Genomic DNA, 72,089 nt, shown 5'->3' with positions numbered 1-72,089 from the left:
GGTGATGAGGGCTTGGTTCTTGGAAGGGTGGTTGTCTAGTTGGTGATGGGGCCTTGCGTGGATTATTGATGGTTGAGAGGCTTGGCAATGATTGCATTATTGGAGGCCAAGGGTATGTCGAGTGGATGGTAGGGCCTCCGATGTTGGTGGTTTGCAACATCCGGCATTATGTGAAAGAGAAGAAGTGTGCTACCTAGGGGGAGTGTCTACCTTACTATGTGGCGCATTGTGCTTGTGCTAGTAGAGCTGGGAGCTGGGTCTAACCAAGGTGTTGTCCCACACTTGAGAAACCAGTTTGTACATAAGGGAGGTGTGGTGCGTGTAGCTTAGGGTGAGAGATCTAACCATCTAACCATAGACGAGTGTCAACTCCCTACGTATGTCTTGCCCTTGATGTGCCTAAGCATGAAATGGAGAATCAAAATGAGGCTAGGGGGTTAGGGACAAAGTTAGATGATTGAAGCAACCAAATGCGCCTAGCTTGAGAACCCCTAGATGCAGTGAATGTGGCCTATGTGGGGTGAACAACTGTTTGTTGTGATTTCTTCTCTTTTCATCTTTCTTTTCTTCTTTCTTTCTTTCTTTCTTTCTTTCTTTCTTTTCTTTTCTTTTATTTTGCCTTTTCTTTTTCTTTTTCTTTTTGATTACATAGGCAGGACGAGAGCTAAGCTTCGTCGTCCGAGTGGGGTGGAGAAGGGGCTTAAGAGATTTGCTCAAGAATTGCCAACTCTGCAAGTACCCTTTGAAGCTCAGGTGGACTTGTAGAGTGGTAGTAGAGAGAAATGGATGATTGCAACACGTAAAGTGGCTATCATTCATATCTTCTAGAAGGGATAAGAAAAAGAAGAAGGGAGAAGAGTAGCACGCATTATTAGTCGTGGCACAGCTGTGTATAGCATTGGGATCAAAATAGAGGAGTGGAAGGCCACGTTCTTGTGGAGTGGGATTTTGCCTAAGTAGTATTCTAAGTAGTCTAAGGTAATTACATGTAGTAATGAATGCAAGGTCGAGGCACAAGGAGAATTCATCTACAAAACGGACTATGGAGTCATACAGATTTCTGGGGTGAAGATAAGGGCCTCTTCAGGCTTAGTACAATTCGCATTGTAGATTACAGGGAAGTTGTACTGGCCATGGACATTGGGGTCAAAATCCACTCCCATCCTTCAGGGGTATGGCATGAATGTTGGGTTGTTGCATTCTAATGGGAGGGTGTTGCAGAAAGCCACCCAAGTGTCCATATTTACATCAGAGATATGCCTTCTCCATGTAGGCTAGCACTCATAACCCGGCACTAATCTCGAGACCTCAAAAACCCGGCACTGATCTCGAGACCTCAAAAACCTTATTTTGCCAAAATTATGCATCCTTTATGCCCTAGAGGGTGGGGTTGTGTTCTCTCTCAACCAGCCATTTCTCCCTGAGCATGCTTCCAATATTGATCATTTCTTCCACCACCTTGATCGACAGAACCTTGCACAAATTGGTTGGAAATTGGAAGTTAAGATCGAAGGGGTTTCTTAAAGTTTCATGTTGTTCCCAGATTACCAAATCAGTGTGGAAGCTTGTTGGAAAATTATCATGGCTAAATGGAATAGGTGCGGGTGACACTTATACAACTCTAGCATTCAATCTTCTCCTTACTTCCTCCACCATTTGTTTTCTCTTTTCCTTAAGTGTGACCCTTCTTTCTTCACATGTGTCCACTTGTTTGCTAGTCTTTCAACCATGGTCGGGAAGGAGGCTATGGAGCTAGCTCTTCTTCATGAGGCCCCATCTCGAGCAAAACTAGTGCCAGCCTCATCTCCTTGCTGGGTTTCCTATTGCACCCCTTTTGCAAACCCTACTGCATCTATTTCCTATGGTGTCAAGTTTGCCAATAGTAGGTATCTTCATTGCTCTTCAAGGGTCAAGATGATCCCACAAGTTGCGGTGGCATATGTAGGCTTGCTCTCAAGGCCCTGCGTGCAATCTCCAGCTTCTTCTTGATGGTTTCAACCTCCCCTTCCTCTGTCTTAGTGACATCAAGCAATGTATTGAGGAAGGCATATTGCTGGGTTTTGAAGCCCACTTGGGCAGCCTCTGCTCGACTTTCAGCTAGTACTTTATCCTTTTCAACCTAAGCCAGATGGCACACCAAGGCTTTGACTCTTCTTTCATTATGAGCTACCCATTTGTCTATTCTTTTTGTCATCTCCTCGAGGCTTTCCCCCCGCCTTTGAGAGCTAGTATTGTTAGCCTCTGTTATTGATCTTCCTTTTCTCTTTTCAGTCTCTATTGCTCTTCATGTAATGAGGCTACCTCTTTTTTCAATTTCTCCACTTCTTTTTCGTATGTGTGTGCTCCTTCCTCCCTCAACGCCTCTAGTTCCTCTATGGCTTTATTGATCTTCTCCATCTCCACTTGCAAGTCTTCATAAAGCCCTACAATCTCGTTGTTGTGTCTTTGCGTAGGCGCACTAGAGCCTCATTCTCTTCGTCTAATCTTTCCTACCAATCAGCTTCTACTTCCTCTTTAGCCTGTAGCTATTCCTTGAGCTCACTGATCTCCCTTTGGGCCATGGCTATTTGGCGGGTTTTCTCCAACTAAAATGCAGCTATGGCCTCTTTTTGTGTTTCTAGCTCTACCACACTACTATCTTTTTCTCTTGCTTGGCTTTCTCTAGTTGAGAGAGAAGCTCCTTGACATATAGAAGCTCCTTGACATATTAATTGTACTCGAAAGGTGGCATCTTTGTTGCGGGGAAGGAGGTTGTAGAGGTTGCCACCTTCTATTTCTTCGGGTCTTGTCTAGACTCAGCATCTATTGCTATTGTCGTCAGTCTTTTGGTTCATGCCGCAAGGGTCCCTTCTCATGTTTCTTGGCTCGTTTCCTTATTCACAAAGTATTGTACCTAGGACATTAGGTTGCTGGCATCCACCTAGGTCGTAGAGCTAGGTGTGGATATGGTGGTGGTTGTGGTGGGCACCAAGAGAGTTGGAATGGGGGTGATTGGGGCCTTGCCATTGCCTTATTGTACTGCATGTGGTATGATTTCCTGCACATGGGCACTCGAACTAGGCCCTTCATCTCTAAGTGGGCTCATGGGCTCTAGCTTGTCTCGCCTAGACTGATGCTCAATGGATCTGCACATTGCAAGGGCTATATCTTCATCCTCCTTTCTTTTCAATTCCTCCTCCTCTTCATCCACCATTCTCTTTCTTTCCTCCTTGGCCTTCTTAAAATCCTTGCAAGCCTTTTGTAAGTCCCCTTTTGTAAGTCTTAGAAGGTCGAGGTATTTTGAGATCACTATATGAGCTTACTTCCAATTCAAAATCAAACTCTCTGTCTTCGCTAGAAGAGGGAGTCTCTCCCAGTGGTCATAGCTCCGATGGTGAATCTGTCCTACGCAATGGCATGGCACTTGGTTGGGCTAGGCCTACTCTCTCAAAGTCTATTGCACCTATGTGCTCCAACCAAGTGCAATCACAATCCATGCACATGACTCCTCTTTTGATTCTAAAGGCATTTTCCTTGTGCAATTTGGAGTCTACTCGTATTTGCTCTATCACCCATCCCTCACTGTCATCTTCTATCATGTCAATTTTCCCTTCACTCTCATCACTGAAGGAACAACAGTCCTCATATTCATCGTTAGAGCTATCTTTGTTTGACTGCTCTTCATCTCCTAAGTCTTGATATGGCTCGTCCTTATTGTCAGCAAGACTAAGGCCCAATTGTACATCAAGTTTAAGCCATGCACTTTGGCCCATCGCCACTTAGGTTTGTTTAAGAGATCTTTGAGTGGTTTAAGGTTTGCTAATGCGTTACCAGCTAATTTGTCGGTCAAGTGCTCCAAGATCTCATGGAGCTCTCGCTTGTTATTCGGTACTTGGAATATGACAGGATTGGGTCTTCTCTGTGTGATCCTAGCTATCATATAGATTGGCACTGAGGGCTCTTCTCAGGTCTTGCCAACTATCTTAGCAGCTTGCTTGTATTCCTCGTTTTCTAAGAACGGAAAGTCGATTGTAGCAAGGACATGCATCAGTCTCACTCATCCTTAAGACAAGGGATATACTTAGTCAATGACCCGTAAGATTTTATATTCTGACCATCACCCTTCAACACAGTGGAGATGGCATCTAGGTCGACTAGTGTGGTCTTCCAGGTTTCCATCTCTACTCTTACGGATTTCGTTCGATTGCCTGCCTTGGTCTTCTATGACTCTCGTATTGCGCATCCAAGGTCATCCCAAGAGGACATCATAGTCTACAATTCATTTCCTTATGGTATCGCCTACCGGCAAGATAGCATGCATTTCAATGCCCTCCCAAAAAGCATTGACATGTAAGGATTTGGCACTAAGTACAGCATCAAACTCAGTATCTACGTTTTTGCATCGTTCTCGTGCAAGTCAGCAGTAGCTTGCTCCATTGACCCTTCAACCCACTACTTCAACTCTTGCCATAATGCCAGATGTTGCCTATGCAGATCTCCTAGGTTTAGAGACACTGGGGTGGTCACTAGAGTGTTGAGGAGGTTGCTAGCTGCTTGTCACTCTCCTATCCATGTGTTTCCTAGCCAATGGACTTGACTGATTTACTGGTCCATAGCATTTAGGCTTTGTCTAAGCATCATTTATTGTGGTGCAATCGCATCTCTCGATTTTGCCGTGGAGATGACATTGGCGTGCTTATGCTTGAGAGATCATCGATCTTGTCTTCCAATATGAGCTCAACGTCTTTTAAGTGTTCTTGGGCTTCTTTCACCCACTCCACTTTTTTTATGGCTTCGAGTTGGCGCTTTGGGTTGGGGTACTCCCCGACCTTCGCACTTCCCTTCTCAGTCATCCTTGGAGCTGACGTTTCTACTTCTACATCTATCACTTTCTTTCGAGCAAGTAGCATTGTAGCACTCTTTGTTTTTAGCATGACCTTTGCATCTAGTTTCTTCTTTCTTCTCTTGCAGCTTTTCTTTTCGATTGAGGATGCGTCTAAGTTGTTGGGCCCTGGCAATGATATGCTAGTCTACTTTGTCTAGACCCTAGTTAGCACATCTCACTGTAAGCTCAAGTTGCCTGCCAAGGCCTTGTAAATCTCTTCGCTTCATATTCCATTAATGAATACTATGGGCACTGCTCTTTCGATTAGTCACTCGCCAGTTGGGATTCTCCTGAGAAGAGACTCCTCACGTGGGTCATGTAATCCCGAATATCTTTCTTATCCCTCTGCTTGACATTCATTAGCCGCACTAGAAGGTTATTGAAGTACCCTAGCTCAGAGAATCTCTTAATGAAGAGATTTTTAAGGCTATTGAAGTTGGCTCACTCGGCAACATATAGACTTGTGTATCAAGTCCTTTCCTTATCACCTTAGCATAGACCAAATGCTTACGAGCATTGAATAAGGTGGATGAGGCTATTGGCCTCACAAACCTGCTTAAACTGCTCCATGAACATGTACAGGTCATCATTCAGCTGGTATTTGTCCAGCTGCTTTGCGACAACGGGGATTTTTGGTTGGCTCTTGGAGCCCTGGTTAACTGTTAGTCATGCAAGTAGTGGCGTTGCTAGTGCCGCAACACTCTACTCTACCAGCGTTGTGTTATCTAGCAATCGCTTTGCTCAATGTGAGGCCTCCTTCTAGCACTCTCTCTTTCTCTGTGTCTGGTCCTGTCCAATTTTTGCTCGCTAGGGCTAGTACTCGGCTAGATATCTCGCATTTCCATATTCTAACGTAAGTTCCTAGCCTATTTATCCTATTTATAAGCCACTATGCCTTGCAAAGCCTTGCATGCTAGCTTTCTTTCCTCTTCGAGATCTACTATGACAGCCTCCACAGGTCTGCCACATGGTGGTCCATGAGTATCATATTCGTTCACCATTTGTTGGATCTTCTCTAAGAAACCTCCCAGATCAAGCTCCTCATTGCATCTGTGATCTTAGTTGGTCTCTATCATATCTGTGATCTCGTGCTCCACCAAGTTGTCAATGAGATTGATTAAGTCGGCTAGATTAACTTCTCTGATGGAGATTGTCCTTGTTGCGCTTGGCTTCTCTATTGTGTTTTCAGCTTGGTCCTATGCTTGGGGTTTCAATCACCCAACTATGTCTCAGGGTCCTCTCCTACTAGTGGGTTCCTTTAGGTTATAACGTCTAAGTGAGTTCCTTGTTAATTATGAGTGATTCTCCTACTAGTGGGTTCCTTTAGGTTATTACGTCTGAGTGAGTTCCTTGTTAATTATGAGTGATTCTCAATTTACAGTGACTCTATGTGTGTGTGTGTGTGTGTGTGTGTGTGTGTGTGTGTGTGTGTGTGTGTGTGTGTGTGTGTGTGTGTGTGTGTGTGTGTGTGTGTGTGTGTGTGTGTGTGTGTGTGTGTGTGTGTGTGTGTGTGTGTGTGTGTGTGTGTGTGTGTGTGTGTGTGTGTGTGTGTGTGTGTGTGTGTGTGTGCACTTTGTGCAATCAAACTTTCAACTTTTATTAAGTGTGCTTCAAGTCTTGGAAAACAATACAAGTGCGAAGACAAGATGACCATTCAGCTTCCGCACTCCTGCTTGTGTTCATGGCATGATGGGGCTCTAAGCTGGGTTCCTGGTCTTTCTTGCTTCTTGTTAGGGTCTACGTCGTGTTGTCCAATTTTTTCAGGGTCAAGTTGGGATCTATTGGTCAGTCTATAGCTCTAAGCATGTCGAATTTGCTACTAAGTGTGTCAGCACTATTCCCAGTCGTTCGGCTATGATTTCTAAGTCTGGAACTCCTTGTAATGTGTTTGGAGAATTCTCATGGTGCGGGTTGCACTCTACATTGTCCAGGATGTGTTAGATTCCCTAATTCATCTGTCAGGGTGTGTCCGATTATGCAAAGTCCAATTCTGAAAATTAGATATCCAATTTACTAGTGGTCCGATTTGGTTTGGTCCAATTTAGGTATGTCTGATTGTCACAATCAGACAGGGTGGATCTGATTGGATAGGGTGGCTGGTCCGAGTTCGGATATGTCCGATTTCTGGAATCAAACGGGTCTGATCAACTAGGTGGTGGATCCGATTCTCACCTATCTAATTCTCGAAATCGGACAGGATGAGGTGGTCCTAGTGGTAACATAGCAAAGTCCGATTCTAATCGTCTGATTTTCAAAATCAGACAAGGTATTTGGTTCGAGTGTCCAATTCTACGGAATCGAACGTCCAATTCTAAGAATTGAACACTAGTAAACATGTTTAATTCTGATGATTGAAACACACATTTTTCCCCTTTTTTCCTTGTCTATGCTTTGTTTGGGCTTGTTTCACAGCAGCAAACCCTAAGCTTTCCACTCCGATTTCTCGATCCTAACCTACTCTAAATGCAACAAAAATCAAAAGAAAAGTACTGAAATGATTTCTCCCACTCAACTAATCATCAAAAACCAAAAATACTTACTTATATCATGGATTAAAAAATCAAAACCTCTTATCTAACTCAAGCTCCAATCCGTTGTACTCGGAAACATAACCAAAATGTAGAGGGGGCTCACACTCAACTGTCAAGACCCACGGACTTCTTATTCCTTCAAGCATTTCAATCGAGCACTTATGGCTATCTCTCACCTAGTCAACGCTCCTTCGATCCTACCAAGTTATAGTGAGCTTACCTTGATGCCCAAATGAGTTGCCTCCTCCCTCAAACACTCTGGTAGCTCCACGATTCGTGATGCAAGCTCAAGCATCCTCAAGCCTCCTCCTCCAAGCTTCATCTTCCATAGCCACATGCGAGATGAGAGAAAAGAAGAAGAGAAGAGGAGATGATGGAGAGCTTCACCCCCAAGATCCCTCACCCTTGCATTCTCACTCCCTTACTCACTCACACTCCCTCCTCAAGCACTCACAAGCAAAAAAATAGAAGAGAAGGAGAGAAGAAGATGAGTCCACTTTTGCCACACACCAAAGAATGAGCTCTCATTCACTTTTTGAAGTTTATATACATGGCCTAAAATCCCTTGGGCACCCATCCCTTTTTTACATGGTCAGTCATTGTGGCAAGGTCCTTTTTCCATCTCCATTCTACTTGCCCTATTCTTTAGCCTATGCCCACCTACCATTTACATTTTGCACAGACACTCTTTTACAACAGTTTTTAGGGCGCCTTGCATTTAAAGGTTCACTTTTTACCTTTGACTTGATTTTTTAGGGCGCACTTGCACCTTGCTTGTTCTCCATCCTGCTTCTTTCCATTGCATCTGTATTTTACTTCTTTTTTCTTTCGTCTTGAGGGGTTAACAAAACCTATAGCCCTTGCTCTACCATTTAGCCAATAGATAATCAATTCTTTGTGATTTATGGCACATGTAATACATCAGATAAAGCCTTTGTTCAACCATCATGCAATGACAAGGAAACTTTTCCAATTTGTGAAATTGGGGCATAAATCCTCATTTGTTTACACATAACCTAGATTTTTTAAATCTTGTATCTCTCTAAACCATTCAGCATGGCTAGTCATATGATTAGATGCATCTAAATCAACATATCATACGTCATCATGTGTCCCCTTTTTTGCAATAGCATTCATCATATGTTGTATAATAAATAAATGCTCATTTCTATCTTCATTCTATCACAAAGGCAATGTATAGTTTTTTTTCTACAATTTACCAATGTGATTATTATCCTTCTTAGTGTAGCATTGGGTTGCAATATGACTTTTTTTTTTACAATAATGACAAGCAATATCATAATTGCTAAAACCTCTATTCTTCCATCCACCTCTTCCTCTAGAGCTCCCCTTGCCTGTGAAGTTTCCACTGCCTCCTGAAATCTGCATTTCATCAAACTATTGATTTAACATGTTTTGCTAGTTTCCACTAATACACTCGATTGCATGATCTATTGATGAAGATCTAGCTACATCCCCATCTTGAACTTAAGTAAAATGCTTAGACCGATTCACCACTTCTTTCAAATAATTTACCCTACATGTTGATCTCTTCAGTAATCATGAGAGAGACCAACTCATCAAAAACTTGAAGCGTCTTATATACATATACAAAAGTGAAATATGATTTTCGGGCCTTCTCATTATTAAGCCCACCTAAGGTAGATGAAATCAAATCATTATCATCATGCATTACATCAATAGCTGCTAAGATATTTGCAATCATTTTCACCTTCAAAACATCCTCATTTACAGACATCTTTTCTTTCTTCAAAGTATTCAACTCTTGTCGGAGTTGAATTTTTTGTGTCTTTGTATTTACTGAAACCATGTTCTCAAAAAAATTTCAAGCTACGTGTGAAGTTTCTGAATTTCTAACATGTCCCAGCATAGTATTATCAATAACTACAAATAGCCAATATATCACATTTTTGTCTTTTGTATTCCATTCTTTCCATGCCTTTAATTATTCTACAATTGCAAGATTACTTAGCTCTAGCTCCTTTTCTTCACTTGAAACAAACTGATAGAGACATTTTCCAATACAGAAGTTTGTCACACGAAACTTTCATGATGGGTAGTCATTCTTGTCTAAGTTCTCAATTATGGGGTTTCCACTATTCTCTGCCATTATCACAAAATTGATACAAAATAGCAAGTAAATATTATGCAATCTTTTATAAAAAGTACAAAATAACACACCAAGAAGTCTTTTTCACTAATGGCTCAATAATACATGTAATTTGCAACCCAATATTAGATAAAACTTGTGTTTGCTTCTAGGCAAACACCTCAAAACTTACAAATTTGAAATCTATAACCTGTGCATCCACTTTCGATCCACACAACTGAAATTGTAGCATACCCAAAAACGATTTTCTATAATCTTGCAGGTCTAAACTAGAGCCTCAAATGGCCTCAGATGGCCCGAAAAGTAGAATATACAGTGCTCTACTTACACACCAAATCTCATAGCAATTTGATATTTTCACTTTGCCCTGCTTTTCTGGTGCCTCCACAAGCACTATCCAAGAGAGAGAGTGGAAGGATAGGAGAGCTTCTTACCTCTTGCTTGCTTGCTCGAATCTTTGTTTCTTCTGGACCTTCACTTTAACCTTTAATACCAATCTCTCTCAGTGGTAACACTTTGACACCAATACCAAACTTTCCTATCGATGTGCATTGCAAGAATCACATGGGGAGACTTGCTTGAGCAACTACACCAAACACACACCATACACACAAGAGGAAGCTCACTCAAGAATACAAGAAGAGAGATGAAGACCAAAATTTTTTCTTGATGGTTTCTTTTTTTTCTTTCTCACACAATACAATGTACACAAAGTATAGATCAGATACAACATAAAGGAAAGTGGTCTGCTAAGTCAACTAGTGCATAACTGACTATACTAATCAACTTACACTATAACTATGACAACTACTATAGGTAGGTGCAACAAACTAAATATAATAAGTGATAAGTCAATGGCCATGTGAGGATCATAATGACCACCGACATGTTGAGTGTAGACATGAAAACCTGTCTAACTAAGTGGTGCATCATCAATGTCTTCACATGTGAGCTTGTCATCTCAACACATAGCTCCCCATCCTCTTGTGACCCCTTTGTGGCATTGATTACACCCACCTATGACCCCTCATGGCATCAAGTGGGCCCAATCTTGGTGTTGATTGGGTCTTGGAGGAGGACTACACTCCATGGCCCCTCCTTGCCTACACACATGTAGTAAGGCAATGAGATGAGGCATGCCCTTAGGGGCCACATGAATCTTCTCCACCCCTTAGAGCTTAACCTCCATGTTTATGTTGCACTCTCATTTTGCATGAGTTGGGGACTAAGATTGTGGAGACCCCACATAGTAAAACCCCCTCCCTATTTGCATGGGTGTAATGAAGAGGGATTGTTGCCCTCCCACCCATCTACACAGTGGGGTCTTGGAAGGGACCATGAGGGGGCTTCACATGGAGCCCCCATTGTCATTTTCATAGGCATAAACAAGTGGGAGGGCTCTCTCTCACATGTCTACTACACGGGGGCTTTGGAGGGGCAACTAGGGGGCTCCACATCACTTTAGACTCAAGCTTGAATATAGAAGTGAGATGAAGGATGTTAATGCTAAATAGAACACAAAAGATCAATATGAAGAATGTACCCCTATTAATGCTAAATGCAACATGAAATATTGATATAAGAGTAGTCCAATCTTGATTAGGAGGAGGAGGAGCCCACCATACCACCTACTTACCTTAGATTTTGATTGATTTGATGTGCATTTGACACTCTCATTGATGAAGGTGCATATCAGAATACTCTTACTAATGAATCATGATTCTTGGATCCAAATTGGAAAACTTGAGCTTGTGCCAACTAAGGCTAACATTAACCATATGGGAAAAACCCATATGCACTATATTAGGAAGTGTGGGATAATGATGACAATTGAAACCAAAAAACCTTGTTCAATTGACTAGATCACACTCCCTATTAAGAAGAAAAAAACACAAATAGAGAAAGGGATGGATGCCAAGATATCCTAATGAAGGAACCCCCACAAAGAGGGAAGAGTCCAAGATAGATATTAAGAAGATGATCTTGGGGAAGGTTTAAGCGCCCTACAAGGAAATACCATACCAAGGTGGATGCTAAAATCCCTACTCCATGTGTAAGGATGCTATTATGGCAATCACACATTCTAGATATCCAAGCCAAGACAGATATCCTTTTTTAAGTCCTTACATTGTGACATCCATACCAAAACAACAAGCAACATCCCCAGTCGAGAAGTCAACCATGAGCTCCAAAAAGACTACAAAACCAATGTTCATCTAATAGAGGATCCACAATAGCAACAACCCTCCATTGATATCACTCTTGTGCCTTAAAAGAAGAAAGACATACAACCCTATTTGTGGATCTAGAACAATAGCAGCCCCAACTATTGCAAACCTTGTGATTATGACAAAAACTAAACAAACTAAGAATAAGGACAAACCTAAAGCATCAACTAGTGAATTCTAAAGTTAGATGACAACCAAGTAAATAAGATGAGCTCAAGTAAGCCCAAACCTCCTGCTAGGTTAAAGCCAAACCACATCACAACATATATGCCTTTAGCATGGCTAAAGATATGTTTTAAAAGTCAAGACAACCCACAATTAAGTGCTTCCCAAGAGATTAATACAAAGATGAACCTATTTGCCTACAACAATGAGCTTATGGGAATAAGAATGGTTAATGAAACCATGGTTGAGGTAGTAATGACAATATGTCTCACATGGGAGGATGAGAAACACATTATTAGTAAACATGGCCCTATAGCTAAGGGACTCGCAAATGCTCTCATTGAACCTACAACTAGGGAGATGCTCCTTATCATTGGCCCTCATACGAGTGCTTGCATGGGAAGAGGAGGGGAATGAGTCTTTAATATGCACTGGCGAGAGAGGGTGTGAAGAATCCAGAAGATTGGTGTGAAGAATCCAGAAGATTGGGGGGCTAGTGTCATCGAGTTAGTGAGACATGAGGCCACATTGGGTGATCAATTAGGCGACAGGGGAGAGGGGGGCATGGTTTACTCATTTTTATTAAATAACTACTAAAAATCTACTAAAATATTCAATTAGCATATTAACTTAAGCCCCTTAATTTTACTAATTAATCCGTTCTCTATTTTCTAATGTAGTTAAGATTAATTAACCTACTAATCTTAACACTAAAGATTATAATACATGATAAAAGGGTATGAACATTGAGATTATCCTAACGTTATACCCAATAATGAATCTAATTTTTTCTAATTTTTAATCTATTAATTTCATAACTAGCCCTAGGTTGTTAATAGTTCCTTTTGAGGCTTAAACTAACTGACTAACCTTTGACTAATAATTTGACTTTTTATTTACTAACTATCATAAGGATTGGCTTAACCTGCTAACTATCAATCAATACTTACAATGTTACTTGTGTCTACAAGGAGAATTTTTTGATAGCGTTTGGCAATAGCTTTCTAACTTTCATTAAATAATTGCGAGCCTTTACTAAGTTATTCAACATACTAACCTAAGCACTATAATTAACAAACTAACCCATTCCCTATATTATAATGTAGTTAAGATTAACTAACCTACTGATTAATACTAAAGCTTACAATAGTTGATGAAGGGGAAGGGAAATTTAGCACTATCCTAAGGTTATAACAAATAACAATTCTAAATTTTTCTAAGTTTTAATATATTAATTTGATAACTAACCCTAGGCCATTAATAGTTCATTCTGCGACTTACACTAACCGATTGACCTTTGATTAATAGTTTGAATTTTTGTTTACTAAGTACAAAAGAATTGGCTTAAACTTATCGACTATCAATCAGTATTGGCCACACTACTTGTGTCCATAAGGAGAATTATTAGATAGCACTTATGAGTACATATCAAAACATCTATCTTACTTAATAGTTTACACAAGGCTTATTGAACATCCTTTCAACATATACCAAAAAAACTTCAAAAAATCATTTTAGTCATACAATTAATTGAAAGATAACATTCTAAATCTTGTATAACTTGTTCCCTCTAGAACAAATATCATGACATTGGATACTACAAGCCATCTTGGGTTTCATCTACCCTTATCTAGAATTAGGCCCTCCAATGCCAATATATCAAGTAGCTTATGGAGGGTTTCTTCTCCACCTTAGGACTTTTTAACCACAATTGGCAATAAAAGATGGCCATACCAAAGTACAAATAAGCCCTTTCAAGGGATTAAATTATACATCCAATCATCGTGTAACAGTACATTCGTAGTAGCACTAGGTACTATTCAACCAAAGCAACATATACATCATATATACTCTTTAATCTCAACTACCCCCTTTTTTGGACTTTGAAAATATTCTTTGTTAACCCCTTCTAGAAAGATGCAACCAAGGAAACCAAGGAAGCCCCAAAAGAAGGGAAAACAATTTTAAAATATAGGACAAGAGAACCAAAAATAAAGTAAATGTTTAGTGCATGCAATTTTTGGACAAAGTTATTTGAAATTATTTTTATAAAAGAGGGCCGAGCTCACTCTTGTGCAAATTGTAAAATCCAAGTCAAATATGACCTTCAAGAATTATGGTCTAGTAAGTCAAAAAATAGTTGCAAAATGTAAAATAGTATGTGCAAAATGAGAGAAGGTTAGTCTACGCCAATGTAATCGGAGGGTACCCAAAAATTGAGGCCATGTATAAAGTGAATGGATAAGCTCATTATTGTGGTGTGCAAACTTGAGAGCTCTCTTCTTGCTTCTCGCTTGTGTGCACGAGAGAGAGAGAGAGAGAGAGAGAGAGAGAGAGAGAGAGAGAGAGAGAGAGAGAGAGAGAGAGAGAGAGAGAGAGAGAGAGAGAGAGAGAGAGTGTGTGTGTGTGTGTGTGTGTGTGTGTGTGTGTGTGTGTGTGTGTGTGTGTGTGTGTGTGTGTGTGTGTGTGTGTGTGGAGAAGTGCTTGCTTGCTTGCTTCTTCTTCTTCTTCGCAAAGCTTGTGCATTGATCGAAGCAAAGGAGGTGGATCTTACTTGATGCACATTGCAAGGATTATGGAGCTATCGATGACCCTTTTGTGGATGGACTACAACAAGAATGTAATTGTGTGAGTTGTCTTCATTCATTTGGAGAGTTTGCAATGGTTATGTGAGAGCTAGCTATAGCTGTGTTTCTTAAAATACTTGAAACAATAGGTGTTCCATTAAGTCTAGCATGCATGGGTTGTGAGAGTGATGTTAGTCTTTAAGATACCATTTAAAGAAATCTTATGACTGGTCCTCTTCTCTAACAAAAATAAGTACTTGTCCATCAACAATTATTTGAGATTTCCTAAATTTAGTCCTTCCCTCTTTGTCTTGGGTCATTTTCTAGGTAATCCTAAGGTTGAAGAGCAAAGAAAAGCATGATACTATCATGGCTATTGAGAGTTATACATGTACTTTGGTTAGGAATGAAGATGGCATTGCAAATGTGTTCCATAAGCATCTATCTCCAATAGTGGGCTCGACTCTTCACAAGTGGAGAAATATGAATAAAAATGGATGGGGCTTATGTGGAAAGGCTAGATCATCATGATTGTCCACCACTTATCGATCGACCCTTTATTCAACTAATTACTTTAGCTAACAAACTAACTCATTCTCTATCTTTTTATTTAGTTAAGATTGACAAGCCTATTTGAATAACGCCTAAATAACTTGCTAACCTAAGTACTAAACATTAATAGTAGTTGACAAGGGAGAGGGGAAATTTAACATTATCATGAGGCTATAACCCATAATAACTCTTTGTTTTTCCAAATAAAGATTTAGTCTATTGATTTGATCACTAACCCGAGGTCATCATAGGTTCCTTTTTAGAGTTAAACTAACCAACCAAAATTTGACTAATAATTTAACTTTTTATTATATTAGCATCATAAGAATCAATTTAATCTACCAAGCATTGATCAATATTGACTATGCTAAAGTTTTACTAATGATTTAACTTTTTATTGTCTTAACATCGTAAGAATCAACTTATCTACCAACCATTGATCAATATTGGCTATGCTACATGTGTCTACAAGGAGAATGATTGGCATGAATAATAGTAACTCCTCAACTTAATTTGCCATGGGATTATCTTAGTATTAACTAGTTAGCCTTGACTATGCAACATAGATTCTAGCCTTGATATATTGACTATTAGGAGTATAAAAAATGATTTTTAAAGAGAAATTTTGAATTTAACATGATTGTTATAATTATGATAAAATTCCAAGTCAAAGATGGTGTTGATACTCTAGATTTTTAAGAGGCGGAACCTTTTATTAAGGATGCACACATTCAATAGTATACATATATGCCCATACAAAGCATGTGTATGTAATCATGTGCATAAAGTAATCACATAATAAGAAATATTTGGTTTTAAGTGCATTAAAAAGGTACACCACATGACAATATTTCAACCAGCATGCACATTAAAAAGAATCCACTAATAAAAAATATGCACCACATCACAATATTTCAACTACCATGTGGATAGTTTTCACATAATCATTTACTCACTTGCTTCAAAGACATTCCATTCTATATCATATTCCAAACAAAAAACCATATGATGAATAGGAGGAATCTCACCAATGCAAAGTAAATTGTGCCATTGTGGTTCAAATATTGTAAGTAACTAGGACTTATGGACTAGCAATATATGCTACGCACAAGCTATGATATATGAAGTCATCTCAATTCATATAAACCACTAATGGCTCTCAAAAGATTTAAGTATTTCAAAAGTGGATGTGGCCACAAGGAACACAAAGGATATCTCTCATGCACAAAACATACTTAATGATGTCATCAACATAAACCACAAGGATTAGAGGCACACACCCTTATGTTTGACATATAAGGTTCTCTCAGTCAAAGTAGTCTCTAGCAACATGAAGGCTCAACTTCAAACCTATCTCCATGGGACTAGCAATAGGCTTACAATCCTCAATACCAAATCTTGGCAATAATGTCTCAACATAATCTGTTTGATACAAACCAATAGCTCCATCACACTACCTGAGCTAAATGCCCAAATAATGATACAATATGCCCAAACTTAACATATCCAAAGTTAAATTCAACTCATCCTTAAAATCACCAATATATGTCTCATTAGGATCAGTAAGCAAAATATCATCGACATAAACCACAATTATTAGAGGCACATCATCCTCATGTCCGATATAGAAGGTGCTCTTAATTGGTTCAACCTTTATTTTCTTATCCCTTTCGAACCACGAGGCAAAAAAACAATATACTTTCTCATACAATCACCATTCAAAAATGTAGTTTCAATGTCTAACTAAAGTATATTTTCACTACTATGAGGTACTAATGTAGAAATGCTATAAATTTTTGTCATACGACAAGTGGCAATAAAGGCCTCATTAAAGTCAACGCCCTTATGCTAAGCATAAATCTTTGCCACAAGTCTAGACTTATAGTGATCAACACTACTCTCAAGCTTGTGCTTTAACTTGTAAACCCATTTAGCACCAATGGCCTTTTTGCCACAAGGCAAGTCACATTAGAATCAAGTACCATTTTTTAAATAGCATCATAATCAAACTAGATGCATCCATCAATTTTCTAGACATTATACCTCTTCAAAAGAAGTAGGTTCATACTCATCACATAGACTAGAAACATCCAGTACATAATAATCTAATGCATAAGAGGCACTGTGAGAGCCGAAACGAGTGTGACTAGACAAAGGTGCATCCAATTTACTATTACACAATGTTTGTGCCAACCATTTTGGCATTGACTTAGATTGCACAATCTACTTTCTCATAAAGAAGTGCATCATTCACATTTGCATCAGAACTAGGCTAATATGTCGATTCATGAGAAAGTGACATAGGTTGAAAAACAACCTCATTTGGCCTTACATGTGATTGCCTAGAAAAAGGACAACAAAGTGTCATAGATATATTGTGAGCATATATATGTGTCTTTAGTATATGAAAGTAAAGGCTAAGCATCACTAACTAAAATATACTTAGTTTGTAGATGAATAGCTTGTGGACCTTTGCTTTCAATATACATTAACAAAGATGTGCTTCACGGCATTATCATCCAACCTTTTGCATTGTTTTATTAGTACTAATGCATAAGCCAAGCAATCAAAAACATGCAAATGAGCAGCAAATGGCTTTTTACTATACCAAGCCTCATATGGAGTGATAGATTGTAATGGGTGGGACACCTGTTAAGTACATAAGCTACACACAAAAAAAACTCAAGGTAAAAATGAGGTGGCAAAGCTTGACTTTTAATCATGTGTTGCACCACCTCCATGAGAGATTTGTTCTCTCTCTTAATAGCTACATCATAGCATTGATGTTTTATCCCACATTCAACATGCATTAACTCCTTACAAGCATACTCTTCTCCTCAATCAAAACGGAGAGTGTTTACTTCACATCTTGAAAGATTTTCAGTCATGCTTACAAACTAGTTGAACCACAAAAACTCTTCATGTTTAGCTTTCAAGAATTATACCCATGCATACATGGAATAATCATCAATAGAAGACATGAAATACATGTAGTTGCCAAAAGATGGTATTTGCATTGGATCACAAACAACTATGTATATAAGCTGCAATTTGCAAATAGAAGACATGAAATACATGTAGTTGCCAAAAGATGGTATTTGCATTGGATCACAAACATCACTATGTATACAAGTTGCAATTTGCAAATAGCTCTTATTGAAAATATTTGGAAAATGAAGATTTTTTGCATTTTACTCAATATAAAGCTCTCACAAATGTGTTTTGCAAGTCCCTCAAGAGTAGGCAATGAAGACACCATATCAAATTTCTGAATATGCAACAAACTAGCAAAATTCAAACAAGTGAAACATGTATGCCAAATTTTTATATCTAAAATAGCCTACAAATCTATAGCTGCACATGCCATGTATTCTATACTTATACCATAATTATTGAGTGTGTACCATCCATGACATTTAAACCATTTGTTATAATTGTATCACCACATAAGAGATCATGAATTCTACATCGCCAATTAACAAACTTGATCATCAAGCCAATCGTAGCAAGTGTAGAAATTGACAACTAATCCTCATTAATCTCAAATACATACAAAGCATCTGTAAGTATAAAAGTATTGCCATTAACAACAATGAATAAAAATTTGTCAACTTCTTTGACAAGATAAGAGGAGTTATTAGCAGATGTGGCAATACTACTCTTAAGAGTAAACTCGAGAAGTAAACAAACTATGTTGAGAGATAATGTGCTTACTTGTGCCATTGTCAAAGTATCATGTATCCAAATCCACAATAGAAATGCAAAAATCATGTAAAGAAGGTTTATAGATGCATTGCGTACTAAACATCCACTTTGTATCCTGCGCAACCTTTTCAAATTCTAATTTAGAAGGAGATATATTTGCAATATCCGTACATGCATCTTTCACAACATTTGCAAATTCCTACTTACTAGTAGAAAATGTAGTTTTCCATTTACTTCTCTAACTAGCACAAAATCTTGATCTGCAACACACAGCTAAGCAAAAACCAACTCATCAAATGACAAAGTATTCACATTGCCTTTCATTATTGAATGGATAATAGATGCAAAACTTTGATGAGAATCAAGCAAACCATTGAGAATAATCTACACAAGTGAGTTGTCTTAGCAAAATCTCGTATGTAACAATTAACTACAACCTAAGATCTTTAATATTTGTCCATAGAATCACCTTTATATGTATTCTCACTCCTTAATTGTTTATGCAAGTAAGAAACACAAGCCTCGTTTTCTCGTTGATACAAATATGTAATTATATCCCAAGTATCTTTATCTAGCTTACATGACCAAATGTGTGCGATCATGATACTTTTAACAAATAATGCAATTAATACACAAGCCTCTGCATTTATGCCATCCCAATGAATTTTCTTGAGTAGGTGGTGGTGGCAGTCTAGCACTAACTCGCACAAAACTAGAAGATGTAGCATTCTCAATACCACCTATTTCTATTATCCTTGCAACTTCCAAAACACCAACATGTCATACTTAAATTCTATGCACAATGTTCCTCTTTTGCAACCAATGCATGATGCATCATATAAGCCCACAATGGATAGTTAGTTCCATCCAACTTGTCATCAATAACCAATATACAAATCATTGCTAGCCATGGTCATTGACTATGTTTCATATAAAAGCTATGTATATAGAGGAAAATATACACAAAAACAACTTGTGATATGCAACACATCATAAGTAGATTGTAATGCCTCTTGTCTATAGAATTGACTACTATTGAAAATTTTGCACAAGACAAAATAGTCTACGTAGTACTTGAAGTAGTGCAAACACATGCCAAAACAAACCTGAATCAAAATCTAAGAATACTCGACACTACAAGCAATTGCAATATATGTCAACTTGCAAACACTTGTCAAATTCTGTCCCAATCAAAGGAAATCAAGCAAATGATTTTGACCACTTTTTCAAGAGGTTGAAGCATGCTTTGATACCAATTGTTGGATTTATGGTTGTGGTAATGCACACATGTAATTTGAAGAAAAAGAAGCTTGAGAGAGCACAACAAAAAGTGTGTTGAGTGCTATCAATAGAGAATATTCACAAGACTAGTTATGCCTTAAAGTGTATTGGCGTACAAGGCGTAGCGAAAACTCCTAGAAAGCATAAAAAGTGCATCTATAGTCCTAAGTGTGTTCACACACCTCACTACCAAAATATGGTAACAAGTCCATCCCATTTAAATGATTTTATTTACCAACAATGTAGAGTATAAACCAATTCAATCACTATAAATGGATCTCTCAATTGGGTCTATAATCCATGCACTTATACCCAAACACATCCCTATCACATGCATGCTTGTGCATATACACTTCCAAAACACACTTGTGGCACACTTACAAATAGATGTGTGCACTTGCACACGTATAAGCTAATATTCCATTTCATAGCATAATTTCACTATTATGTTCTATTCCTAGTCTCTTTTCACATTTATGTCAATACAAAATTCAAATGTTCACCTTGTCTACCTTGCAAACACAAGCCTTTATGATTTCATCACCTTCTTTTGAATAATCATCTTGAAGACATACAATTATAGTGCCTTAGAAATGTGCTTCAAGAAAAGACCAAAAGGCAAACCAACCAACAGGCATCTTTCTCTGGGTCACTATATCAAGTATTACCCCCTTAGGCCTCTTAATGGCAAGTTATGGATCAAATAATAAATATTCCTTTTTGGGTGGTCTACCGGCCTACTGCTCAATCCATCAGTTACGAGATACCCTTGCTTTGTGCGTATTGTCAATATCCCTACGTGCAATTCGTCAAATACAAATGGTAAGATCTTTCTAAATACTTTTGACTATTTTTTTATTATCAAAGAAATAGCTAGATAATCATCTAGGTGAGATTAAACAGCATTTTGCAGTGATTCAATCAAATCCCATGTATCATGTACGGGTGAAATGGTCCATTCGATGCAATCTATGAATGCTGACTATGATGTCTACCTTGGTGTGTTTGTAGTAGTGAATATCATTATCACATCTGTCAAATCTTATTTATTTTTGTTTGCTTCTATCCTAACTAGATTGACCTTGCCACGAGTTAGAATAGATCAATTATTAGACCTCGGATGGAAATTTCTCTTGCCTGTTACTTTGGGAAATTTGTGACAACTTCCCTTACAGCTTTTGTCATTACGATAGAGCCCCCAACTACCGTGGACAGGTACGTTTTGTAGTATTGTAGACCCTAAAAGTTTTGGATCAAGGGAAATATGGTGCTACCACCAAATCCAATCTTACAAACATTACATGTCAAAAGGAAAACAGTTTAGAAAAGTTATATCACTAGTATCTACATTCACCAAATGAGCTTCAAACAACCAAAGGTACTACAATCTTATCATTTCTTAAAGACTTTCCAAAGGAGCCTTACTACATCATTATTTTGACTGGATTTGCTCTCCACCTCATCATCCTCAATAAAAGGAATAAGAGAAGCTCCAATTGAAAAATGTTGTGAAAGATGCATACTATGAAAAGACACTTGTTCCCATGTAGTTGTTAGAAATCTTTATTGGTAACAAATTGGCTAGTATAAGCTCTTTTTCTTGAAGTGTGATGTTCATCATCTAAAAAACATTGTTGAATGAACTTCCATTCATTCATTCAAGGCCTTTTGGATTTCTCCTTTGCATTACCTAGGACATTTTGTGCTCTTATATTTGACATTGAAAATCCTAGAACATTTTGAGACTTGCAACAAAAGCGCCTTTTGAACAAGGCATCTAGCTTTGTTGTTTCCATAACAACACATAATGTCCTAGGATGATTAGAAGTGAGACTTTTCATATCATCTTTTTAATTGGTTCAATGCCACATTAATTTTTAGTACAACTAGTATTCCCTTCGTTAGTCACTAAGCATATGTCTCTAACTTCATGATGAGATCCGTATATCGCATTCAAGTATCCTCAAGAAGCCAATGTTGACCATATTGGATTGGAAATTTTGAAGAAATTAGTAACTTACAGTCGACATCTCTAGCCAAACAAACAAGATTTGTCCCTCCTCACTAGTTCTTACACAAGTTCCAAATGCACATAGCAATGGAGCAAAAAAGTCGAATTCATTTCAAATCACATAGAACCATGTGCTAATAAAGCAAGATATTCATGTTAATCTCATTCTAGTGCTTCTAGAATGCCTTGAGTCACAAACCCCACGTATGAAAACTCCCAAAGTCTCTTGAGGTTTTTCTTTGGAGAATTTTGTTGTGGCCATTTTGCCTTAGTGATGGACTGCCCATGGTTCTCTTTTGGCTACTACTAGTTTACAATTTCACTAGCTTATCTTGGAGTAGCCATATCCAATCATCCACCAACCAACATTCTCTTTGTTCAAGTGTTTACTTGTCGCAGTAGTATCTTACATGTCATAGCATCATAAATCATGATTGCCCAACTATTCCCCTTCTTTACAATAGACAATGGACTACCAATCAATTTCTCATAAATGGACTCTTATGTTACACTTGCCCACTTTGGATTCATCCTTGGTCTGGCCCAAAAGGATGAAAACATCACAATTCAAAGTAAAGCAAGAAGAGCACCTAACACTAGACTTTGTGCAAAGGTAATTACTACATTCATTCTATGCTTGTTGAAGAAACATTTACCTTACTACAAGCTCAATGACATTCATAAGCTTTCAGTCATCACCATTTTGGCCTCTTTTGCCATCGCAATAAGATAGCTAGCCTTTAATGTGATCAGCAAATTTACTGCTAGAAGGGATCACTAATAGCTACTTAGCTTTTGTTAAGTGATTTTCAACAAAAATATGAGGCCAACAATGCTCAACTTGGAAAACTGCACAAAGAAGTGCGAGGTGAAGCATTAAATAACCACGAAAATAAAACATGCTTGGCATCACCAAACTAAAAGAGTTGTTTCCAAAAAGCAACCAGGGAAAGCCGCTCAAAACATGGGACAATGAAGAATAGAGCTATGTCTGCATTTTAGTTAAAAAATCAGCTTTACAACAAATAATAGTGTCAAAAAATATTCACCCAAGAAGATGCATTGGGGCTATCTGAACCAAAATTAGTAACCTCAAGTCCCATGGTACAAACTAAACTAATTACAAGCTCGGAATGTAACTTCTTCTTAACCCCAATCCCAAACTGACATATTTATTGAGGAAAACAGGAATATATGATTCAGCCCAAGCCTAACTTCACTTCATGAATGTGCTCAAAGTTACTGTTGAGGTATCAATGGCAAGGTATACACTATCTAGCACAACTAAAATTTCCATTTTTGTTGCCCACCATAGGAGTAGTTATTGCAACCGTCACTTCTAATACTCTGAACCTAACCCATCAACTCAAACCTCCCGAGATGCAAGAGCATGAACAGTCTCACAAAAAGATCCAAACGTGCACCTCATTAAAGAGCATTCACGGCTCCCCTGGCAGCATCCCGCTTAAATTCTGCAGCCTTCCCAGACCCTCTGAAATACATGTAAACTTGCTGCACAACAAAACATATCAATCAGCCCAGTCACATCAGCAGAGAACACATACGCATGTTTCAGCAATGAGGTTTTACCTGGAGAACCCACAAGCTGAGCAAAGCCTCCAAACAGAAGCAAGCAAAGCCAACCAGGTAAAAGATCTGTCAAGGAAAACATGTCAATCTTATATCAAGTTTTCAAGCTTCACGCTGACCCCTAAATCCTCCACTGTGCTGTTCAGTCTCTCACATTCAGCCAGAAACCAACCTGATCAAAATATCTTGGTAACAGAATAACAAAGACTTACCCCAACTATTGCAGAATTGGAGAATATACCAATAGCAGGTAAGATACCCCTGATCCAAAAGCACAAATCAGCCCCACCACCTGATAATTGCAATGCTAGCAGGATGGAGTATATCAAAGTATCTATAGTCAAGCTAGACATGACACTTACGCAAGGGAGTTTCCTTTGAATACCACAGGAGGTGCTACTGCTGCGAATATAGTGAAGCACAAATGTAGCTGCCAACCACACAATCCCCCCCCCCCCAAAAAACATAAAAAACAAAAAAACAAACAAATAGACAAAAGAAAGTAAGAAACAATCATCTCACACAACAGCATGTTACTTGGCCACCATGATTCACTTCAAGTCATGTAGTTTATTTACCAAATAGAATAGAAAGAACCATCCATATTTCAAGGCGCTCTCAGTTCTGCACATATTTGAAAGATGGTAAGAGAACAAAATTGAGCCAGTCAGCTATTATTCCATTTTTTGTGGCATCGTCAAAGAGACTGTTCATACCTCATTGCTCGATACAATGGCTTATACCATAGCACATATGATCCAGGAATTCCAGATAGTGCATAGATAAGAGCAAGGAGCCAAATCTTTACCCCTACAAGCAAGTGGGATGTTATCCATGGTGTGACAGCATGCTAACCATTGAAATAAAATGACCTGCTAGTTCAAAAATCCACAAGTAAAACTTGAAGCAAAAACAACTCTTGATGTCAGGTAGAATGATACCACCATCTATCCCCTTAATCCAGCCAGCAGTGACAGCAACCACATTCCATGTCAAACAGATACAAATCCCTGCAAGGCGTGCAAACTTAATAAGCATAATACAACAACATAAGACTTGCAGTTATGGACAGAAACTAAATGTTGAGCTTCAAAAACAACTAAGATCGTGCCCTTAAGGTAGGAATCATATCCAATGATAACTTGTGAAAAGAGATGTGCCACATAAGACTAAATCTTCTCTTGCAGCAATGGAACAATTCCTCATAAGCTGTGCACAAATCCAAGCAAGTCTCTATACTTTACGAGCATAATGGGTTTGCTTTCAGAAAATAGAGGAAGAGGGTTAATGAAGTTTCATTAAAATGCATTTGTATTGTTTATCTTTTTCTCTTAACTCTCTATCCCCTATATATTTTGACAGAATGTTTCTAACTTGCATTACTTCTATCTTGCATTATGCACTTTTGATATTCCTCTACAAACCATAAGAGACAGCTTATCATTCTCCATATTTCTACTGGGCGTTTCTTGCTTGAATTATGCATCCTCATGCTAGTCCAAAAAGCAGGCATCTGAGAAAGATGTGATGATGGAGAGGCCATCCAAGAGGAGATAACCTCCAAGGCAGTATGCAAAGCAGACAAATATGTAAGAGCAGCTTTGTAACACCTTCCAACAAATGTGTAAGAGCAGTATGCAAGGCAGTCTGCAAAGCAGATAAATGTGTAACAGCAGCTTTGTAGCACCTTCAAACCCCATCCGTGGGATCAGTGCTTTGCAATGCAAGCTCCCTTTCAAGTTTGATGGTGAGGCCAATGCCTTAAGAGAGCAAACCTTGATCAATATAGTGAGCTTTCTTCACATAACACCTATGTTGTTGGAACATTAGTCACCACTCAAGCTACAATGGAGGTTGTGGTCCCAAGCTGGTCCTCCACATGTTCAAGCTTTTGCAGCTCTTAAGGTGTGAAAAAACAGTTGAGTGCTTCTATGGCAAGAAGAGGCATCTTCAAAAGCTTTTCAGAAGAAGGATAAGGTCAACTTCAACTCATCATCCTCGGACTCTAACTTAAATGGCACAATGACCCAAGAACTCATTTTCTAGCCCTAGTGATGTTGTCATCCCTTGCGAGTTCTCAAGCTAAAGAGGGACTATTAGAGGGTGGTGGTGGGGCTTACCAACCTCACTAATGTCAATGCAATGGACCTTGAGGGAGGCTTTCTACATGCATTAGTCTAGAGGTTCAAATACTAGAGTTGGCATGACTTCCAAATCCATGATGGGAGGCCTCGACAGCAAGCAATGGTTGCTACTAGTCTTTCCTCACATGGAGGGAGGACTTTGATGGGGTGGCTGAAGGAGGGAGATAAATGGTCATGGTGTGCTTTTGCAAGGCATTGGTGACAAGCAACGAGATTTGACGATTTCCACACTTTGTTGTCAAGTATTGAGTATGATCACCATCGATATCAGTGTCTTTCCAAAGCACCTTGGTGGTGGTTAATCTACTAGTGTGGTATGGGACGTGGCAATGGTCCCCAAGGGCTTGTATGTTCCCCATCATTGTATGTTATATTGTACTAATCACCCATGATATGAGAGAGACGTTAGTTTGGTATGTGTCATGGAACTTGAGCACTTTGTTTAGCCTTCAATTGAGTGAATCACAAAGGCAACTAGGCACCGGCCCATTCAAGGTTTCTACAACTATCCAAGGTCTCATCCTGAGGCTTCTATATATGCTCCACTCCACTCTCATTGTTGTACCGCATCATCTTGCATCCTCAGAGAGAGAGACTGGAAGCACTGATGCTGACCATTATTGTGCCAATACCATGCTAGTGTTGTATTGTGCATCCCATGCTTCATCTTATGGATTTCATTGCCCGTACATTGTGAGTTCCTGTTTTTATGTGTCCTTTCTTTCTACCAGTGTTCACACTTTGTCTTTCTCGCTTTCCAATGATCAACACATCCTCACTTTTTACATAAGATTATAATGGGTAGTAGTTACCCATCAACCTTTCCTAAATCCAAGGTCTACAAAAGGAGTCCAAAATAGCTAAATCTGCTACAATTATAGATATCGTAACCATTAGAATAAGTGTATACTACGATGGCCACAAAATAGTCATGAATACTAAAGCCTAGCTTGTTACGCTTACACCCATACAAGTATGGCATCACACTTGAGAGTGAGTAGCTAGACTGAAGCATATGCATATGTGCATTACCAGGTTCTGCACAATATCAGGAACGTGACTTGTCAGTTATAAGGTAGAAAAACAGATAGATTAAAGCTCTTGGAAAATGAATGGAAGATGCAACAACATTTAATGATGAAAGGTATGTCTCCTGCAAACATCTATTGTTTAGGGGGAATACTCAGATATGGTAAGATCTCATTTAAGAGCAAGGACAGTATTCCACAGAATCAAAAACGTATCACTGAATAACAGGCCCAATTTCAGGTTTCACAACTGCCACCACTGCTACTGAATGGAACTTCTCTCTCCCTCTTTTCACACCACATCTCTATAAAGGTTAGCCTGCCAGCAACAAGAATAAAGAACTATCTCTCCATTTTTACCACAACTATCTTGTCAAAGGTTCCTTTGCACCTCCTGTGTGAATCAAGGTACACAATGTGAACAGATGGGAGACACATGACCTCAGATAAGGATAAGCACTGATCTACACAAACATTGCATGATATACAGCACAAAAGAAAGAGAGGACACAATCTAGTCTCCATCCACATCAGCAGCCACACTTGTTCAAGTGTTAGGCTTCTGTGTCCAAAAGTGAGAAACGACCACAGCATACAATCAGTTTAATATTTCATCATAGGCAATTATTTGGTTCACTGGTGGTCACCCAAAAGCGCAGTAAGATCATGCACACCTTTGTCACAGGCACAAGTTTATGAGTTCAAAGGTTGATTCAAACCTTCAAGACATCTATTAGTTGACCGATCACATAATCTACAGTTGTGTCACTCAAGAGCATAGCTTTAAGTACTGGAGTACAACTTCAACGAGGAAAAATATGTTCACAAACTTCTCAGGGATTATCCCACCCCTTCAGAAATATCTGGCCACTTCAGGAGCTCCGACTGCTCAGAAAATTAATGTGAAGGAATTTCACAAAAATGTCCTGTTCAACCAAAACGTTTATGTCTACAACTTCTTGGGACATATCAAGAGCACCTACTGCCATAGAAGAAAGGAGTACATACACAAAGACAGATCTAATGTAAATAATTCAAAATACCTTTTATTAAGAACACGCGCCTTCAATATAGGCATGTGCATATAACGATCTGCAGAAAGTAGCAACTTCACTTGTATACACATGACAAGAAAGATGTGACAAAGTGCACTAAAAATAAACCAACACATGAGAATATTTCAACTAACATGCACGTTAGAAAAAAACTGCACACTAATAGTTCCTCATATTGGTATCGAAGAGCGGGTAAAAGACAATAGTTATCACCCCTTATTTTACAGAATCAAAACAATGACCTCCTTAAGGACTTCAGGTCAACAGGCCACTTAATTCCGTGACAAAACAAGTAATCCTCAAACAACAGCTCAATCATAAGTGGTTATACTGACCTAGCCAACTCGCAAACGCAAAATACTGTATGCGCTGGAGATGCACAGGAATTTCCCCACGAATATCATGATGGATAATTGGAAAAAAGGGTGGCCAATTTCTCTCCTCCAACACAATTCCAGCTGCAATTAGCAAAAAGTTACTCATCAACTTTTCATGGAAAAGCTATCACATATTTCTGTTACTAATGTTACCACACCTTTTGCAACAGCATCCTCCCTTCTTTTCAGTTCCTGCAAAAGCAGATCACAAAAGGAACTTACGTAATTTGAAACTCTCTTTCACACAAATCCCTCACAAAGGCAGTCATTAACAGCATCCAGCTATAATAACCACCAAATTTGTATGCCTCTAAAACAACTAAAAAGAGAATGCTTGAATCTTGGAAATAGTGAATCCCAACAAATAATAACTTGAAGAGGCCTAAAGAGATTGGACATGATTAAGAATGATAGTCAGCAAGAATGAGAGGCAACAGAGAATAACGAAGGAATGACTTCACGATGCAAGTATATGAGCCACATATCAAATGATTGATCTCGGATTCCAATCACATCCACACTCGAGCTTATGTGTGATTGAGCTAGAATGCCAAACACAGCTACAAATGGAACATCAATAGCGTTCAGACTAAAGCTCATGCTCAAGCATATTGAGCTAGAAAACAGCAAGAGTGAGGGAGAATAGTGCATGAGTGGGTGAGAATAGTGCACGAGCTCAAGCATGGACCTCGAGTTTAACCCAATACTAACTAGTTTGTCCAGGTTTATTGAGCATGGGCCAGGCTCAATAGATATCTTGGACTGATTGAAACCTTACACGCAAGGTTGATCCATTACTTTGAAGTATGGTGAAGGAATATTGTACTAGCCACCGAGTGATGGAACAAACCAATGAATAGCCAGAACTTGACCACACTGAAAGGGCACATTATTCATAAAATATGCATTCACAAATGCTGCCTGAATCATTTTTCCACTGACAAGATACTAATATCGTCAGGACATCCTCTTGCTTTAAATTACAGATTAAGAATTAAAGCCTAAATTTATATCGACTAAAGGGCCATTTTGTTGATTTCCTAGACTGAATATCCAGACATGCAAATTACTTTATGCTGCCTGAATCATTTTCCACTGACAAGATACTAATATCGTCAGGACATCCTCTTGCTATAAATTAAAGATTAAGAATTAAAGCCTAAATTTATATTGACTAAAGGGCCATTTTGTTGATTTCCTAGACTGAATATCCAAACATGCAAATTTCTTTATATCTGACAAAGTCGATATTGCATACGAAATACTTAAGATCCAGAACACAAAACTCAAAACTCAAACACAAACAAAAGAAGGGATAGAAAGAACACAACTCTGAAGTGAATGAATGTTGTAAATGAATGTAAGAGTATACAATGTGCCCAATGTTGAGAAACCCTTCACCCGCAATTTGCATTTTTTGTGTTTCTACGTTTTGCGTTTAGGGTTTGCAGCCCCAAAAAGGGGCACCATCCTAGACTGACTGTGCCTATTTATAGACCACTCTCTCATTCATTCTTCACGGCTGATTCATTCAGTCCGTCACCTCTTCTCTGTAGCCTCTCCACTACCCTCACACCCCTTTAGGAGGACATTGCGGTTCGTGGTTCGTGGCTATCTTCATCATCTTCCTTGGGCTACGGCACCCTTGTTTCCTTGTATCACATTCACTCCACGATTCAGATCTTCATCATTCCATTCATCAGAGTTTCTTCTCTCTTCTCTTCTCTTCTCGTGTTTGCTGAGTTCACTCTGTGTTCCTCCCCGCAAACCCTTCTGCCTCGCTGGTACGTCATCTTTTGACATGGTATCAAAGCTGGATATGCTCAAACAATGGCAAAGATCCTCCACTCCACTGACGGCAAAGACCGGTGGCAGGTTCAGCATCCACTTCTCTTCTTCTTCCGCTACATCGACATCTCGTTTTTGAAAGTTTCAGGTGTTTTCAGCTTGCTGCTCACACCCCTTTCGCGGAGGTCATCGCAGTCTCAGCTGTCCCTTGCTGTCATCTACAATCTGGCGCTTGTTTCCAGCCTTCCACCCACAATTTGCAGCTATTTACAGCAAAGTGACTGTTGCTGTTCACTCTCCATTCAGAAAACAATCTCGTTTTTGCAGATTTCAGGTGTTTCAGCTTGTTGCCCACACCCCCGACACAGAGGTCATCGCGGTCCAAGCTGGCCATTGCTGTCTATAACAGTTTGGTGCCTGTTTCCAGCCTACCACACACTATTCGGAGCCTACCACACACTGTTCGGAGCTAATTTCAGCATACATATTGCTACTGCTAGTTTTTCCTACGTTTTTAGTATTTCTCTCTCCTGTAACCTGCGTTTTTAGTCTTTCTCTCTCCTCCTCATCAAAGAAGACAAAGACCAGTGACGGGTTACGCATCAACATTTGATTTCTCTATCATTTCCGTTACGCATTGGGAGATATCCTTTTTCTCCCTCCCACCCTCCCTTATCCAGTTTACCACACCGGTACCATGGCGTCTCCCTCAACAGATTGCCCTTCTACTCGGTGCTCCTACTGCAGCACGAACGGTCATCCCACCGAAGACTATCGACTTCGACCTTTGCTCCCCACCCCCCCCCTCGGAGTATATGCGTCTTCCACCAGGCACTCCTTGTGCCACCTCTCCTTTCTAAACCACAGAGATCATTCTACATCAGCTATCAGGGTATTATGCTCGAGGTAATAAGCCACACCCGATGCGCACTAAGTCCTTTCGAGCACACAGAGGCTCTCAAACCTTCCAAGGCGATAAGCCCTCCTAAATACCACCCCACTGCGTGGAGGTTTCCCCCACCCACTTTCGAGTACAGTGGCTTCCACCACATGACACATCTCCTCCACAGTCCACTCTCTTGAGAGCCCGCGACTGTTCCCCACGCTTGGCTCATCTTGAGCCTTCTTCTTCCCCACCCTCTTCCACTCAGGTTCGAGAGGCCACTTCTGGGTGCTTTCCATCTTCTACTTCCAAGCCCCAGATACCTTCTTCGGCACAACCATCGGCACTTCCTTCATCATCAGATGCTTCGCAGTCTGTAAGGCATGAGTGGTTGGATTCCCTTTCTCTCTCAGACTGGGATTCAGAGGGGGATTTTCTTACTTCGCCCTCAGAGGGGGCTTCCTATTCTTCTTCGACTTCTCAAGGGGCTCCTACTTCTACTACTTCAAATTCAAAGAGGGACCCTATGTGCCATGAAGTTCTTAACATATCACCACCTTTCACTTTCGAGGAGTGGCTCTCCTTTGAGCAGTCATTTCCTCTACTCATACCCAGGATCTAGAGGATCTACCTAGATAGGGGCCCTTGGGTCTTCAGCGCGTGACTTGGTGGCTAGGCCTTCGTATTCCTTCCAGCATGGAGTCACGGAGCTAGTGGCTTCTCTCCTGAGGTGGAATTTGGGGTTCTACAGCTCATCCAATCTCCTAACTATCTTCAAAGGTCTCCTTTCACGTGGTATTCTCAAAATACAAGGTGGATCTTCTCCGTCCCTTGGTCAGCATGGAGTCAACTCCCAAGATCGAGTCCAAGCATATCCTTATGGTTCTCGGCACCACACAAAGTCCGACATTCCTCCTATGCATTGCATGTTTTCATCATCTTTGTACCATGGTTACATTCGTACTACGAACGAACTAGTTCGTTCTGTACGGTTCGTACCGTATCCTACACTACGTATCCATACCATTTCGTACCAAAAAACAGATTTTTTTTTGCCTCTAAAGACTAGACCATACAGTATCTTCCAACTCCTAAGCCTTATGTTTATTATCATGATTTCAAGCCTCTCCCTCACACACACACACACGCTCTCTCTCTCTCTCTCTCTCTCCCAACTTCCAAGATGAGTATGCAATTTCAAGAGCATCCCCCCCCCCCCTCTCTCTCTCTCTCTCTCTCTCTCTCTCTCTCTCTCTCTCTCTCTCTCTCGTCACACACACACACACACACACACACAAAAGAATGAAGAGCCTATTTGTCCATCCACCCTAAACTTTGCTTTGTTCTTTGATGTATTACATATACACTCCCATCTGTCTTCTAGTAGTGCATTGCGCATGTAGTGCATGAGGTTTTTCCTTGTTATCCTCATGTATTCATCCTATTAACTCAAGTAACATTGCTATTTTAGCTCTAAACATGTGTTCTATTATCTATAATCCAAAATAACCAAGTTTTTGTTTTTGTTTCGTACTAATATCGTACCGTATCTTATAAAATCATAAGGTACCAATTAGTACCGTATTTTATCATACCATACCGTATCGTACCTTTCGTATCTGACAACCCTGCTTTGTACTAGGGCGCTTGGGCAAGTGAACAATTTTCCCACGAGGAACACTATCCAAGTGGCACTTGCTACATGAGCATTCTTCAGCATGTAGCATTGCATCTCCACCTCACTCTTCTCTTGTTTCCCTTTTTAGGCCTGAGAAGAGGTGTTGAGAAACCCTTCACCCGCAATTTGCGTTTTTGCGTTTCTACATTTTGCGTTCAGGGTTTGCAGCCCCAAAAAGGGGCACCATCCTAGACTGACTATGCCTATTTATAGGCCACTCTCTCATTCATTCCTCACGGCTTATTCATTCAGTCCATTACCTCTTCTCTCTAGCCTCTCCACTACCCTCACACCCCTTTAGGAGGGCATTGCGGTTCATGGTTCGTGGCTGTCTTCATCATCTTCCTTGTGCTACGGCATCCTTGTTTCCTTATATCACATTCACTCTATGATTCAAATCCTCATCATTCCATTCGTCAGAGTTTCTTCTCTCTTCTCTTATCTTCTCCATGTTTGCCGAGTTCACTCCGTGCTCCTCCCCGCAAACCCTACTGTCTCATTGGTACGTCATCTTATGACACCCAAGGGCAGAGCACTGTGTCGGAGATTGATGTCCACCGAAGATAGATCCCAAGTGTTGTGACCACTAGTTGGAGTGACGGAGTGAGAGAAACACCAAATGTTGATCACCAGAGTGTGAGGAGACTGAGGCGACTGCACAAGATGATGCCTAATGATGTAGGCGAAGTAGCAAAACGTAGTAGTGAAACGCCGCAGTAGAACATAGCAGTAAAACGCAATAGTAGAATGCCATAGTAAAATACCGCAGTAGAACGCTGCAGTAGAATGCCACAATAAAACGCGGCAATAAAACATAGTAGTAGAACACCCCAATAGAGGAGCAAACGAGGTAATTGAAGCAATCGCGAAGGCTGAACTACGACGTGGTGGGAGACTAATGGCTGAGATCTACACACAAGGGTGAGAAACCTGCATGGAAAAGATAAAACTGAATGGGTGTTGAGCCAAGGAATGCATTCCATGCTGATTAGCCACTTAAACAGTCCCAAAACCGGCTTAATTTAATGAAAACCCTAAAACAAGAAGCGGTTCAAGAGAGTTCAAAGAAACCCTAATTTGGGAGAGTCCATCCTCATCTATAAATAGATAGGCTTCCCCCATTCAATCTCATATCTTCCATGCAAGTTTCTCACCCTTGTGTGCAGATCTGAGCCATCAGTCTCTCCCCACGTGGCGGTCCAACCTTCGCGATTGTTGCCGTCACCTCATTTGCTCCTCTATTGCAGCGTTTTACTATGGCTTTCGATTGCTATGCTTTACTACTACATTTTACTACCGCATTCTACAGCAATGTTCTACTACAGCGTTCTACTGCTGCATTTTACTGCCGCGTTTTACTATAGCATTTTGTTGCAACATTCTTCTACTACTTTTTGCTACTTTGCCCACATCATCAAGCATCATCCTCTACAGTCACCTTAGTCTCGTCACACTCCGATGATTAGTGTTTGGTGTTTCTCTCACTCTATCACTCCGACTGGTGGTCACACCACTTGGAATCTATCTTCGGCAAATGTCACTCTCCAACACATTGCTCTGCCCTTGGGCACGCTATATACTCTTACATTCATTTATAGCATCCACTGACTTCAAAGTTGTGTTCTTTCTATCCCTTCATCTATTTGTGTTTGAGTTTTGAATTTTGCATTTAGGGTTTGATTTTTGCTTTCCGTGCCTATGTTTGTCTCGTGCTTATCATGATCGTACACTCTATGTTTTCCTCAATGCAAATCATAGCAATGCCTCCACACTCTTCTTCACATCAAGCTATGAAATGGTGGGAAACACTTAGAGCATGTGTCCTTATATTGCAGCAATTGATATCAATGTGTCTTCACAAGGCATGTGTTCATCTCCATGGAAAAGAAATTGGAGCACTTTTTCTATTATCCACACAAAGAGAAGAAACAACTCCCAAAGCATGCAAAGAAACTTGTCTATAACCACCCTAACCTTCGTTTTATCTCAAAAAGCAAAGAATTGAGGGTAGGAGAAGGCTGAAGTGACTCTTGAGATGCTAAACAAAGAAAAGGATGATGATAGGTTGCTTATATTTTAGGAAATGCAAGAGGAAGAATTGGAAATTGTTATCCCAACACCAAGCACTAATGGTACAATTGTGGATGCCATTTGTCAGAAAGATAAAGAGGATAATGATGATGATGTTGCTGAGAAGGATGAGGAGAATCGATTATGGTAAGGATGATGATGAGATTGGTGAGGAGGATGGTGCATCATGTGCATGACAAAACTACTTGTACTTGATGTGTTTTGAACTTTATTTAGCCTTTTTTCAAAGTATCTTCCACCTATCATCTATCTTGTAGCCTTTATTGGCAATGGATGTTGGAGTTTATATCTCTGTGTCACTTCTAGCTGCTAGTCTAGACCTTGGAGTCTTTAATTTTAGAGTTGGACCATTGATATTAAATCTTCTATTTGGGAAATGAATGATAAAAATTTGTAATTTGTTGATGTAAAGCGTCACAGAATAATTTAGTATCATCTAAGTCTAAATATTTGCATTCTATGCTTGTGGATACAACTCCCACCATAGAACCACTCCATCTAGTAGAGCCTCATACTCATGGAAAATTTTTAACCCTCAATTCGTCCTTTGAAGGACAATGCACTATTGGCCTCTCGTGCCCCACTATAGACAAGCTTTCCATCCCACTTATAGAAGTTCAGGCTGGTGGAACTCCCATGTTAAGAGCCCATATCGAAGGATGAAAGGAAGGGAATCGATTATGAGAAAAGAGGGTGAACAATGAGAAGCAAGGAAAGCACTACCCCCCACCAAACCTCCACACTCTATGGGTAGACAAGAACTACCTCCTCACCTAACACTACCCAAATCCCACAAGTATCCTTGAACTCAAAACACCCTGTAACTAATTAAAGGATCTCTTTTTGCCACTTGTATACCCACCATACTCCAACCGTTCCAGTTTCCTCCTCAAACATAGTCCAGCGCTTATAACCTCCCTTCGAAGCTAGGAAATCATAGGTCTTCCTCGCCACAAATCAAAGTTATCTCCTAGCAAAGAAAGAAACAAACCATTTGAAACCACCAAAGTCCATCTCTTTACCAGAGCTTTAATGTTGCGCTAAAACTATTGAATCATGACAAGATCCCTTTAATGAGGGCCTGTTAGTTTAGGTATGGGACCTCCTAAAGAAATCCAATTTGTAAGAACTTTACCTTTTGCATTTTCCACGGTCAAACTTTGGCTCTTTGCTCCTTCACCCAATCATAAAAAGTTAGCTCTCATATTGACTACAAGGTGTTACACCCCTAAATGCAGAACACGCAGCAGAATAGGAAAGAAACATCCCCCCAACAATCAGAGTGCTGTGTGACCCCTCATGGCTGAACTGAGTGCATCCACACTGAAAACAGCAAGTATAAGTGGGGGACTATATGTATCCTGAAGTTTACCACCAAAATAGAGCATTAACCCTTCAAGGACCACTGAGCTCAGTTTGGGAAAATTATAGAGGTGTATCATCCACATCCAAAACCTAGCCATAAACCATTCTGCTTCGTAACAGGTTTGAATGGACTTAGTTTTCAATGCATCTTCCTCCACATTAAGACTTTTACCAAGCACTGTGGCATCAAAGTCCACCACTCCCTTGCCCTTCAAGCAATGGCAATAGCGGAACATCTTCTGTTCCCCCAAGTTGAGAGTAACAATGCGGCTACTGCTGAGGATCACAGTACCACACTATGACCTTCAAGTATGCATTTGGTTCTCTATCTTTCAGGTTAATGGGTGATTCCTAGCATCAAGATGTATGCATACAACTAGAGGCCCAGATAGATAAGGGTGATAGATAAGGGTGTAGGTATCTGTACCTCCTCCCAAAAAGCAGCCACAATCTCCCATACAGGCAACTAATACAGCACCAGTTTTGTCTGATGAAGGGTGGAACCTTCCCCACCAAGATGATTTATCCCATCTGCTCCACAGGAAAACTCGAATCAAAATCAACAAGCTTTCCAACTTTTAGGTTGCCACAGAGAGCCTGCCAGTGGAAACACAATAGTTTGTACTTCCTCCAGCAAGGAATAGTCACCATTAACCTTTACACAGCCCCAAATCAGAACATATAATAGCAGCAAAGTTAAGGATTATTGAAGAGCAGCAAGCAATTCTTACACCAGAAACATTCATGTAGCCCCAAGCACCCTAAAAAGTAAAAGAGCAGATAAAGAACAGAGAGGGGCTGAAAATAACTCATGGACAGTCTTCAATGAGAGACAGAAAAAGATTTATCACCAGAAACACAAGTACAGCAACAGATGGTAGTGACAAATACAGCCAAATTTAATTGCTGCATAGGTTCATCCATGCTCAACTTGTTTAGCTACTTTTTCCCAGGTTTTTTGGTCCTGTCAGAGGCAGAGAAGAAAGTGGGATTATGAGAAAGGGCAATGCAAATAGCATGTAGAAACTCATTGTATGTTGTGAAAACCCCTCAATTGAGCCTGTTATAGGCACGAAACAGAGGGATATAAGAGGATTTTAAGACATAAAGGTTAGATGATGGTGTATGTTCTTGAAAAGGCTTTTACAAACAATGGATTAAACAAATCTTTCAGGTGTCTAAAAGCTCAATAATGTTTTGTAGCAGTATGTATAGGATCGTACATTTGCAGGCAGCCTCTAGCTCTTTGATAAGATAAAAAGGACGCTTTCTTGAAGCTCGTAAGTTTCCTCATCCATAAACAGTACATGTCTTTAAGGGATTAACATAGACTTTGCAACCCTCAAAATGGATTCTTGATATATAACTTTAAGATATCAACTGGATACATGCTTGGAAGTTGGCACCTTGCAGTTAAATAAAAAAGCTCACTCATGCAATTCCTCTCATATCCAACAACTGTAAACATTGATATCACAAAATTGTCTTCCTGAAGTACCCAAAAACAGAACTGTAAAAAGTGATTTGTTATTCTATTTCACCATCCAGAAAGAAAACATTCAAGTCTCTGTACACAATATAAATTCTTGACTGATTGGATTACTCAACTGACACAACTGGACAAATCATAGTGAAAGTTTTGATTTCAAAGAGAACCTGTTCCCTTCTTTTAAGTTCAGCCTCCTTTGCTTCAAGTTCTCTCTCTTTCTTCCTCAAATCCTAAGGTATGAAACAGAAAGAAGATGACAACAAGAAATCAATCAGCAAGACCAAAAGTTACAATTTATAACAGTAGAGGAGTTATAAATAAGGATGGGGTCTACTTTTGAATTTCCAAGGGGTATATCAACAGTAACATCACGTTCTCTTATGGGTTCCGGTGCAAGTGGCGAAAGTTTTGTTGCTTGAGGCACACTCCCTGCATGCTGCAACAGGAAACAGCAAAAATCAGTAACACTAACACAGATAAATGGCTATATAGGTTTAGGTTGTACTCCAGTTTAAACAATCAAGTCGTCTATCATTTTGAAATGTGTTTTATATTAACAGCACCCTGGTTGTCTCCACCAGGGCTAGGTGCACTTCCCACCTTTGTACTGTGTTCTCAAGCCTGTCTCCTACTGTACAGATCTTTTACTGTCACTGCAAAGCAACGTAAGATGATCTAAATACCAATAAGAAAACCCTCCAGGATGCCATAATGACAACTCTCTAGATGACCTTCTGGTGCAAGAAAAAGAACCCCCAACTTCAGACCCTGTGGAACATTCTGCTTGAAATACTCATAAGATGAGAAAGAGGTTGCCTTCAAAAAGAAGATTGCCTAATCAAGTGTTCCATCAACTTTTTGAAACCAGCCTTCCTTTTCGGATGGAGTGGTAGATAACCTGATTTTACACAATTTACACCAAGCAATAAAAACTCGCAAATCTGAAATGTAATCTTTACCAATCAATCTTGGACAGCCGACCAAATCGGCCCCAACAACTAGCACCCCTTGTGGTATTTATTTGTGAGAGAATGCAACAGAAGAGGAATATGAACACAGAGAGAAAAGAGAAGAGAAAGACAACAAAAACGGAAAAGAGATCTGCCCTAAATCTGGAAAGAATGCTAAATACAATGAACTGATCAATCCCTGCATGCAGCCCAAAGCATCAGTGAGGGCACTGGTTCAGGCTGAAGATGATTAGGGCAGCACTGGAGACGAAGATGTAGAGAGAGTGTGCAACCTGCAAAAGACACAAGTGATCTGCCCTAAGCAGGCTGGCTGCTATAAACAGCAAGAAACCAGCCAAACAGGCCAATCAGCAATAAGTGGCCCCCAAAAAAGCAGTCGGCCTGCTCCAAACTAGGCAACCAGCACTAACTGGTGACGAAAATGCTGATGTGGCATTATCTGCAGCTGTTCACGATCGTTTGGGGCTGGCAGCCTTGGCATGCTAGAAAATGACTGCCTACTCAGTGTGAAAACACCTGACTTAAACTCAGAAATGCATGCACACAAAACTGAGTGGGGAAAAGATGGCCAAAGCTTCAATGTCTCTATCAGACTCTAACAGCGCTCACAATCAAGAGTTGACAGACTGTCAAAATATTGTAAGCTAACAACCCCCTCTCAAATCCTAAGAGTGTCTAAAGACCCAACAACCTCATGTGATGAAGCATAGAAGCCTATGAAAAAGGCGTCATGAAGAGATCCATCACATTGTCTTACATGGGATAGTAGGCCACTACAAACTCAGAGTCCACAATCCACTCCTGAACAAAGTGATATTGAACCTCGATGTGCTTCGCACAAGCATGAAACACACGGTTCTTTGCCAAAGCTAAGGCACTCCGGTTATCCTCAACTATGCCATTCGAGAAGGTAGACTTCACATCCATTTGATAGACAAGACAGCAGTGATGGGCTGCAACATGCAAAATAGCGTAAATTCTAGACATACGGGGTAGGTGCAAAAGTCTGAATAATCCAAACCCACCCTCTAAGCCAAACCATTGGCAACAAGCCTCGCTTTATGCTTGTCCAAGGAGCCATCAGCCAAGTACTTGGTCTTCGAGACCCACTTCTCATCGATCACCTTCCACTTCTGTGGACATGGAACCAACTCCCAAGTCTGGTTACACTCCATCGCATCGAGCTCCTCCTAAGCAGCATGGCGCCATACATACTATGCAAGAGCCTCATCAACTGTAGTAGACTCATGATCCTGAAGAATCCATGACATAAGAGCGCAAAATGAACTATCCTGCCAGGCCATTCCCATGTTCCGTCGTAGTTCCACATTTCTTTCCTTCACATCTGCCAAGGACATTTCTTTTCTCAAACAACATCTTCTAAGGATAACTCTTTCTTATTCCTAAACATCCCCTTCCAAGGCACTTTTTTCAATTTGTTGAGCCTCTTATAATGGTATTTCAACTGCATTTATTTGTTCCTTTTTAATTTTCTAATTCTCTCGAGTATCTTCCTCACATTTTCTCTCATAATCTCATCTAATTCATTCTCAGGTTCTTTGATTTCCAATCCCTATCCTCCTCAAATGTAGTAGATTCTCGCAAAGAAGATTTCTCCCATTCCTATCTAAGGATATCCAATGAGCTTTCAAAACCACTACAAGAGGATTCCACTCTCTCATTGTTGCTACACTTATCCTTCTCTTCATCCATACTCTCACTAAAACGTGCTAGGCAAGGTCCACTCAAATTCAACTCACTTTTGTCCTTACAATCACTCGTAACATTTAGTGGAGTCTTTCAAGGATCCCCATCATTAGTCAACATAGCTCAAACAATTTATCTCCAACCAAACATGACTCCAACGAGTCACCACCATCAACAATAACTCTCCACAAGTAGGAAACACTTGCCTCAACACTCTCACAACCTGCTTCTACACTCAAAAGCTCCTTCTCATACTCTCTCACATCAATAACACTTTCACAAAGCAATAACTCATTCGAGAAAACCTCTTCTTTCCCTTCTTTCATTCCTAAATCCTTACATGTCTCATGTATAGGGTCACTAGACTCCTTTTCACATTTCTCTTGTCCCACACTAGGTCTTGATTGAAATATCTACATATCATCATCACTCCCTATGGTTTAGACAAGCCTTTGATCTTTTGGGTTCATATTTTCTATTGTAGTTGAGGAAAAGCCTTGGTCAATGCTCTTAGGAACCCATAAGAGTCGTTTACCTTCTTTTTCATCCTCTAAATACACAAGGATTATGGTTCGGGTTTCCCTAATCCCCTTGGGCATCATGCCCTTTCTATGGCCTTTTCCAGCCAGCCATGGCCTTGCTTACATGCAAGTGAGCTCTAGCCTTGTTGAATAAAGAAATTGGACATAGAATGATAGTTGTTGGTTACAATTTGCACAAGGAGTCTGGCTCTCATAAAATAACCGCACCAAGTGTTACAAAAATTAACTGACGTCTTCCAAAACTTGTAGAAGAGTAACTAACGCCTTCCAATATTTGTATCAAAATTTGTTAAGACCCATTTTTCTTTGCCCTTTTCTTGTCCAATCCTCTTGTTTTTCTCCATACTATGTTTCCATTAACATTTATCACCCCTCCTAAATGAGTGTCAATCCTATGGCGCTTTTGCCAACTAGATGGTATTGCTATCGGTGAGAGGCTCTATGACATCTGGTGAGGAAATGGTAGGGGCAGATGGAGTGATGTAGCAAAGGAGATGTGGGTGGCCCAATAAAAGGAACTGAGAGCATTGAATTCAGCTTGAAGAGGAGAAAGAGGCGATGGCCGATGATGAAGGGGTTGTGATGGGTGCAAGCCACTGATGTTAGTGGTTTTTGAAGAGCTCATTGGTATTTGTTTGTCACTTGTGCTCTCCCAAGGGGCCCGGGGGTTTGTATCTAACTACTCGGGAAGAGCTAGTCCCATTGGTGCTTGAGCAAGATGTGCGTCACAATGAACCAAATTCTTGCAGAGTCCATGCACATGGCCGTGCTTATGCACCTTTCTCTCTACGTACAAGACCAGCCAAGTAAAAGAAAGGGAAGAGGAAGAAGTTCGAGTCATCTTCCAACTCTAATATAGATTTTGTGGGGAAGAGTAGAAAATATCCCATGTATCCTCATTGTGGAAAGACCTCGCACCCGAGAGGTGCTGGAGGGAATACCATCTCCTTCATCCGAGAGCAAAGGGTGGATCTACATCAAGGCCTTCATCTACCTCTATTTTGTCACCTGCTATTACTACGGAGTCCATGTTTTTACACATTTATCAAGTGGAGGAGCCTTCTTCAACTATACCATCTTTTGAGCAACCTTGGCTCTTTGACAGTCATGCATCGAGTCCTATGACTCCCTAAGGTGATTTGTTGCAAAACTTCCGTCCGTCACGGGGTATTGTCACCGCTAGTGACCTCTCATCAGTGCCTATTAGTGATGTTTGCACCTATCTCTATTGTCTGACCGCCGTCCATCAAGCTCCATTTCCAAGGTCCTACATGTTTCGGACTTCGGCTTCTCTCTCCTCTCAATTTATGGCCTTCCTAGACTCAAGACATGCATTGTCTTCACTGTGCAAGCTATCTTTGTTGAGGATTCTTCTACAAGGGCCACTTTGGGAACACGTTGGCAAGAAAGGGGGCTATCTATGCTCCATTCCCCTTTCCTTGGGCAGGGCCTTCCAAGGCAACTTTCTGTAGCCGCACCAATCCCAAATTGTGCATCATTTATCCCACAGATTCCACCCCATTCCCCCACCATCTCCTCTAGTGGTTTCCTCGTACCTCCCATCCCTTTCAAAGGGGGATGATATTAGTGATGCAGTTGTGGATTTCCTAGCCCTTTGTGTTTCCAAGGGGGTTGTTTCTATTCAACTTATGGTGCCTTTGATAGTTCCTCGCTCTCATCTCATAGTTGGGTCAATGGCTTCGCTCACCCATTCTTGACTAGAGTTTTAAAGAGTGATCTGTTCAACGCCTCTCTATTTCCCTTGCCCTTTGGTGGCCCTCCATTTGATTGAATTTTTCTATGGAGTAGGGGTCTTGCTCCTTCGCTAGCATTCTTCATCAAAGAACTTCATCAACATTGGCACTCTTCCTGTCACCCTTGGATCCGCATCTCCTTTGGCCTTCCGCCACATCCAAGATCTAAGAGGGGGTATTAGCACTTATGTATGTCTTGTGTTATCATCTCCTACCTATGAGCCTTAGTCTTAGTCAAAGAAAGACATTAGGAGCTTTGGTATTGTCCTTGTCTGTCATTTTATGTGCTTTAGGCACTTTATTGTTATTCACAAATGCCAGTAGGGTACCTAGGACAAATATTGGTCAAGGACATTGAATTTTCCCTTGGAAATGACTTTTAGTGTCATGGGGATTAGAGGTTTAAATGATTTAATGCTAAAGTTTGTGGAAAGTTCCAACACTTTCAAGTTCAAAGAGGTTATTGATTTTAAAATTGAGGTTGGGCAATGTTATTTTAAATGAGGGCATGGCCAAAGGGCTAGGCAGCTCATTTTTGCATATAGAGACCCCGATGAAAATGGAACTTTACCAAATGTTAAGTTTGGATCAGATTCGGGCTACATGCAAGCGTATCTTCCATGTTGAGCTGTTTTTCTCCTATTCTAGGCAGTTTGGGGGAGATATGAGGGTGGAGAACTCAATTGTGACTAGAAAGACAGTTATTGAAGCTTTAGGACAGTCATACAACCTAATCTAGGCAGATCCTAGGGTTGTAAATAGTAGGAAACCCTAAAAACACACTAATTGACACTTGCTAGAGTAGAAATTAGGGTTTTAGACAGCAACAAAATCCTAAAAACCAGCAAGTGCCATGATCTTCTCCCTTGTCCCAATAAATCAAAAGATATTCAGCACTATTTTGCTGAATTCAGACCTAATCACTGCAGTAATTAGGATTTATCAACTGTCTCAAAAAGTGTGCCATTGAATCTCAAACATTCTCGATCATTTTCAGTTTTGATCAGCTATTTGAAGTTAAAGGTGGACAACAGTGGTTATGCTGTCAAAACCCTAATTTACAACAGAAATTAAGGTTTCTCAGCCACCTTGAATTGTATGCCCATTAAACAGAAGCCAAAGGATCAAAGGAGCTGCTGAAAATGAAGCATTTACGGCAAATCTAGTGAAGATTGGACGTCCATATTGAAGTTGACCTGCATGCAAAAGTGTGCTAGATTCAATTTGTGCCCAAAGTGTTTAGAATCAAGGGGTAGATTGGATCTTGATGCAGCTAGTCATCGGTGAAAGTCAAATGTATTGGGATATGTAGAGAGATCAATCTATATCTTAGTGTACTACATATTCAAGCAATACAAGTCAAAGAAACACCACAAGGGGTGCCAATTTTGGGGCCAATCGAGTGTTGGCTGTCCAAGATTAATTTGGTAATGTATTTATTTATATTTGGGAATTTATTTGCTTGCTGTAATTAGTGTTAAATCAGGTCATCTACCACCCTATTCGAGAAGGAAGACTACTTTCAAAGAGTCACTTTTTTGAAGGGGAAATTCAATGTCCTCGACCAAGATTTGGCTTAGGTACCCCACCGGTACCTATCCACCACAACTTCTCCCAATGTTCCCCACTACCAACAAAGCTAGGATCATCCTGTTGAGAAACCCTTCACCCGCAATTTGCATTTTCGTGTTTCTGCATTTTGCGTTTAGGGTTTGCGTTTAGAGTTTGCAGCCCCAAACAGGGGCGCCATCCTAGACTGACTATGCCTATTTATAAGTCACTCTCATTCATTCACCACGGCTGATTCATTTAGTCCGTCATCTCTTCTCTCCAGCCTCTCCACTACCCTCACACCCCTTCAGGAGGACATTGCGGTTTGTGGTTCGTGGCTGTCTTCATCATCTTCCTTGTGCTACGACACCCTTGTTCCCTTGTATCACATTCACTCCATGATTCAGAACTTCATCATTCCATTCATCAGAGTTTCTTCTCTCTTCTCTTCCCTTCTCCATGTTTGCCAAGTTCACTCTGTGTTCCTCCCCACAAACCCTACTATCTCGCTGGTACGTCATCTTTTGACATGGTATCAGAGTTGGATCTGCTCACCTAGCAACGAAGATCCTCCACTCCAGTGAAGGCAAAGACAGGTGGCAAGTTTGGCATCCCCTTCTCTTCTTCTTCTGCTACATCAACATCTCATTTTTGCAGGTTTCAAGTGTTTTCAGCTTGCTGCCCACACCCCTTTCACAGAGGACATCGCAGTCTCAGTTGTCCCTTGTTGTCATGTCATCTATAGTCTGGCACCTGTTTTCAGCCTTCCACCCGCAGTTAGCAGCTGTTTATAGCAGAGTGACTATTGCTGATCACTCTCCATTCAGAAAACAATCTCGTTTTTGCAGATTTCACGTATTTCAACTTACTGCCCACACCCCTTTCACAGAGGACATCGCAGTCTCAATTGTCCCTCGTTGTCATGTCATCTATAGTCTGGCACCTGTTTTCAGCCTTCCACCCGCAGTTAGCAGCTGTTTACAGCAGAGTGACTATTGCTGATCACTCTCCATTCAGAAAACAATCTCGTTTTTGCAGATTTCAGGTATTTCAACTTATTGCCCACACCCCGGACGTGGAGGACATTGCGATCCAAGCTGGACATTGCTGTCTACAACAGTCTGGCGCTTGTTTCCAGCCTACCACACACTGTTTGGAGCTGATTTCAGTATACTGACTGCTGCTGCTGGTTTCACTTACGTTTTTAGTCTTTCTCTCTCCTCACCTACGTTTTAGTCTTTCTCTCACCTCCTCGTCACAGAAGACAAAGACCGGTGGCGGGTTCGGCATCAACATTTGATTTCTCTATCATTTCCGTTGCGCATTGGGAGATATCCTTTTTCTCCCTCCCACCCTCCCTTATCTAGTTTACCACACCGGTACCATGGCATCTCCCTCGACAGATTGCCCTTCTACTCGGTGCTCCTACTGCAGCACGAACGGTCATCCCACCGAAGACTGTCAACTTCGACCTTTGCTCCCCACCCCACCCCCCACCCCCCGGAGTATATGCGTCTTCCACCAGGCACTCCTTGTGTCACCTCTCCTTTCTAGGCCACAGAGATCATTCTACATCAGCTATCAGAGTATTATGCTCGAGGTAATAAGCCACACCCGATGCGCACTAAGTCCTTTCGAGCACACAGAGGTTCTCAAACCTTCCAAGGCGATAAGCCCTCCTAAATACCACCCCACTGCGTGGAGGTTTCCCCCACCCACTTTCGAGTACAGTGGCTTCCACCACATGACACATCTCCTCCACAGTCCACTCTCTTGAGAGCCCGCGACTGTTCCCCACGCTTGGCTCATCTTGAGCCTTCTTCTTCCCCACCCTCTTCCACTCAGGTTCGAGAGGCCACTTCTGGGTGCTTTCCATCTTCTACTTCCAAGCCCCAGATACCTTCTTCAGCACAACCATCGGCACTTCCTTCATCATCAGATGCGTCGCAGTCTATAAGGCATGAGTGGTTGGATTCCCTTTCTCTCTCAGACTGGGATTCAGAGGGGGATTTTCTTACTTCGCCCTCAGAGGGGGCTTCCTATTCTTCTTCGACTTCTCAAGGGGCTCCAACTTCTACTACTTCAAATTCAAAGAGGGACCCTATGTGCCATGAAGTTCTTAACATACCACCACCTTTCACTTTCGAGGGATCCACTCTCCTGAGAGCCCGCGACTGTTCCTCACCCTTGGCTCATCCTGAGCCTCCTTCCCCACCCTCTTCCACTTAGGTTCGAGAGGCCACTTCTATGTGCTTTCTGGCTTCTTCTTCCGAGCCCCAGATACCTTCTTTGGCACAACCAATGGCACTTCCTTCGTCATCAGATGCTTCACAATCCGTGAGCCATGAGTGATTAGATTCCCTTTCTCTCTCAGACTGGGATTCAGAGGGGGATTTTTTTACTTCACCCTCAAAGGGGGCTTCCAGTTCTTCTTCGGCTTCAGAGGGGGCTCCTACTTCTACTCCTTCCGATTTAAAGAGGAACCCTATGTGCCATGAAGTTCTTCACACACCACCACCTTTCACTTTCGAGGAGTGGCTCTCCTTTGAGTAATCATTTCCTCTACTCATACCCAAGATCTAGAGAATCTACCTAGACCGGAGCCCTTGGGTCTTCAGTAATGACTTGGTGGCTAGGACTTTGTATTCCTTCCAGCATGGAGTCACAGAGCTAGTGGCTTCTCTCCCGAGGTTGAGTTTCGAGTTCTACAGCTCATCATGTCTCCTCATTATCTTCAAAGGTCTTCTTTCAGGTGGTATTCTCATATTACAGGGTGGATCTTCTTCGTCTCTTGGTCAACATGAAGCCAACTCCCGAGATCAAGAATGGACATATCCTTATGATTGTCTGCACCACACAAAGTCCCAACATTCCTCCTATGCATTGCATGATTTCATCAACTTTGTACTAGAGCGCTTGGGCAAGTGAACAATTTTCCCACGAGGGACACTATCCAAGTGGGCACCTGCTACATGAGCATTCTTCAGCATGTAGCATTGCATCTCCACCTCACTCTTCTCTTGTTCTCCTTTTTGGGCCTAAGAGGCGGTGTTGAGAAACCCTTCACCCGTAGTTTGTGTTTTTTGCGTTTCTGCCTTTTGCATTTAGGGTTTGCAGCCCCAAAAAGGGGCACCATCCTAGACTGGCTATGCCTATTTATAGGCCACTCTCTCATTCATTCGCCACGGCTGATTCGTTCAGTCCCGTCACCTCTTCTCTCCAGCCTCTCCATTACCCTCACACCCCTTCAGGAGGACATTGCGGTTCGTGGTTCGTGGCTGTCTTCACCATCTTCCTTGTGCTACAGCATCCTTGTTCCCTTGTATCACATTCACTCCATGATTCAGAACTTCGTCATTCCATTCATCAGAGTTTCTTCTCTCTTCTCTTCTCTTCTCTTCTCCATGTTTGCCGAGTTCACTCCATGTTCCTCCCCGCAAACCCTACTATCTCGCTAGTATATCATCTTTTGACACATCCATCACCGAGACACAATCAACTTAATCTCACATAGGCACCTCACATGTGCATAACTTAAGTGTCACAACTTAAGTATCCAAAGTGCATTAAGTTAAGAATTCGCGTCCTCATGATACAATAACTACTCCTGAACAGCCTCAACACATTATCAATCTACCACAACTCCTACATCAAAGAGTGTTAAGTTAAGAATTCACATCCTCATGCTACGACACCTACTCCTGAACAGCCCTGACACATTATCAGTCTACCACAACTCTTGCATCAAGGTTTGAGTGATTGGTCCTACTACTAGCAACAGCCAAGATGCAGCACCCTACTACCCTTACAACTACCTCAGCATCATTCTTTGATGCTACGACTTCTGGTGACTAATACATTTGCTTTTCCCGCTGTCCCAACTGCCATCTACCACCCAAAATGCAGCTTATCCTCCAAAATTTATGGCCCCTACTAGCCATGCTCCTATTGGCCCCCCAAAACGGGGCAACCTCCAGTCCTAAACGCGAGTGCTTACAACCCTAAACATAGACTTTGCTCCTAGATTGCTGCTACAAGTCAAAACCATAGTTTCCTTCTTCATCAACACTCAAACGCAAATCTATCCATGCAGTCCAGCACCTCTACCTTGAGCATTGGTTGGTGTGCTGTCATTTAGGATCCGTAGAAGTGACAATACACTCCACCTTGTTGTTCCTGGCATCATTAGAATTTTCCTTCAGCATTGCGCATCCTAGGCCACCTCTTCCGGCTTTCTTGCCCCTATATAAGCTTCTCAATGCCCTTTGCTTAAGCCTTTATCCCTATTCCAACTTCTACAGCAATTGATATCTACCCTACTAGTCCTTTATATACTAGAGTATCACCTTGACCTTAATAGAAATCCATTGTACCTATTTATTCATTTCAATCGTCCCATTTGATGAACGCAATGGCCAAGGCGTGCACCACCCTCTAGATCTCATCCTGAATAGGCACAAAGTGTAAGTGATAATCCACCAAACCCATGTGATTATACAATCAAGGTTGCTCAAGATCACATTGAAATTGAGGAAAGTCACCTTCAAAGAATCACAACCCTAAAATCTTCTATTTGAGCAACCACATCTACCACATGCTTCTTATGAATGCATGTTCTTAACTTTGGTCTTCCTCTTACGCCAAAAGGCCTACTCATTGAATATGCTATACTAGCATAGTCTATAATGGTACTTTCAACAAACTAGTCCCAAAACGAGTTTTCAAATGGATCTCCATCCACCAAGCAAGTGCAAAGAATGGCCCACAACCAAGATGTCCACCTGATGTACATGGATCCATATCCATCAAGGGTGATAACTAAGGGGTAGAAGCCATGGCAAAAAGGGTAAAGTTGCCCCCACTAGTGATTGTCTCTACTTTACCATACAAGGTGTGTGCCATATCTCATCCCAAATGGTCACAAAGCATGTGTAATAATCCACCAGGCCCACATAATCATAAAGCAAAGGCTGCATCTCAAAGTCACATCAAAATTGAAGGGAGCCACCTTCAAGGAATCACAAACCTCAAATCCTACATCTAGATAGCCACATACTCCATATGCTCCTTTAAAGAGTATATTCCCAACTTTTGCCGCCTTACACAAAAACCCTATTCAAATGTAGTATGGTCTATAGATGGTACTCAAGGAGGTTTGCATTACAAACTTCATCTTGCTCTTAATCATTATCATTGCCCTAGTCTCAAAGAGCTCATTGACCATGTTGAGACGTGGAAAATGGAGCAAATGACAACAAATCATTCCAAAAGAATGATAAGAAGAGAGTGATTGATTATGAAGCATATTCAGCCACAAAGATGGACAAAAGCAACAGCAAAAGCAACCATCAAATCAAAAGAAGGCGAAGCCCTATGCACCTCCAAATACTTCTCAATTGTGCTCCAATCTATACCTACAAAAAGCAGCTTTTTGAAGAAGAGAAATAACGCTTAATGAAAGAAGGAGAAGTGTTCTAAATGTGGACAAACATGCTATTTAACGAAGTAATGTCCAAACAAAAATCAAAACAAGGTTAACAAAGCTTGAGGGTTCCATGTCTCTACAACCAGTAGTGAGGTGAGTAAAGTTGAGTCAACAACGCCAATCCGAGCTCAAAGATGACTATGTAGTCCCAATTGATCAAGTGACGCTACATGTGGATACGGATAGTTTGTGGAGGGAGCAAAACACAATCATCCGGGCAATAGGGTGTCAAAGAAGACACCAGTTGATGAAGAACAGCTGTAGAGGGAGAGAAACACTGTCCTCAAGAGCTTTTGGTGATCGAGAAGATATCGAAATCTCTCCGGAATGATGGTTGCTATCAAGATGATTGTTGGCAACCACTTGGGAGGAGAAAACGCAAAAGTGTCGATGAAGATCTCTCAACAGAACTGGCTGCAATCAGGTGACTGCTCGGCAGCACTTCACGAGTGGAAAAACGTAAAGTAATGCTGAAGAACTCAGCTTGCTGAAATCAAACACAACTGCTGATAATGGCATGTAAGCTAGCTAAAACTGTTTGATGTTGGGCAGCTTGGTAGAACAGCAAAACGTAGAGAGGACGACTGTTTGGAGTAGAAAACACAAATAGGCATCAGTTGATGCTGAAAACGCAGATGGGCAACAATCCTCCAAAGTGGGTGGCAAGCTGTGCAGCAACCAGCTGGTGTGGGCAGCAGGCTGGGCGGTAGCTAGCTGACAATGGCAGCAGCTCCGATTGATGTGGGTGGCTCCAGACAGCTCCAAACACCAACAATCAGCCACTCCAATGGGGCTACTAGCCGTTAGAGAGAAGCAAGAGTGAAGATTGATCAATGAATGCATAGAGAGTGGTAAAGAATGCCCACGCATGCCTTATTCATAGGGAATTTTGGAGCATTTGTCCTACCATGTGCACTAAATGTCAATAATGGAAATAAAGCCTTTTTGGGGCTATAAATGGAGACCAATTTAACGCACTACAGCTAAATGTTAATGCATCTAACAACTTTGGTTGCACAATACCCCCTCCCAGGCCCCAAAAAGTGCCCTATGAGTAGAGAAAGAGAGAGAGAGAGAGAGAGAGAGAGAGAGAGAGAGAGAGGCATCCTCCACCCACATACAGCTTTATAGCTAATTGTTCTCTTTTTAATAGATAAAATAGCATTATGCGTAAGATGTCCAAGTTGCAGGCATTTTGAAACCTTTTGGAAGTCTTCAGTTATAGCATACAAATCTATCCTCACTGGACTTCCAATATATACCAGTGCGCAACAAGAAGAATTGACATTGTTTGTAACAATCACCACAAAATGATAAGCCTGAAGCCCAAAGTGGCCAATGATATAAGGCAAAATTTTTAAAACGAAACCATGCTTTAAAGAGTTTGTTGCTATGCTCACATCCAAGCACAAGATGTAATCATTGACCTATCTACAAAACGTGAGCATGCATTAATACGTGAGATAAGCTTGGCTTGAACAAGAGAACATTGCAATAGAATTAATCATGTGACATGTCTTATGTAGATTTTGACAATGATGATCAGTCTGTATGTTCCGAGTACTTTTCAAGCAGCACCTACACATGCACTAACTAGTTGACAAACATTGACATAGGAACAAACATGGAGACGTCATCAACTTGATCTCTGGTGCATTTTCTTGCTCCGAAGGGCTACTCCACTGTACGTCAAAAGGGTTACTGTGCTGTACGATCAAAATTCTGCTTTCTTGTATCTAATCGAATGGAGTTTTCTAATCGTAGGGAACAATAGAGAGCTTATGTTTGTCAATCACCAAAACGCGGCAATCAATAGCTCAGGTTAATCGATCACCACAAACTGTAAGGTCATTTTGCACATAGATCTACAAGGAAACAATGCATTGTATCTCATACAGGTCCATTATCTGGAGGTGAATGCTTGCAAATTACTTGACAAAGAGGGTCTACTCACAGGATTGAAGAAAGCTCCACCTCCGACACCATATTGAGGCTGTCCTGACAGCTGAGCACGGACAGCCGGATCCTGGAAAATCATACGACAAATTGAAGATCACATGAGCTGTTACGAGCCAGATCCAGACCTGTCCATGCGCGCATTTGCAAACATAGACACACAGACAGAGAGCTCACCGCGAATGGATTGACCTCCTCTTCGTCGAAGGGATTGCTCTCGTAGGGCATGGTCCTCTTCTGAATTCGCGAGATCTGTCGACGTTTATTCTGTCTGCTTCATTTCCTTCGATGCACGGCTTTGTGTTTGCCTCTACTCTCTTTCGATTCCCTTTTACTTGGTTGTTGTCGTCGTGTTGTTATCATGTCTATACATCTTACATACTTTTTTATTTATTTATTTACTGGTGTTTAATTTTATATATTATATGTCTATATACATGACATGTATATATACCGATGTATTATTCGTGTTATTAATTTCCTCCTTGCCATTACTATTTACAATCTTGTAAATTGTAATATTTGTTGTCCTTGTGCTTTTAATTGTTGTAGTTATTTACTCATACTTACTACAATTTATAATCTTGTATGGAATGACACATTTAATGGTTATCATCAAGTAAAAGCACCATCATAGAGTCCCCATCCTGACGAGTGATATAAAAGTATTCCATACCATCCACTTTACCTTTGTCATGGAAACAATTTTTAACAGCTAATATAAAAAGCCTTCGACTCGACACTTTATAGGTTCTTTTCCCACATTTTGAAAGATAATATATTCACAAGTGTAAGTAAATGGACTCAATTTTATCAATTATGAAGCCTTCTCTTGACAGTCTTAGAAGTTTTTTTCTAACTTTTGTGATTCGCCTCACATTAAACATTAGTTTTCATAAGCATTGCATGTGCTTATTACATTCTAGAAGGAAAATTTTGAACCTTCAAATCAAAGAGGCGAGAGTTATCAAGTTTGGACCTCACCATGTCTCTTTTTCATACACAGAGCCTTGGTGTAATCTCACACCATTGAATTTTACTAACACAGACATGGTTAAAATTGTCAATGTATGTGCACTCCAATTGACTTATAATACATGTTTTAGGGACTCCCTCACAATTGTCAATGCACTTGTGCAACTTTGTGTGTGTGTGTGTGTGTGTGTGTGTGTGTGTGTGTGTGTGTGCACGCATGCACGCACGTGCATGCACACACATCTATATGTGTGTTTGCACCTTCTTTGTTGCCTTAATGATTGTAACCTCCTATGCTCCATTTTCTTGCACATGGACGAGGAAACTTGTAGTCCGCTCCCTCCATACAAGTTATTTTACTTATGCATGGAGGGATTGCTATTTCTTGAAGAGTTTGCTTTACAAGCTACATGGTTATTTATGATAAACATGAAAGTAGGTGAGGCACACTTGCTATTGGGCCTCATGGGAGCTCAAGACAATGTTGTGATTAGACTAAACTCTTGTTCTCTCAAGAGCTTCCAATCTCTTTGGCACAAGCTACTACTAATGTAAGCAAATCGTGCTCAAGCTATAAATTGGACCATTCTCTCTCCACTCAAGCTTGTGAATGAGCAAGAAAGCAAGAGTATGCAAGAATACGTGCAAGCTACTACTAATGTAAGCAAATCGTGCTCAAGCTATAAATTGGACCATTCTCTTTCCACTCAAGCTTGTGAATGCAAGAAAGCAAGAGTATGCAAGAACACGTGCAATCGGCTCACTAAATTATACCTTTCTTGTTGTAGTTTGATCCATGAAGAGGAGCTCAACCAAACAACTTATGAAAGCCATTATTGAAGATCTGGAGCTAAATAACTTTTGGGTAGAGTTGAGGCCATTGATATAAAATCAACGATATACACTGGAATTTTATACACATAATTTCTTTAATCATCAACAAGTGTCTCTATGAATGTAATCATAGGTTTAATAACATTGTCAAAAGTGAGAGAAAATGGACACATTCATGTTGGGAGATGACTTTAAAAATATTATGGATTTGAAAAGGAATTCTTTTTTCCCTTTTTCCATGGGAGTCGTTTCTTTAGACAAGCTATACCCAAAGGTAAGTGTTTCATCTTTAAAATGTCTACTAAAGATCCTAGTTTATGAGTTAATTGGGTACATCAAATGCCTCACTCCGAAGCAAGCTCTCCACATGGGCATGGGCTTGAGACGAAGGAGAAAGAAAAGGAAGGAAGCAAGAGAATGAAGAAGAGAGGCTTCTCCTACGATCCCTCATGCTCTGTCTCACTTTCCCAAGCTTTGTTGGCTATGGTGGAACCAAGAAGGAAAGAAGAAGAAGAAGAAGAAGGAAACTGCCCTCAGATTTGCACATACAAGAATGAGTTTTCTATTTAATTGTGCACATTATATATAGGATTTCTTTTTGGATGGGCACCCTTAATGCTTCTATCCCTCTCTTATTAACTTGTAATGCTTGGTCCTTAGATTAGGCTACAAGCCATGGGATTTATAGTACATGCATAAGATTCTTCAATTTAGCATGTGAGATATGATTATGTATGCATGCTTATTTGCATATGTCATACAATTTGCACAGAAGTGAGTTTGATGCTTAGCTTTTACAACAATAAGAATTATTTTCATGTTGTGAAATTTTTGAAAACTAACTCTAACATGTTGTGGACTAGTCACATGTATAAAAATGGAATAGAGAAATGATTTAAAGAAGCATTGACACCTTAGGTGTCTCCAAAAATGAATATGTTATTTTTTGGCTCCTAACTTGGTCTCTTTTTAGTAACATGTTGTCATCGATGTCTCTTACTATGTTTAACAATTATGACTTTTAGTAACTATTGTTTATTATGACATCTTGTGAAAATTGTGGTTTTGGTAACTACTGGTGACCTTGGCAACTTTCTTCATACTTTGGACTTCAACATTTCTACTTTCAATCATTACTACTTTTAACAATTATTATTTTTATTAGTTGTTGAAATTGGTTGGCATTTGCCCCCTCCTAGATGAGTGCTCTGACTCAAGATGTACTCCTTTAGCGGATTAATTAAAGGTATGAAAGATTAGGAGAAGAAGGAATTGGAATAGCTTGTGAATCAGCTATTCGCCATGTCTTTTAGCTACTCTAGTGGTAAGAGGAATGAAACCATGCTCGAAGACTTGGAGCCATGCCATTGCAACATGATCAATTCACACATCGATATCAAAGAAAAGATCTAGGAGCCCATCTTTGCTTTCATTCCCACAAAATTGACCAACTACACGTGTGTAATGCCACACTCATTGCATTTTTGGTTTGTCTTATTTTCTTAGATTGGTTCCTATTTTTAAGGGATTTTAGAAGATGCATACCTTGGTTGATCACAACACCAAAATTTGATAATTTCTCTAGGTTTGCATGAATTCGCACCCTTGGCCACATCCGAACATCATCACTAGAATTATCTTCTAGTCCATAAGGACCGTGTTGCCCTTTTTGCCATAAGAGATATATGGACTCTTGTATCATTCATATTTGAGTAGTCCTTTGATGTAATGGATTGGAGTGCCACTCAAGGGGTGAGTTAGGATTGGGTGTGGAGGTCTATGAATCCTTGAAGGATTAATATATGCTCTAAGCACAACTACTTTTCGGTCAAATAGAGTTGGGAGACCCAATTGTTGTGGTCTTTAGTAGAATGGTCCTCTATTTTGCTAATAGCCAATGTTAGCATAGAGAACAGGGTATGGGAGCCATGTAGGGGCTCTACAAAAGTGGCATCCTACCCAAATTAGCTACAATTGATGCAAGCTTGATTAGGTCTAGAACAACTTGACAATAGGTGATCCCCATCCATAGTGTGTGCACTAGACATCATGTAAGTAAGACATTGGCTACTTTAGAAATCCATAAGCCTTAAAAGATTTAATGTTGTTGTTGCTTGAGGAGAGCCACAATTGGTGCAAGGTCGATTAGGTCTAGAACATCCTAACAATAGGTGATCCCCATCCATAGCGTGTGCACTAGACATTTTGTAAGTAATACTTTGGCTGCTTTAGGAATCCATGATCCTTGAAATCCTTCCTTGCCTTTGTCCTTAATTTGTAGTTGCTGCCATTTGGGGTTAAAGATCCATTTAGGAATTTTGGCACTCATTTAAGTGCAAATTTTTGAAACTATCATTGGAAATTAATTCAACAAATAACTATGGTTCTATTTCTATGTATATTTATCTAGTAGGTTTTGTTTCCTAGTATGGTTATTGGTTATGTTTTGTTATTTAAGGATTGTTGTTCCGAATATATCATGAGAGAGAGGATACAAATTTGGTACTTTGTGTTAGGCCATTTGATTGTAAATTAGCTCTTGATTTTCCCAATCTTGTTACTTAAAACAAAAAATACTAATATATATGTTATTAAATATGTTTGTTTGTTCATCACTTTACGAATCAAGTTGAATCAAATCAAGCAGAATTTAGCTTCAAGTGTATGGAGAGAACTAGAGGCTGAAGTTTAAAGCCTCAAAATTACAAATGATAAAGGGGATTACGTATTCTGAAATTAGGAGAGATCAAGAACACATGGAATTGATGGAGTTTATGCAAAGAGATAGAGGTGGCCATGTTTAGAAAGAAAGGTAAAGGTTCAACTTTAAGATTGAACCTCAAAATTGCAAAGGATGAGGGGGAATATAAAAGGTACTATTTGGAGGAGTTTAATGTCACATTATGAAGGTTATCATGTCCATGTGTGGATTTTGAAATAAATAAGACCTTTTTTTAGAAGGGTGTGCATTATGTCCTTAGATAATGGCTTACACACAATTTTAGAATGTTTTTGAGTCTATGTGTTGACATTTGGACTTTTAGATTGTAAGGCTTCAAAATCTTTGGTATCACCAAATGGAATAGTCTTTCAACATGGGGCAACTTCATGGAGGAGTCTTTCACCATAGCCAAGGTTCTACCTTAGCATTAACCCGACACCACATATTCATACACATATACACATAGCAATATATAGACCAACTTGAGAACACTACAGACCATGAAGATAACTCCACCATTGTCTCATCATCGTTGGCATCTATAACAACATTATCTTTGATATGTTGATTTATTAGTATTATGTACCTACAATCTCTACATGTAGCCATGACTTGGTGGAGTTATGCATGTGTATGCTCTTGTGATTGAAGTGATGCTTCACAAAATTGTGTGGCTCTTAAGTGCTAATTTGGCAGTGTTGTGTGTGAGGAGAGCTAATGCCAAAGGAGTAAGGCAATGTCACGAGAGGAGTCAACATCATATGTAATATTTCCACACAATTAAAGTTAGTTGGTTAGTTCGAAAGTTAGTTAGTCAATTAATAAGTTACTAAGGTTACTAACTAAAGACTAAGGTAAAAACTAACTAATATTAATAACTAATAATTTTATTTAATTAAAAATATTTTATTTAAAAAATCGAGAGTCATAAATCTAATATTTTTCTCATATTAACAAGGACTATAGCTACCCTTCACGGAAGTTACAACGTGAATGAAATTTATGAGCCATATTAATCGCTAGTGTTAATATGTATAGTATGGATGGTCCAAAAATATTAGATTTTGGGCAAAATTAGCATATTCTGGATATTTTAGATATTATCCTAAAAAGATATGGAGATTTCGAGGACTGGATGTCATTTGAAAGAAAAGTCAAGTGATGTTTTAGTTAGTTTTGGAGATTTTATAAAAATAAAAAAATAAAGAGAGTGATTGGCGCAATTGTGTGCGCTGCGATCGCAGTTTACAGGCAGTAGACAACACTTCAAACAAGGAGAGAAAGAAGGAGTGATCTGAAAGATTTCTAATCAAGTGTCTTGGGGTTTTACCCCCCTTTTGGAGTCAATGGAACCATCAGATTTATGATCTGAGCATCAGATCACTGATTCTTCCGAGAGCCCCTCCACCAAGAACTCTTGTTCTCAGCCACATCCCCTCTTCTCTAATTCATTATAAATATGAGACATGGGGAGGCACAAGAGAGCACAAGGAGACCCCGAGAGGCTGCAAGAGAGAGGTAGAGAGAAGGATACCCCTCCAAGAGAGAGAGAGAGAGAGAGAGAGAGAGAGAGAGAGGAGTTACCCTGAGAGGGTTACAAGGGAGAGAGTTAGCTCAATTCCCTCTATCTTGATCCTTGACTTAGCCATCTTCTCTTACACTCTCCCATCTCGAATAATTTCGCCTTCTTAATCTCTTGAGTCTACTTGTGGATGATGGCCTCCAAGTGAAGAATGTTGCGTGTGGATGGCAATCCTACAACTAGCAACGAAGCTTCATGCGAAGGCATCACTGTCAATCCAACTGCAGTTCCAGTCATAAGTAATGTATTTCTAAATTAATAGATGCTTGCTTTGATTCTTGCATGAGATACATTAGGCCCATGCTATGATGTATGAGAATAGGTCATGGGAAGGGATAAGCCTCTTCTCACATATTTGAAAGATGGAGATTGCAAAATGCAAATGTATCAAGGAAAGTTAATTGCACTTAGTTGCGTATGGCTTATTCGTTGATAGAGCAATCGGTCATAGGTTATGAATATCATAATCATAAAAAGAATGACATAAAGAATTGTGCATACAATTATTAAGTAAATTTTGCATAGTATTGCTCTTTGATGCCAAGGGAGAGAGCGAATATGCGATGTAATTATTATCGCGACTATTCTTGTATTGTTTGGAAAAAATACAATTAGTTTTGTTGGGTGATTGAACAACACCTTAAATGTTTTTTTTCAATCAACTGATTGTTGCATTGTGATTTGGATAAATATTCCAAGTGCTTGTGTTTGATGGTAAAAGCATGGCAAGGGTCAGTAATGACAAGTAGCCATGGGAAATAAAGGAATGTTTCACTGAAAGATGATATTAGGTTGATTGCCTTGATCGTGCTTGATTCCTAAATGGATTAATTAAGGAAGGATATTTTGCAGGGTGGATCATCTCAAAGATCACACTGCGGATTACCCCAAGAGGACACTGCTCAATTCACGAGCCGAAGGTCAAGTGGTGAAAAGGCCAACCACAGAAGTTGTGTCTCACTCCTAGGTCGCTTGGGTCAATGGAGCCCTGGACACTCCTTGCCTAGACCGGAACGGAATTGTAGACTTCCGTGAGCCCAACGTCTGGGGCATTGGAAGATCCTATTCTAGATAAAGGATGGAAATTATGGTGCCATGTGATTTGGACCGAGTACTTCTATTGGACAGAAGGGATACATAATTCTCCTGTATGAGCAGGAGACAAAGATTAACTTGAAGATAAGTTAAGGAGATTGTTTGTCAAAAGGACTGCTTATTTTGTTTTCATGTCAGTGCTGTAAATTACGCGAACGAATCCTGTTCCCTAAAAGGCCTAATTAAGGAAGCTGATTGTGAATGTCATACATAAATGTGATAGGACCTAATTAGAAAACTAAAGTTATCAAGGGAAGCAAGTCTACAGAACTCCAACGGTCTATCCTATGGTAGGGTGATCCCAGAGAATTGGGAGGCTTCTCACAAGGTTTTATCGTCGTTTCACCTTTAGGTATGGTTAAGTTAGAACCCGATTCATGTCGTTTTAGGGGACCAAAATGGGACTATGCCCTACGGGCAGAGAGGTTGAGCCGCACATCCCTCTCGTTTCCCATTCTCTTTGAATCAAGTGTGGCATGGATCTACTTTGGCTTGGGCATCTCTGCGAAAAGTAGAATGTCCGTGACTCGATGCTAGAATGTGTCAGGAGACTTGACCACCATGGACCCAGATTCTGGGTCGATCCTAGAGGTTTCGACCACGAACGTTTTGTTGCGAGAGGCAGACTCGAGAAACCCCAAGTGACAAACCTCGTAACATTCCATGGGAATGTTGGGCAGCAACACTTAGATTCGTTTCTCGATGGACCACTAAAACGTGCCTAGACAACCAATAGGTGGGCATGTTACATCATAGGAGGAGCCAATTCCCTAATAGTGGGCTTTTGTAGCTTGTTGAACCTCCTACTTGATGTGCTAGATAGAAACATCATATCTATCTTGAGCTTAATATGAGGTCAGCCTCTCCTTGACTTGCATCAAAATGCATTGGCCAACATCATAAAAAATCCTCTTACACTTCTGTGAGACTGAGCTAGAGAGAATATCTAGCCTCGTCTTGTGGATGACATATGCACCTTCCACAATCTGCTCTACACTTTTGCCCTTTTCTCAAACACATATATACTATGGATTTTGCTTTCTGTGCACTAAATCATGAATAGGTGTAGGTGGTAATGTGATTCATGAAATCACAATTCACTTCTTCCAAATTTGCTTTAACATTGAAGCAGATATGCATGATTAAAGTATGATCAACTTAATGTTTCGTAACTCTCAACTCACTGGACAAATTTAAATTTGGTGGAATCCATACTTCAAAACTCAAGACTGATGGAGGCCATCTCATTCAATATCAAACTTAACATGATTATTTTATGTCAAATATCACATTTTTTGGATCTTTTTGTATGTCAAAATCACATTTATTGGACTTCAAGCACAGTAAGACCATTGTGCCAACATGATATTCCTTCTTCTAAGTGCAACAAATAAATGCTCTCATACACTTGTGAAGGGGACTCTAATCAAGTCTAAAAGATTTTGTATGATTTAAGAGTAGAAGATACGAGGACATTACAACAAAGGACTACATTGCCATTCATGTGTGCTATAGGCTAAGAGAGGGAGGAGCACTACATCTAATATTGTCATTTATCTTGTGTCATCATCTATAAAAGTGATAAAGTAAGATGCTTCTTCCAATGAAACCTTGGGCACCAAAGAGTCAATGCTCACAAAAACTAAGATTAGGAAAATTTAGACAAGGAAGATAGTTTAAATAGCACAAAGCTTTCATGCAACTTACATATGTCCTAAACAAGGATGCCATAAAGAAACACATGGGTATTTTAGTGATGTTTACAACATGGTTTTTAATACTAGAAACATGCAAAGGATACAAAGTACTAGATTTTGGCCCTTTGGCCACAATAAGAGATCCCTTGCAAATCTTCTACACATGATCACCGAAGATCACTCCATGACCACAATTATCCAAGCTGTCCTATATTGATCAAACTATTTGTCAAGCCTGGAACATGCAATACATTTTGTAAGAGAAGAGAAGATTCATCTACCAATGACAAGCGTATATTCCCAATGCCAACAATGCTACAACTACAGTTATTTCCAAGATGGCCGCATCCTCTCTTTCCATCATCATATGTAGAGAATCACTCCCTATGTGGGATAACATAAAATAATGCTTCAAAATCCAAAGCTAGTTCTAAGACATGCCATTATTGATGGAAACTAAGAATGCATCATCCAATGAGGATCTATGCAAAACATCATATCATCACTATTGTATGCATTTATCTCTTCTATCTTTGCATTGCTTTTCTCTTCCTTTTTGCCATCATCCTCAGATATCTTTTTATATTTTTGCATTTTTTCTTATTCCTTTATTTGAAACTTCTTTTATATGTGTCCCTTCTTATTACAAAAGTAATATTCAACATCCTTTTTGTTGCATGACTTGCTCCTTGATTCACCTCTCTCACAAGAGCTCCCCCTAGCATTTGACCTTTCTTTCGCCATAAGTGCACTTGAGCTCTTTGACCTTACATTGTTCTTTTTGTTGACCTCCTCATTGAGCAAATCACTTTCAACATTAGAACTCATAAGACCACCTACAACTTGAGATGTCAATTGGTAGAAAATAGTATTGAAATCATCGAGCTATTTAGACATTGAAGCCCCCTCCATGAGAAGATCAATGAGTTTCTGAAGCCAATAAACTTGTGAGGTTGCACTTCTCTTTCATATAGGTCACCAAGCTTTTTCCATACACCATATGCACCTTCCAAGCTTTTCACCTTAAAATGCATAGACTTTGAGAGTGTCATCATAATAGTGGAGTGCGTTGGCTCATCCAATTCCTCCCATACATTTGGATCCATGTCCTCAATCATAATCTCATTGCGTTTGATTGGCTTCACCTACTCCTTCTAGACCAACACATTTATATTTACTCTTTACAATATGAAAAGCTTGTTCCATCAAGATTTTTAATATTAAACAATGTATTCTCTAAACTCGATGATGAAACTATAATGACAATAACATCTATTGTACACCAAAAATAGTAAGATATGCCCAATTACAAGCTCAAAATAAGCCAACAACGTATTGCAAATGAAGTGCCCTACAAAGCCAATAAATGGATATCCAAATCTCAAAACAATATAAAAATGATATTGCAACTTGCATATAGAATTTTTGTAATCTTTTCCAAGTATTTCGGCTATCTTTTGAGCATAAAATAACCCATAAGAGACCAAGAACATGCAAACTACTTTCATACCTCACTTTCAACCTGCATAAGCTCTGCAAAATGAGTGTAAACTAGCATGAAAAATCCTTCAAGGTGATAGTTTTTTCAAAATTTGTGTGCTACCAAAAGTCAATAATGATGTGGCAGTCACACCATGTGTGAATGAACTACCTGACTAGTTAAGATTTAAACCTTATCAGAAGGTTTAGAAGAGAAGGGGGTTACTTTTGTAACTAATGGCTATCCACAAGGTGCCATTTTTTCAAAAAAGCCATGGTTACATCTAGAATAGAATCATTTTGCTCCAAAACACCATCAAACGTGAGGCAATAGTATTTTGGGATTCCTTTAATGCTTCTTACAAGCTATGGACCAAGAAAAAATCTATTTCTTATTTGTTTCTTGCAAACATAAGAAGAGTCTTTGCTTAAGGTCTAAGTTGAGCCCCCTACATAAACCCATTGCTTGCAACAAGAAGGTCCCCTACTTCCAAGAGACAAATTGAGCCCTCCTTAAGTAAGCCATGTGTTTGCATGCATCAAAACCTTGTCCAAGATCTCTTTCCAAGGATCCAAAGCCAAGCTATTTTCCTTCAATCTTAGCCACTAATGGCTATCCAAATCAATGAAAAAAACGGGCTATTGCTAACCCAAGTCAAAGCCTCAATGGCTCAAGCACTTATTTGACTTAGATCTAGATCCCCATGATGAGAATACTACTTCTATCAATGTGTGGGAAGAAAGTATCAATATCAAAGAACAAGCTTGAATCCTCAACCTTCCACCAATCCTTCACTCCTTACACTTCTCACTCCATGCATAAGCTCCCACAAACACCACACGCTACCTAGATATCAATTTGAGAGGAAATAAATGGTGGGATGCGATGTAGAAGCTATGCAATGCAAGAGGGTTGAGAGAGAGAAGAAGACAAGAGAGTTATGTGGGTACAAAATATATGGGACCCTTATTCTTTGTTGTGTTTGCATGTATATGATTATATAGTGTATTCTTATACAAAGGGTGTCTACCACCCGTCTATTCACCATTGGCCTTTACCTTGACAATGAGGCAATATAAGCTATGCCATAGTGCATGCTTTTGAGGAATCTTCCTTAGGGTCCAATGTACTTGATAAGTCTAAAAAACTTTGACGTTGAGTCTTTGGCACTCTCATGTATAAATGACATTGCAAGTAAATTAGTGATACTCTCACAATTTGTTGGTTCCTTTGCTAGCATGCTTCTTCACCATTTTTTGAGTATCCTATCCATGTAAGGGATGTGAAGAGATCATTATGGTAGTTAAACCATAGCTGATGGAGTTTAGACCACTACCAATTAGGACTATTTAGCAACTCTCCAAATATTAGAAGATTAGATAATTTGGGTTTGCACTTAGATCACACATGCCACCATGTGAGTGTTTTCTTCTTTTGTCCTCCATCTTCTTCTTTAGTGTCTCCTCTTTCATGGAGCACTCAAAGTGAATCATGGGGCCATTGTTGAGTTGTTGTAAGCATACAAAGGTTAAAAGGTGAGCCTATTACATAATTTCATTATTTGCTTTCTTGCTTGCTTGGGAGAGTAAGAGGGGACTAAATAGTGGTGAGAATGGAGTATGAGTTGATTGTGTGAGGTAGTTGAGTCCAAGAGAATTGAAGCTCCTAAAACAATAGGAGTTTTGTGCAAGTTTGACAAGTTATTTTTTGTAAAGCTTGACATTTTTTAGTTATGTTTGTTGGGACATGGATAGAATCAATCACTCTAGGATGCTTGCATTCTCACCAAGTGGTGGAATAGGAGGCCTACATGTTTGAGATTGGGATTGAGAGGCAAAGAATTGATCCGTCAATCTTGCATTGGGCTTGATCCAAAACCCATAGGACTAGGATAGGATAGAGTAAGAGATGGGATTTATAAAAAGACGATTTGTAGATGACTTACATTTGAATAGATTGCATTATGTAGAATTCACAACCAAGGAACAAGATCTTGGAAAAAACCAAAAAAACTTGTTGATTTACTGCACTAGAGAATAAGAAGGAGCTTAATGATGATTGTTGTGACAACAATTTGATTATGCCTCAAGGTTAATCTTATTTTGATTATTGTGAGTACATTGGAGAAGAAAACATACTGGCTTGGGTAAGGACAATACATTGAAATTGCTCTTTGGATGACCACCCTATGGGGTGGACTGCAAGTGAGATTAGAGGAGGAGAAAAGAAAGGAGGGGTAGCTTACAAACTGAAGTGTACAACCTTTTGAAAAGGCCAAAGAACCCTTTTGAAATGGAGCACAAGGAGATTTCAGACAAAAAAGACAAGGAAATTTTTGAAACAAAAAAAAGAAAAGGGGCCTTAATAAAGAATGATATGTGTTTGAATAAGGGGGTACTATAAATGGGGATCTTAAAGGTGTATCCAAAATGAAACAAGTAACCTAACAAAATAATATTTGCCTCCTCATCAAGGAACTTATTGTGACAGAAGTAAAGGCCTATTTAATATGCATGAGGTGCCACATAGACACGCCCACTCGAGTGAAGTGGAGAGAACTCTAGTATGAAAAAAGAATTGAAAGTGGACTCGAGAGCAAGGCTACCTCAATTGCTAGGGAGGACTCAAAGGAAGGGCTAGACTTGAGAGCAAGGCAAAAAGAAAGGGTGTAGTGAGTGGCACTTGAGAGCGATGACCCAATTGAAGGTGCATCATCTTGACTCTAATTGAATGACAACAATCAACCTTGCTTTGACTCTCAACTTGCTAGTCAAAAGTGAGCAATCGCCACAAGCATGTAATAGCTTGCACATCCCACTCGATGCTTGAGGGCCATGGTCCCAACCCCATTTGGCTCAAGACTCAAATGTTCACCATTGAAAACTTAAGCACATACATATACACCAAGCCACAACCCCAAGTCAAATGCTATAGAGAGGAGAAGAATGCAAATATACCTTAGTGGGCTTGTCAAACAAGTAGGAAGGTGAAAGAACAAGAAAGAAAGCACTCCGTACTAAGAGGAGGAATGGACCTATAGCCCATCTATTGCATGCCTTGGCTTGTTGCCTTGCAATGATTATCACCACATCCAAGAAAGCAAGGGTTTCAAAACAAGGGTATAATATAGTTTAGATTTCTTCTTCGCTTGGTCCAAGGCAATATGGCCTTTTATGTTGAAAGCCTTATACTAATGCTTTATATTAAGCCTTAGGATATAATGAAAGCTTTATAGACTTAAAATAATTGGCCATTCTTCGTCAAAGTTACCTCCTAACATGTAAGGACAAGAACAAAACCATTGTTTGCATAGAAATAATGAGAACGAGTAGTTATGAGGAAAAAGAAGATACCTTGGAAAGAAGGTTCAAATCTAAATTGATGATGAGAGAAAGGAATCTTGGAACATAAACCAATGGGTAATACCTTTGACTAGTAGATAAAGAGGTGCTTCCTGATGATGGTGATGACGATACCCTTCATACATAGGATGCAGGACCATGGCTAAAAATGACTACTACACCAATCATCAAAGCTTTAATACCAATGTTGTAGTCCTTCACCATATAATAGTATATTATTAACTCAAAAAATAGATAATGTATAAATTACAAAAGAGAGAAATTGAGACAACGAGAAAATAACACAAGCATTGGGTACAATCTCCCCCCATGCATGGGTAAGCACCTCCTCCATGCATGGATTTATGGATTTGCATGAGCTTTTTGTGCTAAAAAAATCATTGAAATGCATCCCCTTTTTGGGCTTCTTGCTTTCTTTGCATAGATGCCATGCTTTTGTTCTAATATTATCTCGTTCCTATCTAATAAACATATTCTAAGATTTACAAAAATAATGATAAAGTATTTTAGGCCTTGCATAAATGTTACATCCAAATGAACATATTGTGTGTGTATGCATACAATATCTCCATTCTAGAGAACACCCAAAAGTACAATGATTCCTACTAATGAAGCATCCAAAAAGAATTCATTCATCCACACTAAATTTCACAGCACTTAAAATAATTAGTTTACATAAATCCATATGATAATATACTCATCATAACATAAAACGCAATAATTCCATGCCATCTATTTGCAAGGCATAATGCAGCTAGTGTCATACACGTGAACACATGTAAAAAGTCACGAACTATATGGTAATAGACAATACAAATCCACAAAAATAAATAAATAGAGATTATTTAATTTTCATAGCAACCATCATAACATAACCCTTTGCTAGGCCAAAGTCTATGACCTTAGTCAAATGGCTTCTAATATTTATGGTGCTTCATAAGAAAGAAAATTTATATAGAAATAAGTGCTTGTAGCTTTCTATGAGAATAATCTAATATGACCTGTAATAGATGCAGGTGAAATAATTAGTGAGAGTTGAGAATTTTTGCGGGTAATTAGAGAGTCCACTCTCAATAGTGGCCTTTCATGAATAACCTTGGTTGAATGATAAAATAGGCTTGGGATTCTTTAACTTTTGTGAGTAATCAGAGTGTCTATTGGGGAGTGGCCTTTAATGTATAGCTATGACAGAATGATAATATAGTCTTGTGATATTACAATATTTCCATGCATTGCATACCCCATAATGTGAATTGATTAAGCTATTATTTTCCACCTCAAAATCATTGATTGATGATGAGATGCCTTGTATAAGGATGATATCTACAAGTTATCATCATTAGAAAAGAGAAAGAGAGGGTTCACCAACACTCTAACCACTCTACCATCAATCATAACATTAGTATCACCTCTCACACTATCATTTATCTCATCAGCCGTATTGTTATTACTATCACAATTGTACCATCATTATGGTCACAGAGAGAGAGAGAGAGAGAGAGAGAGAGAGAGAGAGAGAGAGAGAGAGAGAGAGAGAGAGAGAGAGAGAGAGAGAGAGAGAGAGAGAGAGAGAGAGAGAGAGATGATCTCTCAATAAAGCCAAAATTATTGAAGCTCCATCTCTATTTTCAATAGTCATCGTGTTCTCAAAGACAATGCTAAGTTGTGCATCGCTTGGGTTGACGCTCCATGACTTGAGCCTGAGTGATTGAGAGATCATGACTCAAAATTCAACAGTCTAGGACTGTTGAAGTCTAAACCCAAATCCAACAAATTTTTTCAAGAGTACACTAGCGACTAAACAAATAGACCCCAAGTTTGACCCAATTAGTTAGATCATTAAGAATTACCCATACCGTGCTTAGTATTAGATTAGAGACCAATAATTATTATTGATTTTAAGAAGCCACCTATTGAAACTTAAGATGGTACCATAACTAAGGAAACAATTGAATGTGACTTCTTTATGAGATAATGCTATGAAATAGTTGAAAAGCATAATGGTTATAAAGCATTATCTTCAAAGTGGAAGAATTGAAGAGTTACTTAGAAAAATTTTCAAAGAATGACTTTCAAATGTTATATTAGAGAGAGCTAGTTGCCATTGTTCTTAGTTATTTCTTGTGACAATCAAAGAGACCCCTTAAAAGAGAAGAGTATTCACTCGCTCCATAGATATTGGATGAATTGAACGAGTGGTGGTTGTATGATAATGGACCCATCTCAAGGTCCTCTGCTATGCTCTTGATGACGTGATGTTAAACCTTGGAAGGGCATTGCTTGATACAATGGTCAATGGTGATGTAGTGGAAAGTCCATAGAAGACTATGGCTAGTAATTCCTACGGTTTCCACCTAGGATAGGGTATTGGATCCATCATGTGCTAAATGTCTTAGAGCATAAGAAGACCCAATTCTAGATAATGGGTGTGAGCCCGAAGATAATTGACAGTATGAGCCTACAAAAGATTGTATATCTAGTAATTGAATATTTCCCCTAGAGGGAGCAAGAGTTTCATAATGTTTCCAAAGTATAGCTGAAAGGATTGTTTGCATTGTTTTTGTGCATTTGGAAAAGAAGTTCAAATGAATCATTGTAAAAGGTTAATAAAAGGAACATTCTTTTATATGTTCACATAGTGTAGTAGTATGCATTGCTTAGATAAATAAAGATGATTTAGATGTGTGCATCAAAAGTGGCTGGAAGTTACCCTCAACAAGTGGGTCCTATGATTGGGTGGACCTAATCAATCAAGTTACTTTTTGAACGAATAAGTAATAATCTAGTGATTAGGTCAAGGTGTTAGACCTAAGCAACTTGTTTTAGGGGGAAGACGTGGTAGAGTACTAGATCATGGAAGAAATTGTTAGTCTATATAGACCAAGTGCAAGTTGATATGCATTTTGTGTTAGTACCTTGACAACGTTACTAGAACTAGATTGCCTAAGGTGATCAACACTGAATGCAATTTAGGTCATGGCCACATGACCACTATAAAGTAGTTTTTGGGGAGGCCATGTAGCTTATTTGGAGCTATTGACATGTCCATTGTTGTCCAATTCAAGACATCCGGCACAATGCATTATGATTGGTTGTCATGTCAACTTGGTTATTAGCAATGATTACTAGTACTAGGTAATAGTTCTAACTAAAAGGCACCTCGTAAGGGTGAGAAGTTTTGGGTCCATACTACTCTATTAATGTTATCAATTGTGCTCCTTCGCTCTAGACTAATTTTTCAAGTGGTATGGGTATTTGTTGTATATATGATAATCTGATTACTTACTATGTCAACATTGTTGCTTGATCCATAGGAAAAGAATCCTAACCACACATGGTAATTAAAAATGAGTTCTAATCCTAAATAAATGACAATGGTAGGTAATAATTGTTTTTTTGTTGAAGATCAATCCACTTAAGGATAGTGAAGGAGTCTTGACCATAAGCAAGACAATTGATTTAAAATCATACTGCTAGAACATGTAATTGAGTTGGTTGCATGTTAGTCTATTAGGTTTTGCAAATATTACTTTAAGGGTATTAGTATATAGCTACCTAATCATCTTGAAATCTTGCACATACATGCTCTCATTGGTTTCAATTTCTTTTAAGTTCTAGCCATCATGAACATGGGCCTTCTAATTTTCCTTCATGGTCAACACGTTAAGTGCTTTTATTATTATATGAAGTCCCTTGCATGTGCAATTAATCCTTCCATTCACTAGATTTAATTCCCAATTCTCTTGGCTTATTGTTTAGTGTGTATCTATGAGATTTTGACACAACTTGAGAATTTTTAGCCCACATTCTGTCGTGGTTTAGACCCACATATCCCAATGAGGAGGTTTTCATTTAAAACCAAGTGATCCAACTAATGGATATTGATAGGGCTTGTTTGAAGAGTATTATTTGGGGAGTTGTTTACTAGAACATGAAAATTTTTGTTTGAAAAAGAAGAAAGTATGGAATAAATTCAAGTTTTCCTAAAGTGTAGGATAGGTCTATATTTGGCATATAGATATCTCTCACGTGTCGAAAATAACCAAATACACTGAAGCGCCAATTATGTGACACATATGAATGGACTAAGTGGCTACCACAACGATTCAAAACCCATCACACTTTTGGTCCTTATTAACAAAATTTTCAATGCTCTTCTTTGTCATGCTATAGGCACCTCGTTTAGATGGCATGTTTACCTATTTTTGCTTTGATTGTTGGCATGAGTGCATTAAATGTCTATAATTTACTTGGCCTAAGTGCTAGAAATTTGTATTTGAGCTTCCATGTAGGAGGAGCACCCCACTCTTGGTAGGTGGCAATCTATTGGCCCTTCTACCCCTATATCTTGTAAGTTTGAGGGTATTGTCTAAATTTTAAAAACCAAATGATATGTTATTCTTTTTCATAAGTTTTTGCAAGTGGTCACCAACTTCAACTTGGCAAACCCATCAATGACTCTTTTATTTCCATCTCAAACTCCATCTCAAGGATGATACTAGTCAATAATGGAGTCCATTAAGCCAATCTCAAGCTCAAGTAGTCAATAATGCAATACATTAAGCCCAAGTCACAAGTATTTGAAATATCACTTTCCTTGCAAATTGCAGCAACCCCTTGCACCCTCAAATTTATCATAGCCACCCCTTATTTGTGGAGCCTACAATCTCAAGAAGAAGCTCAATATTAAGAATTTTAAAGCTTCATCCCTACCTACCCCCCCACCCTTTGGTGCTTTGTAGGTGTGCCATGGTATTGAAACCAAATGCACCTATATAGGGACTAATGGTGAGATCAAGCACAACTTGGCTCACTTTAGAAGTAATTCTTTATACTCAGTGATGACCCTTCACATGTGCGTCATCACGAGGTGTACTCCTAAGGTGTGCTACATGTCTTGAACCTTTCTCTTGCATAATACAAGGACCCCTTATTGATACATTCTATTTTCATTTTCATTGTGCAAATTCTATGTCATTTTATATGTTTTCACTTCAAAGTTCCATGAAGATCCATAATACTTGGGCACTTCTTCTTGAAAGTGTAACACTTGGTATCAGAGCTTGATAGAAGAGTAGGCTCATGGTCGCAAAGGAGTCCTAAAGTAATGTGAAGCACATCCAACCAAGTTGTGAAGGAGCTATATCACAATAAGGGCACATAGTATATTCTCTGAGATGACAATCACCTAGAAAGACCTCAAAGTATGAAAGGACACCTCATTTGAAGAGGAATATGAAAAGTACCTTAGGCAATGAATCCTTACATGGAGTCAAGACTTTATTGTGCAGGGGGTGAAGATAAAAAGGAAGAAGAGAAAGACCCAAAGCCTAAAGAAGATTTGCAAGAAGAAAAATTAGGCAGAGAAGAAGAGAAGGGAGAGGAGATTCTCAATCCCAATCAAGAAACACCTCATTTTTCCAACAAGCTGAAACCCAACAACCAAACAAATCAACCAAGTTCAAGTATGTTAGACTAGAAGGAGAGTTCAAAGATAGAACCATGAGAATATGGGAAGAGATAGAAGAATATGATAGGAAAGAAGAAAAAAAGAAGATGCCAAATGGAGCCATACTAAAGATAGAGGAAAATATGAGACAAGAACAAAGATTAAAAGAGATAGAAGAAAAGATAAAGTTAGCAAGAAAGAAGACATCAAAAGAAGAGAAAATAGAATGAGATGAAAAGGATGAGGGCAAGATTAGGTGATTGGAAAAAGCCAAGAAGAAGAAAGAATGAGTAGGAAAAGAAAAAGGAGCCAACTTGGATGAGAGAGTTTGAGAGCTAGGAAGCCAAAAGAAGAAAAAGAAAGTTCCCTTAGAGCAAGAGCAAGACAAGATGAAAGATAAGAAGTGAATACCTCCAAAAACCCCCAAATTACACAAGTGGCGAAGGGTGAAGTAAGCCATGCATTCAATCTAAGGGCACGTCCCATTGAATCGGCTAAAGGAAGCAAATATATGCACTTCAACCTTAAAGCTAAAAGTCACTCCTTTGACTCCAAAGCGATCATCCCAACTGAATCAAGTCAAAGGTAGGAAGCAAGTATGCTTTAACAATAAGGTTATTGTCTACTCCTCTGAACCTAAAGAGGTGAACCCTTGCCTACTTAAATTAATGGGCTCAAAGTATGAAGCATTGAAGAAGGGAGAGCATGGGGGATTGCTCACAAGTTGGTTTGACCAAGGTAACTTAGTCTCATGGAAGGGAACCTTGCTAATTAAGCATGGGAGAACCCTCCAACTCACTAGTGAATAACTTTGGGCTATGGAACCCACTGGGACCATAATGTTGATGAAGATTGAGATCTTGGCTTGTAAGTTATAAGCAATGCAAGGCAATGTCATCCCAATCCTATGGATTTGTGATACTCCTAGCACTCCAAATATGGGTGTCACCCCAAACACTCAAATGATACCTCTACTTTTGATGCCAAGAATCTGGTCTAAGTGTGACAACTTAGTCCATATCCCCCATATAACTCCAACTCCAAATGAAGCTAAGAAAAGTCGAAGAGAATTTGCTCTATAATGAGACCGTGCCTTTTCGTGCAATGAGGCAAGCTGCTCCAAATAGTTTGTCTAAGGTAAGAACAATAATAAAAGATGTGGCTAAAGAGATCCCACAAAGAGGTGTCATGCACCAAATCCACACTTTTAAGTGAAGAGATCAATTGAACCAACTAGTTTATCCAAGTTCAAAGTAGAAGAATTGGGCTAAGAGGCTAAGGAAAACAACCCAAGTACTTGACTTGGAGATGAGGGCAAAGCATATTGGAAAATGAACCAAGAGATCCAAGTCCCCAAGGCCCAACAAAGGCAAAGAGAGGAATTGCACAAGGAGTAACCCAATG

General features: G+C 39.7%; 1 protein-coding gene across 1 annotated transcript; it reads right to left on the bottom strand.

Annotated features, from left to right (window-relative positions):
- Nucleotides 1-23,008: 23,008 nt before the first annotated feature.
- On the bottom strand, nt 23,009-51,839 carry LOC148013574 (secretory carrier-associated membrane protein 1-like). The gene is made up of 13 exons (XM_087668360.1): nt 51,667-51,839; nt 51,488-51,559; nt 37,858-37,959; nt 37,691-37,753; nt 28,388-28,421; nt 28,188-28,310; nt 24,567-24,635; nt 24,342-24,435; nt 24,204-24,249; nt 23,988-24,055; nt 23,838-23,886; nt 23,626-23,691; nt 23,009-23,547 (listed from the first exon to the last, which is right to left on the bottom strand). The coding sequence occupies exons 1-13, from the start codon at nt 51,715-51,717 to the stop codon at nt 23,464-23,466; spliced, it is 921 nt and encodes a 306-aa protein (XP_087524486.1). The 5' UTR covers nt 51,718-51,839; the 3' UTR covers nt 23,009-23,463.
- Between the last annotated feature and the right edge of the window lie 20,250 nt (nt 51,840-72,089).

The sequence above is a fragment of the Lygodium microphyllum genome, chromosome 26, assembly GCF_053477565.2.
Source record: "Lygodium microphyllum isolate KBCC chromosome 26, Lygodium_microphyllum_v1.1.10, whole genome shotgun sequence".
NCBI classification, from domain to species: Eukaryota; Viridiplantae; Streptophyta; class Polypodiopsida; order Schizaeales; family Lygodiaceae; genus Lygodium; species Lygodium microphyllum.
This window is presented reverse-complemented; position numbering and strand designations above follow the sequence as displayed.

Coding starts and splice junctions, on each gene's coding strand:
- LOC148013574 (XM_087668360.1), bottom strand. CDS start 51,717: ATGCCCTACGAGAGCAATCCCTTCGACGAAGAGGAGGTCAATCCATTC. Junction 51,560..51,666: donor AGGAGGTCAATCCATTCGCG/GTGAGCTCTCTG, acceptor ATGATTTTCCAG/GATCCGGCTGTCCGTGCTCA. Junction 23,692..23,837: donor CCAATTCTGCAATAGTTGGG/GTAAGTCTTTGT, acceptor TTTCCTTGACAG/ATCTTTTACCTGGTTGGCTT.